The following is a 72089-nucleotide window of genomic DNA, read 5'->3' on the forward strand; positions in this document are numbered from 1 at the left end:
GCAAGCTTTAGTATGACACATTTTTGTACGAAGCAGCTAAGATTGTGTGACAATGATATCAAAGCCTTATCTTGTTTGCCTCTACAGTATTGACCAAAATCACTTCTTTGCATGAAACTTATTAAAGATTCTGTAACATTCTCAATATGCCAGGTTGTAAATGAAACTACAGAGTTCCGTGTACTGTTTGTATACTGTGAAAGCTGTTATTTTTGCGAGGGTCGAATATTTGCAAATTTCACGAATCAGCGTTGAGCGTGAATTTAACAACCTGCGAAAGGACAGACCTTATGACAGCTGCAGTGTCAAATTACGAAAACAGCATCACGCAAAAATGATTGTAACCTCTTCTTTGTGGAAATACACATCTGTATGGAAAAGTAACAGCTTTCACAGTACAGTTTGAATTTAGCCTATCTGTAAAAGTCTATGTAAACATCAAGTGGTGCGTCACTGTAAAATTTTCATTTCTAGAATCTTCTGTACCATACCTTGCACATGTACAAAGAAGCATCTCTGTGAAGATATTTTTATAACTGCCTTATATTATATGGAAATGACCTTACCTACGCATTCTCTCCAACTTCAGAGTAATTCCAATTGTCATTTGTTGTTCATATAGCATATATACAAGTATGGGTGAAGAGTACGATCAATGTGCCTGTAGGTTTCGGGAGGGCAGCTGCTGGGAGAGGCCCTGAAAGATACCGGTAACTTTCTCTCCCAGGATATACAAGACACATAATATCACATGTCATAACATGTCTTCCAATCGCATGTTGAGAAGATTTGTACATAAATGTTCTTGTAGAGACAGCCTTTTTGCCATGCATTTAATATATTGCATCAAAAGCCTAGACCAGACAGAGTCTTTTACACACAAGCTTGAATATTTGAATGTTATGTATGTATATCAATGATAAAAACATTTTTGCTGGAAATGTTCCTTCTCTTTCATATTCTTCACACAAGGGTTGCTCTATGTTTCTTTGTGTATGTAAAGTTTGCTGAACTATAGGGCATTGTGTAATCTGGAATGGCACTATACTTCTGTGCTGTGGATACGTAGCTTGCAGAAAACATTTGGGTGGGGCTGGGTAGAAGTTGAGGGATGGGGAACCCACTAAAGTAGAACTACTGTAAAAGCTGATATTTTCGCAAGGGTGCTATTTTTGCAAATTTCATGAATCACTGATAGGTCGTGAATGGAACAACAAGAGAAAATATCACCAAACTATGGGTATATACTGGTATCTTTGTGCTTTTACGATAGCTTCGATGTCACCTCGCGAAAACAACATTGTGAGAGAGTGTCTGTGAACTCATCATAAATTTCTGTACCTGGTATGCAAAATTAACAGCTTTTACAGAATATTATGAAGAGTGTGCACATACAATATAAGGAAAATACAGTATTTTAGCACTCCATGCACCACTTTGTTTTTAATAGTCAATAAAGAAAAATTCAACACATTGGCCAATGTTGAGTGTCCATCCAGGCCTCCATGTGGGGGTCAAGGTATAAAAAAAGTTGCAAATTCAATAGATAGAAGACTAAGCAAAAAGGCTAATTGTATAATGCATGTGCTTGGGACATTGTTGTTAATGTGAGGTCTCATGCCTGCCTTGCATTTAGTTCTACTTTGGTGGAAGAATTTGACCACAGAGACAATCTAACGGAATATTTACAACCTTGATTTGATTTGATTCCATCAGTAAAGTAGTAGGTAGGCTACCTATAGGTGCAGCACTTGTGAGATAAAGTGATCTACTCAGCTTCATTGTTCGACCAGTTGATCAAGCAGTCAGTCTTTTACTATTTTAATGTCTAAGGACTCAGAGAGTATGGGTTAACAGTTGTGGATGGCTGTAGGAGAAGTATATGCTCAATATTATTTTGCTGCATCGCTAAAAACTGTGGGTTTACTTGTTCCTGTGGCTTCTTAACATTTCTTAGGCTGAAAAAAAACCCCCAAAACCAAAACAAAACACTGTAAGGTACATAATTACACAGATGTTTATACGTGCAACTGTTATATAAGCATGATATTATGGTGGGGTCAAACATTCTCTTGTGCATGCTGTCAGACATAAGAACAGAGTCCGTCTGCAAACATACTAGCGGTATTCAAGAGAAATCGAGCAACAGCACGAGAAGTACCCATGTATATCAACATTGCAATTTGATTTACATGTAATTCTACTTTTCACGTATGAAAGCACAGTGCAGTATATACCGGGTAACTTCCTCTCACAGCTAATTCCTGTGCGCATCTGTGCAGAGTCAAGTTTCAAACCATGATTATGACATGAAGCATAACTATTGTCCAATGTTGGTGTGTGATATTGGTACAGATGAACTGTATGTACATATAGTACTTGAACACCAGCATAAATTCACCTTGTTGTGATACCTTGCCACAATTTAATGTACATGTACAACTTCAATATCAACAGTTTTATGCTGATGGAATAACCCATTTGTTCATGCTGCAGTAAAAATAATAAAATACTACAGTAAAAAATAGAGGGTCTATGTCGTAACATTGTTTGCAATAACAAGTACATAATGTACTTGTTTGCGCATTTATATGTTTCTTCTTATGTTTGTTTTAATATTTGCATTTGTCTTAGCTCGATCTCCATGGGAAAGGTGGCTTGATCAATATAATGGACCAAGTGAAAAAGAAGGAACAGAACAATTGTTAAAACAGATCAAAAGTGCTTACTTTTATGTATTAAGAGCTACAGCAGAAATCGCTGCAGGAATTCATAATTGCGTACTTCTCTGTAAGTTCTCTCTGCGAAAAAGTAAATCCTTCTTCTTTCCTGTTAGTGGTAGTTATGAATTGCAGTAAGTGCTCAGCTACTTCCATTAAAATCGATACAGTTACTGCTTTTCCTTACCTGAGCAACAACTTAAAATGCTCGAGACCTATTGGCTGTTTATGTGATTGTTGCCATAGCAACTACAAGTATTGCAACTTACGAGAATTGTAAACTCATTACAAAATGGGCCTCCTGCAGATGTTTTCTGTGATGTCTGCCGTCACACTATGGATCTTCAACTCATTGTTCTAGCCCTTTGCTTTTCTCTTCCTTGACTGATAATTAGTTAGTTCTCTTTTGAAATGTATTTTACAATCATACCAACAAGATGACGAGTTTTGATGTCATTCTCTTCCACATCAACAAAGTCTGTACGACTGTAAGTGTACTGAGTAATGGTGCCACTGTGTTAGAAAAGCCAGACATGGTTTGCTTGTCTTGTGCAGATTCTCTCGCCATAAATATGCAGACCTCCCAACCATTCTGAATTTGGAGGAAAGAATCTGAATTTTGACCGTTCCCAGCTCTTGTTTCAATAGGAGTTTCCTATTCTTATGCCTCCGCCACAAAGTGGTGCCGGAGGCATTATTCTTGATAATTTTACTGCACACTCCTATGGGAACTGCTCTTTCTTTCGTACTTTTGAGCCAAATCATCCCCATTTTTCAGTCAGAGGGGTTGGGAGGTGTGGATATGAATTTCATTCTACTATTTCCTTTCTGAGAAAAAAAAAAGAAACATGCAGAACCGAGGTGCTTGTCACTCTAGGAGTAACATTTATCTATCAGATTTCGCCTCGAGAAGGATCCTACTCGTACTGTGTTTTGCAAGATGGAGCATTTGTTGTACATATAAATGTCATATATTTGTCATGTGACTTGTACTATTTGCAGGCTCAATAAAAGATGCCTCATTCCTGAAGGTAGTAATGAAGGGAGAGCATCTGATTTTGCCTCGCCTTACTCTGGGAACAGTGTTTTCCTGGTTTCTATTTCATTGATAAGTTTATAAAAACTGCAATGCACTCTTAATTGTGGTTTTGTTTCCATGGGAACCACTGGGCACTCCAACCAATAAGTAATTAAGGGTATGTAAGTGCAATCTTGCTGCACACAAATCACTGTATGAAGTCTTGAAACAATATTGCTCCCAGACCACAGAGATGTGATTTTCTGAAAAATAGATGGGTTAAAGTGCAAAGATAGTCATTAAAAGCAGAATGTGATTTGTGATTTATAATGCAGTTGTTGAAATTTTAGACTTGAAGCAGAGCTACAGTTTTAAAGTGACCATTCTACCCAGACTCGAGTGGCTTTACTGCACAATTCCACAGGATTCCCGCATAACATTTTCTTTGAGCGGCATCACCTGAAAGATATCTAAGCTTTTTCAGGTAAATAAACTGAAAATCATTCATGCTGCAAAATTTCTTCTTATTTAACCTTACTTTTGTTAAACTCTTCACCTCAAGGAATTCAGATTGAGTGAAAAAAAAAAAATAGAATAAAGTACCATTTCCCCCTTTGAAAGTTGTGATGTGCAAAATTATGATATCACACACGGAGACACATAGACACACACACACCACAATATTGACACTCAGATTACCTTGTGTACTATAAATCCAGAAATCTTTGCATGTATGAAATTTTCACGAGGAGCCAAGATTCACGAGATTCAAGTGCACATCAAAGTCATGAAAATTCATGCAACGAAAAGAGCCAATAGCTCCAATTCGTGAAAAAAGTCATACTGCAAAAATTTCAAGTTTCACAGTATTTTGGATGTACTGCGATGCATGCACCACACCAGTTCAACAGAAGAATGAAAATGCCATGCAAAGGAGGGAAAATATTTGCTAAAGTGAGAATCTTTATTCCTACTTCTGACAGCAAATCAGAATCAATAAATTACACTCTGACATATTTACAGGTATGTGTAGCATGTACAATGTATCTAGGCATTTAAATCACACACTAGTATATACAAAATATATAAAATTAGACAACCTTTGAATACATGCATGTGTACTATTGGTGGCACAGTTTGCACTGGATTGATAAAATTCTCAATGTAGGTTTCATTCTTTTAAGAAAGAATACTAATATGTGATTCTTCGATTTCAGTGAAGAGAAATATTAGAGTGAATAAGCTATCCTTATTGGCCGTACCATGACAGAAAGCTGTAAGATCGTACATGTGTACAGTAGACATCTCATGATAGTTTAAAGGCCTAAAAACAGAAAATTTTTTGAAAGACAATATCTTGGGCGACAGCACACTATTCTACATAACTCCACTGTGATCTTAAGCCTCTTCTACCAAAAAACAACTCTTGTATAGGGCCTACTAATGATGACAACGAATAACTGATTACAAACCTGCCATGACCATGTAGGCTGTGAAGTGTACAAAACTGGCAACAAGGTGTAACCAGGATTAAAGTAGGGGGACAACAACAGTAAAATATTACTGGCTTTTTATACATGCAACAGCATCTGTGGTAGCTACTTTTGCAGCATCACCAAAAAGCCCACAGCTAGGTGGCTAAACCCGACTACACATAGCTTAGGAGTCGTCATGCCTTATGAGCGCAGGGTATACCCACAAGGCACACATGCCCTGAACTAGCTTTCATACACGCTGCTTAATTCTCTCATGTGCCTTTCTTCTGCGTGAAGATGTTCTCCCATCGCGCTCTCCAGAATGTTCTGCCCAGTGGAAAACACAGTAAATGATCTACCACGTGATCATGATGTATTTTTGCAATAGCTGATTTGCATCTGGCACTACCCCATAAAATCAAAACAGACTATTGCCTGGCCATTTACTCTTTACTTGCCAAAGCTGCGAATGTGCACCATTATAATGCACACCAAGTCCATAAAGCTGTATTACATCCCTGACATGATAGGAGTCAACAAAGAGAAAATGTGAGCAGGTCACTTCTTGTTTCTATTACTCACATTGACCCATTGAGGACAGTTTGATTTTTTTACAACACTCATTTCCCATAGACGCTTGCCCGAGTATACTCGGGACTCGTCCTCAACGGGTTAAGCACAATAAGAGAAAAGAGAGAAAAAAATAAAACATGAAAATAGAAAAACATCTCTCCATCTATGTGTGAAAAGCTGTGGAAAGAGATGGTGAATCAAAACGGCCACCATCAAGCGTTCAGAGTCCAACAGGCGGACAATGAACATGCAGAGCAAGAGCTAGACACAGTCAAACCTGCCTTAGCGGTCACCTCTCTATAGCGGCCACCTGTCTATAGCGGCCACTGAAAATTCCCCCCGAGAGAAAAGCAATGTTAAGACCCTGTGTATAGCGGCCACCTGTCTAACGCGGCCAGCGGCCACAAATTTTGTTTCTCGCGGTAGATTTTAACCTGTCTATAGCGGCCAAAAACCCGACGGAGCCGTAGCCGAGCCGATAATTCAGCATGTTTTTCTGCTTGGTAGCCGTGCCAGCATTCCTGGGCAACGTTCAGTGATCTCCACCGTCGCATTCATCACTTATTCAGTCACAATAATGCACTAGTGTTAAGCTTTCTTCATGACTGCACACATGCTACTGTGCAACAATTTCATAAACACCGGCATTGTTCTATGCATGATACACACATGTGTATACGTACACACATACATGTACATGTACATGGAAGTATATAGATGTATACAACGATGATACATGTTACCTGTCTATAGCGGCCACCTGTCTATAACGGCCACTTTTCCCGTATCCCTTGGGTGGCTGCTATAGACAGGTTTGACTGCACAAGTCATAAAACAAATCACACAGTCACACTTTGTATGTCATGTATGGCAAATTGACATATTACATAAATATATGCTAACGAATAGACTCTGCCTGTGTGCGGGAGTTGCATTGATATCACGTCCATGCACTAATCAAGGTGGTTCACATACAATTTATACAAGAAAGACGTTTGTGCAGAATTCTCCAGAAATTTGCCTCTAAACATGCAAGACGATTGTCAACAAGTACAACTCAAATCCTTGAGGAGTATGAGCTTCACAGTGCACAGTCTGTGAGTAATCCTCTGCTGTAATCCACAATTTACATGTATGCCTGATTGCACATAAAAAGTGAACTTGTGGGAAATTATATACCTGTTAAGTATAAACTCTTGTAAATGATACTTGAGATACATTAAGGGAAAGAAGACTGAAAAAGTCTCTCATTCTCTTATATATAGACAATTGCCAGAGTTTTTTTTTTTTGTCTTTACTCTACGGCCAATCCTATCAGAGCTGGAACTAAATGACCACTGATGGCTACCACATGAATCACTTTTGACTGACCAGCCCTTTTCCACACCTTTCAACAATTTGGCTTTTAGGATGAATATGTGACCCACCACAGCAAAATGATCCTAAAGTCACTGACGGCTAAGCCGAGAAAATCAAATTTGAAGTCAGATCATTCAAATTGGTCAAAATGGTCAGATTTCTGTTTTTCGCACAACTGTGTAGTCTAATGTATCATCTAATGTAGTACTGCAGAAAGACTCCGCCCCTAGCAATGAGGGAGTGATCTTATTGGTCAGTGCATGGCATTCTGGTTACTGATTAGTTGTGCATAGACAGCTGGCACTAAGCTTGAATGAACATCAAGGAGGTTGCTATAGTGTAGGAGCATACCTTCTATTGTCTAGAGGTGAAACCTGTCTTGCCTCCCCTTGATCATGATAGTGTCAGAAGGAAAACTATGAAGGTGGTTTTCTCGAAATATCGATTTCCTAAACCACTTGACATGCACCAATACAATCATCTTTATCTTCGCAACTGAGTACTTTTATGAGTGGTGTTATATATGAAATTAGAGAAGAAGAGTAAGGGAATAATGTCTGTCATTTTCAGAAAATCGTCCTCCCGGGACTTTCAGATCCTTCTGTTGCAGCAGGTCACATATCTTGTTGGTCAATCTGGAGAGTTACACACAACAGGATTTTTTTTTTTTTTTGCTACGTTTATCGTTTTTTTTTTTCCACATTCATTAAGCAACAACAATCAGGTTCATATCTATGGCGTTACACTGTTAGAGCTTGTTCAAACTTGGCATCAAGGTGTTTACTCACACTGAAAAAAAAAAATTGCCACATTTGTACTGACATCTCAGCTACTAAAATATTTTCAAGAGTCACAGTGCATGCTTTAAGATCAAGTACACTAGACAATACACATACATGTATAAATGCCTGCATTTAATTTTTTCAAGGGCACCATTTTTTTAAATATACCATACAATGTCCCCCCCAAAAAAAAAATTACAACAGGACCCTCCACAATGATAACTTTAAAAATAGTGAATCAATCCAAATACAATTTCAGGGTATGAAACTATAACTCATAACCCACGTCTTGCTGAAAACCCCATCCGATTTGCTTCAGTGGTCAAAGAGAAATAAGGATTTTTTGTGGAGCATGTCAGGAATCCCTTCCCTCCAAGTTCTGTCCATTGTGTCCACACATTAATATGCAGTTCCAAGAGCAGCCATGTGCTAGAGTTGAAAGAATCAGATCCATGACATGCTTCACAACGATTCACATTTCTCTGTGACCGCTTAACCAAACTGAATGGGGTTTTCTGCAAAATATAGGTAAGATGTTACATTTTTAGACCCTGAAATAGCATTCAGACAGTTTAATCATATTGGAAGTTATCAAGGCAAAAATCTGATTGCAATTTTTTTTTTTTTTTTTTTTTTTTTTTTTGGGGGGGGGACATATATTGTATATATAGCACCTAATGAACAATATAAAACCATTTGTGTGTAATTTAATGCTGGAAGGGTACAGTAGAATTTTATCTTGCAAAACTTGGAAATATCTTTCAATACTTCTTTTTTTTTTCAATTTTCTTGCCCAAACTGCATACAAAAGGGGGACAAATAAAGTACAAGACATTGGTCATTTCATCGTCTATCATTTTACAGATTGAAAAATAACATTTACTTTATAGTATCTATTTGGCAAATTCATGGTAAAAAATGTATATATGTTCAAGATTTGAAGCAAATTTGACTTCACATGTGGGACATGCTGCTCAAAAGGCTTAAAAACTGACTATAGCAACAACCATGACAAGAATCCTAAATATTGGGATTAACTGTTATGACATGGGTCATTCTGTATACTACAAAAACAAGGCGAAATCAGTTTTGCCATTTTGGCAACTCATTACCCCAACAAAGCACTTGCTGTTCAATCCTTGTAATTTCTGTTAGGTACAAATGGCAGTCATGTTCAAGAATGGTTTTTAGCACAAGTAAGCAAATTTTTGAGATTTCATAACTTCTGCGATTTCACACAATTCTCATGCTACTGCTGTGCTTATAAAATGTTTTTCTTTTTTACCTATGCACTCAGAACTACGCATGCATTACTTCTGTCAATAAGTGCAGCAGTGTATGTGTGCGTGTGTGTGTGTATGTGTGTGTGTGTGTAGGGTGCCGAAGTAAGACACAGCACCAAATGTGAACATGTTATATATTGTATAAATGAAGAAAAAAGAAACCTCAATTTCTTTCTATTTTTCAGCCTAAACTCATGGAACTAGCTACAAGTATGCTTTTGGCTCATTGATTCAAAATGTCTTGTACAATTTGTATGTTGATGAAGAAAACACACCACACACACTCCTCTGTAAGCATTTTGTGTGTAGATATTATCATTATTCAAATGCAATTTCCACCTTTGTTCTATAAAACTTGGATAATGTCATATGATGCAGTATTCCTTAATTCTAAATGTAAAAGTTCATGGACTATATCCAAAGATCAAAATGTATTCATTCTACATTGATAACAGCTAATATTACTGGACCCTGCCATGGAATAAAAAATATCGCCATGGAGAAACTCGTTCATTTCAGAATTATTTTGTTTCTGTTTTTGTTATCATGTTTCCATGAATGAGAAAATACGAAAATCTTACCCCATATTAGATACATACAAATAGACAGAGTAGAGCCAAAAATCTAAATCTCAAATGAAATGAATCACTATAGCAGGGCTTGACACTAATGGTGGCCCGGGGCCACCAAAAATGAAAGTCGGGCCACCAAATTTAAAAAAAGGGCAAATTTGGTGGCCCGCCTCAGGCCACCAAAATTTTTTGAAAAGTATGTCAATAAATTCATAACTCTTTGCGACGGAAATGCATAAATGCATGCAGTGAGTGTGCGAGTCATAAAAAAAAAAACCCAGGACTTTAATTTTTTTTTTTTTTCGGCCACCAAATTTTTCTCTCGGGCCAGAAAAAATTTGAAATTGATGATTTTGGTGGCCCCACTGGGCTACCAAAAAAAAAAGTTAGTGTGGAACCCTGCCATTACTATGAGACATTCTCGATTTTTGCATGTTGTTGTTGTTATTACGTGCCGCATAACCCGTACCTAATCACATATTTTGGATACAGGAAATGCTGAGCTCTTCCAAAATGTGAAAATTTTATTTCATAATGGATACATACAGATAGACAGATAGAATAGAGCCAAAAATGCACTAAACGATTCAGCTATAATTGACGGGCCATGCAGTGGAAGAGGCTGTAGTCAACCTTTGAACCGTTCAGATATTGCAAAGAGAATTGCTCAGATTTACTTAGCTCTGGACGTCTTTCCACCGCCTTTGGGCTTGTCCCTCTTTTCCCTCTGTCTAGGCTTGGCTGCAGCCTCGGACTTGTCCTTGCTGCTGACCTCTGACCCCTTGTCTTTGCTACTGACCTCTGACCCCTTGTCCCTGCTGCTGACCTCTGACCTATCTTTACTGTGGGCCCTTGACCTGTCTTTGCTGCGGGGTTCTGACTTGTCTTTGCCGCTGACCTCTGACCCCTTGTCCTTGCTGCTGACCTCTGACCTGTCTTTGCTGTGGGCCCTTGACTTGTCTTTGCCACTGACCTCTGACCCCTTGTCCTTGCTGCTGACCTCTGACCTGTCTTTACTGTGGGCCCTTGACCTGTCTTTGCTGCGGGGCTCTGACTTGTCTTTTCTGCTGGCCTCCGACTTGGCTTTGCTGCTGCGTCCCACTGCATCACTCTTGGCAGCTTTGGCTGTCGTGGAAGAGGGCAAAGGATGGGGACAAAGCAATGAAATATTTAACCCCTAAAGCTTTCACACACTTTGCTGCAAACTGTCAAGTTTAACTTTGTTTGTTTATTGTTATTGCATCACCCCCCCCCCCCCCCCCCCCCCCCCTCAACACCTTGGGACTGGCAGTTTTCATTATATCTAAATTTTATTATAACCGAACAAATAAATAATAAAGATACATAGAGCGGATGATATTGCGGCAAGAATTTTTACTTCATTGTAACCAGAGTTTTGTTATAACCCTGTTAATTATAACAGAAGTGCACTGTATGTCACATTTTGTTGCTGAGGCAAACCCATTGAGGTTATAATGACACAACAGTCTCACACAATAATGGCTAGCATGATGAAATATGGATTTATGGGATTACTTGCAGGGCCGGCAGAGCGTTTTCAAAAGTGGGGGGGGTGGGGGGGGGGGGGGGGGGCAGCACTTCTGGGTTTCATGAGCTAACAAGCAAAAAAAAAAAAAACCTTACCATGCTCATATTCAAGATATCTATCTATTTCTCTTTAGTGCCACTTACATACATTGTTTCCGGGTTAAAAAAAGTGGGGAGGGGCCCAAAGTGATGACACCTTGTGTACGGTATTTCTTTGCATGGTGCACAAAAAGTGTGGGGGGGGGGGACCGAGGGCCCCCGGCCCCAACGGTTCCGCCAGCCATGACTTGAACCTGATTCATTGACAGATTCAGGATATCTGATTTGACTGGCCAAGAGGAGTTCGAAAATGCACTGATTAGTAATTCAAGTACAGAAAGGTTTATCGGAAATCCTCCAAATAGCAAGACAAAAACTGCCCTTTTACTTCTGAACAGAACTGGCAATTTTTCATCTCATGATCTGACTTCCTTTTTTTTTTAATGTTAAATAGCAATCATTAACATTAAGAGGTAATATCATCATAAGCTTACTCATTTGCATATTCACATCAACTGCTAGAGAACTGTTTTGCAAAAATTCTCGACCCTTTAAGATTAAACAACTTCTGTTACTTTAACCTGATTTTGATAAAATGCTTTTGTTGTGCTTGTAGATTGTTTGTCTTTATAGTTATTTCTGGTCCAGAATTGATCTTTACAAGGATAGCCAGAGTGTACAAGTCCAGATTTTACACCAAGACCCTAAACTACCCGATTATTATCCTAAGTAAGATATATAATGTAGGGTGCATTATGAATATAATGATTGATACTTTCATTTTCTGCAACAACTATGGTAAAAGATATTCGTTTGTCAGATGTTCTCTGGAGTGTGTCATGCATATACTGTTTTGTTTTTTTAACAATTGTTATTTATGTATATCTCTTGTATGTATGTAAAGCTGGTGGAAGGCACATTTCAACATACTTATTTGTGGACAATTCAATTCAGTGCAGTTCAATTCAATTCAATTCAATTCAATTCTATTCAATTCAATTCAATTCAATTCAATTCATTCAATTCAATTCAATTCAATTCTATTCTATTCTACTCAATTTAATTCAATTCAATTCAATTCAAATTCAATTCAATTCAATTCAATTCAATCCAACTCAGTTCAAATTCAATTCCTTTCAATTCAATTCAATTCAATTCCATTCCGCTCACCTCGTTTGAGGGCCTGCTCCCTCCTCTTGCTAGCCTTGCATCCGTCCTTCCCCATGAGGTGTTTCTTCCAGCTCTCCTCACCCTGAGGGATGTTGGAGTGGCAGAGGGGGCAGCGGGCACTCCCAGCCTTAGCAGCTGTAAGATGTAAAAGGAAGGGGCATGGTTACATTGGGGGGTTTTCTAAGAGGGGAATTCCATCTTGACAGCTGCTCACATTTACCAACTGCAAAGTAGTGATTTGTTGAATGGTGGCAAATTATAACTTGAACACATACACATACAAAAACACATATTTTTACATACATAATTCAGTAGGTTGACAATCAATTTGTATTTGATATGACTGTCACTGTTTTCTCATTTTCCTTATCTTTCCTTCATAATCAGAAGAGTCCCCCTTTCTTTTTCTTTCTGGCAGGGGGTATAGTGGTCCAATGCTTCAGCTACACTTTCATGACTGATACTGAAATCAGCTTAGAAAAGTCACACAATCTGCCAATTTAACTTGTCATTGTTACTGTTACCTCCAGGGTACTGTAGACAATTCATATTGGCATGCCTCACAGGGTATTATTACAACCAATAACAGCATGATCCTCAAGACATCTACAAGATCTGCTAGGACCTCAAGTCAAACATATCCATCCCATCATTTCCAGTAAATTCTCATTTCACAAATTTTGATAATGGTTTGATTCACATGTTTTATACAGACATTATATCTGCAAAAAGCCCTTTGTCACCCACATATCAAGTTTGATCAAAATTAGGAAAACTGCCGTGTGTGCTGCTTTCAGGTATGAATTGAAACTTGAGAGACCTTTTGACGCAAAATTTTTCAAAAAAAAACAATCAACAAAGTGCACATAAAACCTGTGCCAGTCAAGCACAGGATCCAGCGGATGACTACAATGGGACTTAAATAGCCAATGAAAGGGAACGATCCACTTACGTTGGCATAACTTCTCAGACACGTATTTGTCGATCTCCGCCTTGCTGTGCGTTTCCGAGCAGCGAGGGCACTTTGCAAACTCCGTCCTCTGCTCACACTCCGTCAGGAGGTGGTCCGTCAGACCCGACACCTCCACCACCTGCAAAACAGGTCAAAGGTGAAACACACACACACACACATACAAACACAGACACACAAAAGACAATATAAGATGAACAAGTTAAATATGTAAGCCCCGAGGTTTGTGACAAATGCATGATGTGTCCTGCACTTCGTTTGATTGAAGTACAACATACTGCTGGGTGAAAACACACAAACATGTTTTAAGAATCCAGAAATATCATTTTCATGTGACATACAGCAGCCCCATCACCTACAAGATATTGAAATAATACACACAGATATATCTATTTATGTCATTTTTTTTATGTCAAACAATACACAAAGCAACTGGTGAGAAGTTTAATAAAAGAAACACTGAGTAAAACGAAAGCACACCCATAAGAGTTTAGAGCTGAGAATACTGCATATAGGTTTATATGCTTCAAGGTTAAAACATGGTACTTGTAAGATTTGAAGCATTACATGTGTACATCGGATTGAAAGACTGCATAAAGTGTACCAAACCTTCACTAATCAGAAAAGAATATGTGACACTGAATTTTGTCAATTTGACAAAGAAACAGCATCATCAGTCTTCTATGATGTGTTGCCAACTTAAGATTCAGTCATACACCTACAATCAAGAGGATTTGAAAATTTTGTAACTTATACAAAAACATGAACAACAAGAAAGGATTTAATTAAAAGAGTTCAGGTCTCTTTACTCTTTCTCCCATAACACTTACAATGAGAAGTTAAAATTTATGCCTAAAGATGCATCATAAAACTATGTTTCTTGGACGTGACGAGTTAAATGGGCATTCCAGATGATTTTCATAATGTCACATCATGTCGTACATAAATCTACAGCTCCATGTATAGATTTGTGGAATTTATTGTGGTCCTTGAGCAGAGAAACCAGTACTCTGAAAAATCTTAAACAAAGTACGCTGAGTGTTGATGACATAAGAGCCTCACATATTTCAGAAATGTAGCAGTGATGTAATTCCATTACAATACCACTTGCTTAACAAGTTCACCTGTGTATAATCTATATGCATCCCTTCTTCTTTTGTTCTGCTTCCTTGAGCCCCGACTCAAGCATTCTTATGGTGAGGCTGCCATGTCATCATCCTTGTTCATTGCAATTTGTTATAAATTTTCAGAACATTCTTATCCTTCATCCCAATCACTATAAATTCTGAAACTCTGTACTAACTAATTTATTGTTGTTCAAATGTAAAAGTCTGAAATTCATCTGGAGGTCAAGGGGTCACTGACCTGCTTGCAGGACTGGCATTTGGTCAGCATCGGGCAGTAGCGCCAGTAGTGCATGTCCAACCCTTCCTCCTTGAACTTAGGGTCCTTCTCCAAGCAGAAGATGCACTGCTGGTCCATGTCTTCCCCAAACTCGGACTGGTCGGCGATGCTCGGGGCGCGGGGCGGGATCTTCTTGTTCGTGGGCGCTGCAATGGGAAGTAGATAGTGAATGCAGGTCTATGGTTGAGGAATTGAGGAGCTTGGGAACTTTGTGGTGATTTTATCTTTGCCATGTTAGTTTTTTTGGTCATGTGTAAAATGTGTTTAAATTTGTTTGTGCTGTTTATAGTGTGTTACATAATTCTCATCTCTACTTCGATGATAACCCCGTCTTGCAAGTCTCCAGATTTCTCGGATGTCTCATACGATGTCATCATCTCTCAATTTTCTATTGACCATATACAAATCTTGGCAAAAACTTCAATTTTTCTGTAAAAAAGTGTAAAACTTAACATAATTCCTCACTGAATAACTTCAAAAATAATGATCAGTGAGATATGCGAGCATTTGAGACAGGGATGTGCATTATTTGTAACTGCATTTGAACAGTATCAACAACAACAAGAAATGAACATTTCAAAATTTGTGTCCAAGTTACAGTATAACGGCAAGGCGTGAGGCGATGACATCATCGGCTCACTCATTTCCATCAATATTCAGAAAATATTCAATGAACATTTATCTTCACTTAACAATTTCATCACTTTTCTATATTTCATTGAATTTTTGATCAAACTTTCACTCAGATTGTGTTCATAAATGTTATTCTTTCATTTCTGACAAGTGTTTCACATGTCTGGATTTCTCCTTTAAATATGAAAACATATTCACGAAAACTTTGCACACAACTTACCTTTAAGGCCACCATTGTCTTTTTCGGCTTCCTTCCTTTCATCTTTCTCTTCTTCCTTGTCCTTTTCTTTTCCTTTCCTCTTATCTTTGCCTTTTCCTTTGTCTTTTCCATCTCCTTTCTCCTTTCCTCTTTCCTTTCCTTTCTCCTTCCCTCTCGGCTTCTCTTCTTCTGCTTCAGGGGGCTGCAATCCAGGATAAATATCGATTAACAAATTTTTGTCACTGTCATGGAGATTAAACGATGAATTCACCAATATATACAATGTACATGTGGATTGAACGAATGCTGAAATATCAGTAGAACACATCAGTGATAGTTTGAGGAAAATCTGACAATCCATTAAAAAGTCATGAATCTTTTAACTTACTGCACAGTCACTTCTGGATTAGAAGACTACTGCAGTGTATGATGTCACTTGCATAGAAAATATGAGGGAAATAAACAGAGAATTCCACAAAATTTTATTTTTTGAAAAAAAAAATAAGGTACACATTCCCTTGACTTGTTACTGACATAGGTTTAGGGAAATATCATTCCCGTTGCCTTCTGAAAGGGGCAGGTGAAGTGCTCTTTTATTACGCGAGAAAAGTAGAAATATATCAAATTTCCTTAAAGTTTACATTTTCTTTATATTGTTCTACGCAAGTTATATCACAAGACATAGTTAAGTCTTTTCATCCTCAATGGCGGCATTAAAACTTCAAATATAGGATATGTATACTGGATATATTAGATACATGATGTTTGATATTGGATATTGCATATTGTATAACATATTTGATATAGGATAATGAATATTTAGGCTATCGGATATTGGATGTGGGATATTAGCTATTGGATATTGGATATTGGATATTGCACACTGTATATTCGATATTGGACATTGCACACTGTATACTGGATATTGCATACTGTATGTAAGATACTGAATATTTGGCACTGGTCTGTATTAAAACAAAATTACGTAAACTAAACTGAAGTAAAATGCGGGGATTTACCAGTTTTCCTGCAGCCTGGGCCGCCGCCCTGAGCTCTGCCAGCTGTGACTGAAGTTCGTCGATCTCCGCCTTCTTGGCTTTCTTGCTGTTCTCTTTAGCTGCCTTGGCCTGAGCCTAGGATGCATTAAGAGCAGAAACATGGTGACATTAGGGAATGGTTACATGCCCCATCTTTGACTTGAACCTACTTGGGCATTGGTATGCAAAGAGCTGCACTAGACTGTAGCAAAAAGGGAACAGCCACCAGTCTCTCCTGGGCCTAGGATGTATTGAGGGAAAGAACATGGTGGTGACCTTAGAGAATGGTTACATGCCCTGTCTCTGACTTCACCTTACCTGGGCACTGGTACACACAGAGTTGCATTAGACTGCAGCTAAGTGGGAACAGCCACAAGTCTCTGCAAGATTCTTGGAAGCTTAACAAAGTCAAAATCTCCTCTAAGCAAAGATGCAGTGAAAGACTCGATAACATTTGCATGGGTCACTGACATTTGGTTTGATGTTCCCATGGCCATTCTAGACCAGCAGGTGCAGCTGATCACATCTTAAAAAGATACAGCGACATACTTATTCACATTTAACAGCAATTCTCTAAATGACTGATTCTTTGTCATCTATTGTCAAAGCACCCTTGAATTTGCAAATTTGCAAGGAGTCATGTCTTGTACACACTGTACTTAAAAAGACAGAGCAGCAGCATAGTAATATTCGTTTGGAATTTCTTTTTGTTCTCGTAATCTTATCATACCCTTGTAGTTACTACACTCATCACTAATTCTAAATTCAAATCGCATTTCTTTAGAAGATTAAAATTCATGTATCTCTCTCTCTCTCTCTCTCTAACAAATTGGCAAATTTGTGTAAATTTCTTTCCAATTTGTTCCAGTTCTGTGTAATCATTCTCCATTATAATATATGCAGTGAAATTCAGTTTAGCCAGTCTTTGGATGAACAGACAATTTCTGCAGTAATCTGCTCTCCCCCCCCCCCCCCAATCCTGATGGATCAGGGTTAGAGTTGACAAAATGCATGTTACCAGACAAAACTACAGCAGTCGCAGTCAAAGATCTCCCAAGCAAGGCAGGGCTATATTACTACTACCCAGACCGGAGGTAAATCATAATAATGTGAGTGGTGTCCTTTGACTCTATTACTATTATGCTGTCAACGATACTTGGAATGCAAATGGCGACTACTGCAATAATGAGGCCATAGGTGTTTGCTGTGGATCAAAACAGAGCGAGGGCGCCCCTCAGGTTCTTCACATACATATAACTTTCACACACCTTCAGTTCAGCTCTGGTCGGCTTCCCGTCGATCTTGTTGAGGCCGTCGAAGATGCGGGCATAGAGCGGGTTCTTGAACGTGGCGGGTCTGTCCTCCGGCGGCAGGTGGTCCTTGACATCTGACCCCTTGACCTTGTAGAGTTCAAAGATCAGGTTGATAGCAGCCTCCCTCACCGCCCCTGACGTGTGCTCCAGGGCATGGTTGGCAAATTTCATGACGCTCGATGTCGTCATACCACTGTGAAAGATATATTGAATATCGGCTAGTAAAAATTGTCTTTGGTAAAAGAATAAATTGCTGCAATGGCCCTATTAATGCCAAGCATGAATCATCAGAATATTGCAGGTGAAAGATATGAGCAATTCATGGTGTATACTGTAATTGAAAGAGAGTTTATCACTGGTACACCAACAAAGAACTTGGAAGACATACTAAAATTTTCTTATCATCCTGAATGGTAATGATTTAATGATTTGTAGGATCATAGTTATCCACATATAACAACAAAGGCTCCTAACATAATGTACAGCACATTAAACATATTAGGTGATTTTGGTAATATGAATCCTATTATCAGTCCAGACAGAAAAGTGTATTAGTGGAGACTACATCACTGACCACTATCATTTTGAACAAGACAAACGAAAAACGAGAATAAGTTACCTGTGCCTTTCCAGTCCTATTTCGCGCATGAGCCGCTCCACGATCTCGACCCTGGTGACGGCAATCTTGGCCTGGCTGTTAGTCTTGAATGGGGTCTGGCACTGGGTGGGGATCGAGTGCAGGGGCCGCACGTCGGGAAATGTGGCCATCTCGATGATGAAGTCGATGTCCGTGGCAATCAGCTTGCCATTCTGTTAGAAGGAGGGGCACATGCAATTATTACAGCATGACTTATTATCATATGAAGCTTTGCTTGCATTAAAGGGACACCCTGCTCTGTTTGCATTAAAGAGACACACCCCTCTGTTAAAATTAAAGAAAAACAAAACACTATGTTCACACTCACATACATGCCATCAAATTAACTTTGATGACTAAAGATATCAAAGACACAAAACACTCTGTTCACACTCATATACAACATGCCACTGCATGTTAAAATCAACTTTGATGACTAAAACAAATTCAAAGAAATGTGGTACTTAAAATTTGAATGAATTTATGCAAAGTGCAAGAATGTTACAGAATCATGATATTTCACATGTTTTCAAAAGATACTGATGTTGATAACAAATAAACATTACATGAAGTATGACTGAAATTGCCTCACAAGTCCCTTTTTGTGTTCCATTGTTTTGCTTTGTTTGTTTCAATTTTGCTTCGTAAACTAAGAGACTCCAACTCTCCCGCTTTCGACGGGAGATCTCCCGCCGAAAGCCCATTTTTGTAGAATCTCCCGTTCTCCCGCTTGAGATTTAATTTCTTCTGCTTGAAATGATTTCTTAACAATTTTCATTGTATGTTGAAAAATAAGCCTTAAATAGCGCGAGAGAGCATCTCGAACCCGAGACCGCAAGGGACTTTGCGCTTGTGATGTGCGATTCGCGCACATCAAGTTGGAGTCTCCCGTTTGCTATGGGTTTCAGGCGGGAGAATCTCCAGATCAGAAGGTTCTTGGGGTTGGAGTCTCTGTAAACTATTCAGTACAGGCATGATTATGAAACATTTCCATACTGGACAGTCACCACGTGTTGCTAATCATTTGATTAACATAATGAAAAGATCACTGTCAGTATGTACAAATGCAGAGGCAAGAAATGAAAAAGTGAAGTACCTTTTGTGTTGTCTTATACAAAAAAGAAAAAAATAGAAGGAAATTACACTGACTTACAGTATCACCAATCCGGGACATGAGTTCTGGGAAGATCTTGTCGACAGCCTGTGATGTCTCGTTCTTTCCTAGTTTGTGCTTTGGGATGAATTCCATGAAGGTGTAGCGGGTGAGGTCCACCGCTGAGTTAAATACCTGAGATTAGAAAGCATGTAAACGGTAAATCAGGAGAAGCAGAAGAAAAAAATGAAGAAAAAGAGAGTTCCGAGGATTGTCTCAGGCCACTTCCTAATTTTGGGTATATGAGCCCTGCCCTAGCCCCACCACCACCTCCCAAAAAAAAGTAAAGAAGCCTCATGATGAGGCCTTCTCTTGTTGCAGAATTATTGCGTCAAATGTTGGGGGGGGGGGGGGCTGATTCTACATCCTGGCCCTTTTAGGGTTAAATTTCCAAAAAGTACAAAAAGACAGGGATAACAAATGAGATGAAGACAATGGCAACAAAACAGTCAACCATCATAGATAAAAGGAAGAAAGTTAAAAGGACAATCTGGGGAAAAACAGGGTCTACCAGAGAAAATGATGGAAAGGCGAAGATAAAATAAAAGTGCTATTCCAGCAGAAATATACTACTGTAAAAGTGGACACTTTGGCGTGGTGGAATTTTTTTTTTTTTTTAATTTCGCAAGACGTGAAACTAGTGTGCAAATGAAAATAGGCAAAGATTTTACATGTTTTTAAGTTCCACTAGTTAATGTCTTGATTGGGCAGAATTAAAAACATGCAAAATTTATCTTACCTGGCTGAGTGCAAAAAAAAAAAATTAAATAAAATAAAAATCACGCAAAAATATCTTGTCCATTCCACTTTTACAGTAAGCAAAGCTGAGTCATGCAGGCAATGGAGAAAGAAACTTGAAACTTACTGAAAAGACTTTATCCTTGAGGCCCTTGGAGGCCAGGAAGATGGCGGATCGGAGCATGGTGCGTAGATCCTCCCTCTCCTTCCCTTCGTCGTCTGTCTCCATGAGGGTCCGCACTTCGTTGAACCCTTCTTCCCGTAACGCCCAACTCTTGGAGTAAGCCTTTAACACCTGAAAGGCAGGGGGTCAAAGCAGTCATCCATCACTTTTCATATATGGGTATTTATCCTTACCAATTTAACTCTCTGATAGATTTCTCCACTGCGACAAGAGAATTACATCATTGTGCTTCAAACACTTTGTATTCCTCTCCACATTCCTTCTCCAGCTCTTTAACACTTTCTGTGCTAGTGAGTCAAATGTGCACAAATTTCATACATATAACAAACAGACAGAAAATTACTGTAACAGACAGAAAATTACTGTGGCATACAGAGGGTTAACCCATTGAGGATGAGTCCTGAGTATACTCGGACAGGCGTCTAGGGGAAATGCGTGTTGTAGCAAAATCAGCCCATCGTCAACGGGTTAATTTTTGTATTCATGATACCAACGCAAAACTGAAATTATTTTGTTACTTTGCTCTGTTTCCTCGAAACGTACACCGAAATTCTCCTCTCTCGCTCCTTTACACTCTCTACTCTCAAGTTATGCTGAATGGCATTACTATAACACTGAAATTTATGACTGTGCTACATATCCCTTTATATTGCTATACATTTCTCGCACTTCTTTTTCATCTTTTGTTGTGGACGTACAAAATTATCAAGGGTTATTTCCTATTAGGGGTCTCATGTCATTACTCTAAAATGCACTAGAAATGTTCTCTGAAAGCCTGCAATTTCAGCATGTTCTTTGGATAATGTAAAGGGTGCATTTTGAAAAAAAATACATTATGTAGTATTTAATGTATAACAATAAGTAGATGAAATTTACCAGCATTTTTCTTTGTGTCCCTGTCATTGCAGTCTTCTCCATAATGTCATCATCATCACTATTTTGTGCACAATTATTAGTTTGCAGGCACAAACCCTTGTTGGTCGTATTAGGAGTCTGCACATGCCAAGACTAATACACGCACCACTGCACTGCAGCCTCTCCCAACAAGGGGAGGTTGGGAGAAGGTACAACACAGGGCCTATGGGACAGTGCCGAAGTGGTGCATATACTGAGTAGTAGTCTTGGCGCAGATTCCTTTACGACCAACAAGGGTTTGTGCCTGCAAACTACACAATTATCACCATTTTATCCTTGCATGTATTATGCAGAAGGGCATTGAATTTATGACTGATTCCGGTGGTAAGTAAATAACCATAACATAATTGTATGTATCAAATTTACAATCAATTCCAATTCAATACAAAACAGTACCCTGACAGTTGATGATGGAAGATTCTGCCACAACATTTAGGGTTAAGTGATTATCAGCATTGGTTTGTCTATTTGCAAAATAACTCAAAAAGTTGTGAATGGATTTGAATGAAACTTGCACTAAGAGTTGATAATGACACAAGGAGCAAATCATTAAGTTTTGGTAGTGATTCAGTAGATTTTATGGATTTTTGAAGGATCTGTTTAATCTTTCTGCAGACAGGGACAATGAACTTGGGATTTCAAGCTGCACGTATCTGAGGTTTGCATACACGCTCTATAAAGCATGTGCTCTGCTCGGGCGAGGCACCATGTACATGTAGCTGAAAGCTGATGACATAAACAAAAGGCTTCTATATTGTGAAATTAGCCGATTTTCAGCATGCATGTATAGCAATGGGTGGAAATGAGCCACTTGGTGGAGGTCTGCGCTCTCAGAGTGCTTCTCTTGTTATTGATGAGAAGAGATGCTAGGAGTTTCTCACCTTGTCCCTGCCAAAGACCTCAGAGGATGTGTCCAGCTCTCTCACATTCTTCATGTTGGCCTGGGTGTTCGACTGGCCCAAGGTCCCACCCCCTCCGGTCTCCTCATCGGCGGTGTGGTCTACCTCCGGCTCCTCCACTGGGGGAAGCTGTGGCTCAGGATCCACTCGGGGAGAACTATAGGGTAAGGGGGAAGGGGTAAACAAGAGCCCCATGAGAATTAACGATCACCCTAACTTCTGTTAGAAGACAAGTCCACCTTCATGTGGATTCAGTGAATGCAGCAATATTAGCAGAACACATCAGGGAAAGTTTGGGGAAAATTAGAAAATCCACTCAAAAGTTATGAATTTTTGAAGTTTCTGCGCAGTCACTGCTGGATGAGAAGTCTACTACAGTTTGTGATGTCACATGCATAGAATGAGATATAACGAAAATATAAAGAGAATTTCACAAAATTTAATTTTTTGAAAAATGAACACATCACCTCGGCTTGTCACTGACGTATGTTAAGAGTAATTTTATTCCCCCTGCCTTCTGAAAGAGGCCTATCAAGTTAACTTTTAATATGTGAGAAAAGAGAAATTATGTTAAATTGTCTTTATATTTTCTTTATATCATTCTACACGACATCACAAGCTGTAGCAGTCTTCTCATCCTGCGATTGCCACACTGAAACTTCAAAATTCATAACTTTTGAATGGATTGTCCCATTTTCCTCAAACTTTCACTGATGTGTTCTATTAATATTGATGCATTTTCTCAATTCACAATTATGTGAAGGTGAACTTGTCCTTTAATTTGACGGAGAAAAACTCCCTGTGGTAATGTTTGATGGCTCTCAGCCTTTATGCACCAACCAACATGAAATGGAGGTCCCGTGTGTGAGAGAGTCACAACTCATGCATGTAAAAGATCCCGCTTCATTCATTCATTCATTGCAAAGAGAAGGGTGTTTAACCCAGTGAAGTGGACCCGCCTCACATCCAACTGGACCCCATGGAAGACCAGCGTAAGCGCAGCTGAATATGGGCTATCTGGCCATCTTCTCAGATGGAAAATGATACAAAAATAACAAAAACAAACAAAAAAATGAATAAACAAACAAACAAGCAAACCACTATGCCTCAAATACAAAAAAAATTACCAAAAAATAGAGAGAAAAGGAAAACTTTACAGCTGATTGGTTCCTGTGGCTACGGCTACACTCACTTTTTAAGGGTGGGCAGCGGTCGGTCGTCGGCATTGTACATGAATGACACCTTGGGAGCCAGCGGTGGGGATGAATCCCTGGGACTCGGCTTTGGTTTGCCCTGCTCGGGCGTCAGCGGCTTCCCGACCGCATCGATCTCCTCCTGCCGCGGTGAAAGGTGCTTAGGTGCGACGATTGGGGTCACCTCGGGCTGAAGGTGGAATGTGCGAGTTGATATGATGATGTCTTTCATGAAACGAGTTAGGGAATTCTTGCAATTTGATTGGTCAATTACAATGTTAAGATGTCTTACTGACTGCACTCATAGTTTCCTTTCAGTTATGCCATTTTCCATAACCATGCAACTTGTAATTGAGTATATGAATATAAGAACGACCCAAGTCCATGGAAGACCATTTCGAGTAAACTAAAAAAAACTTTATATCTTTTTTATTTGTCCAATAATATTCTATTTAACTGTGATGGGAAGGCAACATTGTATATACAAATCAAAACATATATTATTATGACAATTAACATTTACATTATTTGTGGAGAGGCCATTTTGTGTGGTGGACTTGGGTCGTTCTTTGATTCATATACATGATATTCTGCTATAGACATGAGAGAAGGATGAGAGAGGGCGCTATTATATGAATGTAAGAATGACCCAAGTCCTTCATTCTTAGACTAATATAAGATTTAACTCATTCATTTCAGGCACTTCCGGGGGTAATAAGGATTTATCATTTATACACAAGATGAGTCCTTGCATAAGCCACAAGTTCCCATGTTACACTGAATTTGGCCAAAAATTGGACTTGGGTCGTTCTTATATTCCGGTCTTCAATTACCAGACACATGATTTTTCAATGCAGCCCATAAAATACAGTCAGTTCAAAATTTAACCATGTTTTTTAGGAATATTTGATCCATTTTATACTAGAAATGTCGCTATGGCAACTGGTATGCCTCCGCCATAATGCATGGTTCTCCAAATAGTACAATGTCTTGGCAATGTGTGATGACAGTTTCACATAATTGGCAAAATATTAAAATGACGGGTTTGTCACAAATGTGTTGAATGTTCACTTTCATTGAACTAGGTATAATTGAATGATTGGCAATATTGTTTAAGAGTGCAGGTATTTGGGGATTTTTACTTGACTTTTGACCCTCTCATAAGTTTATGCATTAAGTAATTTTCTAAGTATGGAGAATGATGCCTCCGGCACCACTTCGTGGCGGAGGCATAAAAAGTGTAACTTCAGTATCAAATAGTAAAATTTTTAGCATTTTCACCTTGACCTTTGACCCCTGACCTTGGACTAATGACCCCATATTTCCTACATAATCACTGCCAGTCAGTACATGCATTTGTACTAAGTTCCATGAAGATACCCTGAACCATTTGCGAGATATGGAGAAAAAAGTGAAACTTTCATATTTTCACTTGACCTTTGACCTTTGACCCCCAAACTCTCATGACCTCAAACTCTCCCTGAAGAATTTATTTAGCAGTACATGTATACACTAAGTTTCACGAAAATACCTTCAGGCATTGCATAGATATGGGGGAAATAGTGAAATTTTGAGTATTTGACCTTGAACTTTTGACCTTTGACCTTGAGCATGTGCACCCAACAGTTGACAAGCACAACTTCGCCCACTCAGTCATATACACGCCAAATTTCATTAGGATACCTCAAACGGCTTTTTAGCTATGCTGTCCACAAAATTGATTACGGATGGAAGGACAGACGGACGGACAATTCGAAAACATAATGCCTCCCGCGACACTTCGTGGCGGAGGCATAAAAACCGACTCAAAGGTGAGTGAGTGGAATTGTGTGCAAGCAGTACATCTAACCCACCTGAACCTACAAGTCATTTGTATACAATAAAATTACAGACAACAATACATTTGTATGCTCACTTTAAAATCCTGTGGGGGGTGGGATAAAAAGAGAGTACAGGCAGTTATTTGTCAAATGAATATTTACAGTTTACTTTTTTGTAAATGCAGAATGTACACTATGTACACGTATCATTTAATCTACTTGTACATGTATGGATACATATCTATACATGATAGTTGTAACTGTCAACTTCAAACTATCACATGTCAAATAGTTTTGGCTCCAAAATTGAGCAAGTTTGAAAATAATGATAGAGTGCAGCTTATATTTGTGACAAATAAAACCAAACAGCTAATATGATGGCAATATTTGACTAAATGAGGAAGCATTTGCATGAATATTTTACTAAATGTTATACAGCAGTTCATTCAAACAACACAGAAATGTTCAGTACAAATACTGGTAAATATTTCACAAATGAACAAGTATTATTCACCACAGTATAATATTGGAAAAGCAGCAAAAGCTTCCAGAAGATGGGGTCCCGTATTCAGATGCTTTATGACCTCTGATTAGGTCATACATTACAATGGAGAGTTGCTGAGTGTTATACACTTACTGTTATGATGCCTCACGTGAATACTTATCACGTTATAGCGATTTAGTTGGTATCATGTTACAGTGCATGTGTGCAAAGCAAATGGGTGTTGTTTTCAGTGTACAAAATAATTAGGCATTTTATCATCATTTACTTAGTGCAAATAACTGAAAACATTGCAGGCACATAACTGAAAACATTGCAGGCACATTTAAAGGACAAGTTCACCTTCATAAACATAAGGATTGAGAGAATGTAGCAATATTAGTAGAACACATCATTGAAAGTTTGAGGAAAATCGGACAATCCGTTCAAAAGTTATGAATTTTTGAAGTTTTTGTGCAGTAACCGCTGGATGAGAAGACTACTGCAGTGTGTGAAAAACTTAGATGTCACATGCGTACAACAATATAAGGAAAATATAAAGAGAATTTCACAAAATTTCATCTTATGAAAAGAGTACACATTCCCCCGACTCGTTACCGACAAATGTTATGGGTAATATTATTCCCCCTGCCTTTAGAAAGAGGCAAGTCAAGTGCTCTTTCATTATGCGAAAAAAGTGAAAATATGTTGAATTTTCTTTATATTTTCTTTATACTGTTGTACGCAATGACTCACAAGCTGTAGTAGTCTCCTCATCCAGCGGTTCCAAAACAGAAATTTTAAAAATTCATAACTTTTGCATCGATTGTCCAATTTTCCTCAAACTTTCACTGATGTGTTCTACTAATATTGTTGCATTCTCTCAATCCTTATGTTTATGAAGGTGAACTTGTCCTTTAATTTGTCGCACCAGTGGTCAACTTTTAGTTACACATAACAGTACATTACAAACACAGGACGGAAAGATGTAATGGTTAGCTGGTGAATTGCTTTGGCTGGAAACTCAGGATAAATACAAGAAATGCATGTCAAGCTTTTTCTGTTAGTCCACTTCATATTCAACATGTTTGTGGTAACTTTGTTTCTTCATTGCATTTGTTTCACACAGTACACGACTGGTTCAAGCTCACTGTCATCATTTGGGGGGGGGGGGGGGGGGGGGGTGGATAAATATTGTTAGTATGCCATGATATCCTGATGCCCTTATAATACAAACAGGATCAGAAAACTTACAGTGGTAATCTTTGGTGGCCAAACTAGGGACTGAGGCATGTAAGAAATAAAGGAAGGTTGACATGTGTATCACACATGCTTCATAAAGCATATTGCTTAAAAAAAAATAATAATAATGAAATACAAATACAGCTAACTTCATAGGAAGTCATAGGTCAGGGAAGTCAAAGCAAATGGAAAAGATCAGTGAAATATTGTAAAACTAGCATGCAAAAAACAAACAAACAAACAAGTATGAAACCATAAAATACTAAATTCTGATACAACATATAACTATCAAAGCATGTCTACATCCTCCCGAGGATGTGAATTGAAAGAACGCACAGAGGGAAAGTGCAACAACATGACTCAAATCATATCAAGGCATATAAATGTCATTCAGGACTTCTATTGGTGTAGTATTTCTTTTTATTCCTTTATAGAAACTTCAGCAAGTCGCTGGGACTCATTTTTGAGTGTGTTTGACGAGAGCTAACAGCTAGTGCTCACAGAGGAGAAATAGCCATGGTTAAAATAATACCACAAACCATGGATATGTATCCATATGCTAATCTTTCAACCACACGCCACGTCACTCCTGCCCCTTTGATATTTTCAAGAATTTGCTTATTTGTATATAATTTTATCAAAGTACATGACAGTCATCAAAGTACATGACAGTCATAAAATAACGAGGAGCATTTGGACAACCAAGTTGTGCTCATTCTGACAAAATATTACAATTAACAGTAATTTTTCAAAAGTTATCTTACAAATGTGCTGTAAAATGTTGCTTGTTACATCTAGGGTGTGCTGTATCAACGCCTAATATGACCAGATCAACCTGTACTAATTACAATAATTTTTTTTCCCACATGGTTCTTTTATAAGCATCTTGAACTTTTATTCATCATCTATGGAATTTTTTTTACTATCCTTGTACACTACAATGAATTAGCATTTACTACTTACACAAGCATGGTTATGTAATCAAGGCCCCATTCATAAAACATGATAGGAGAACAACTCTTGCTGGAATGACAACTTCCCAAGTAGCAAAAGCCAATCAGGAAGCTTGATTCTTGCCATTACCATGACAATTGCCATTCCAGCAAGAGTTGCTATCATATTAACTTTTTTATGAAATGGGGCCAGGGCCCTGTTTTATCAAAAGATATAATTGATTATATATTTCCTTAACACACAGGCTGCTATATACTCATGATAGAAAGCAATTACATGTATACAATCAATTATAACTCTCTATAAAGTAGGGCCCAGGTGTTTTGCACCAATATCAGCTGACCACTATTTGCACCAATCAAGGGGCTGACCACTGACCTTGGTCATCTGCAGGAGGTCGTAGAGCTCCAGCTGTTTGTAGATCTGCAGCCGGTATTCGTCCATCTGAATCTTCTTGACCTTCGCCAGGTCGTAGTCCTCCGTTTCTATTGCCCGTCTCTTCTCCACTTCGTATCTCCCCAGCCTCTCTCCAACCTGAATGCAGGACAAGATCATCTTTGTAGCACTCGTTTGAATATACATGAACATTCTTCTCACAAAATATAATTACATAATCGAGTAATGTGCATTTTTATGCATACAACATGTAATACAAGAATAATATTTTATTTATTCATTTTTAATTGATATAAAAAACGACTGATCAGCAGTAGCAAGTAAAGGACTGAAAGGATCGGTATACAAATGAGAATATGAACAATAATCAAATACATGCACAGTGTACATACAAGTACATATGAAATAATAGCTTTGGAAACATAACACTTAAATGTCTTACAAAATGTGGAAATAATAGTACCACTACTATTTTATTACATTTGTACTACAAATATTACAATTATTACTAGCAGTGTAACTACTACTACTATTACTACAACTTCTTCTACTTCTACTACTAATACTACTAATGATATAACAACATTAGTCATTCAATCATAATCATCATCACCTTATTCATAATTGTGTAACATTAATGGGGGAAAAAATATTCTCACTACACCAAATCATATGACATTTCAGCACATGGCCTGTGAACAATCAGCTCTACAAAATATCATGACATGCTATGAATAGAGCAGACACACACACAAACAAAATAATGCAAGATTCAAGAACTGAATCGCTACAAGAGTTATGATGAATCAGCTAATTAGCTAACAGGCACACTAGGCATACCTTTTGCAGATCATTGATGGCATACTTCACTCTCTTGGCTAAATCAAACTGCTCTTCTGTAAAAACAACATCAGAAAATACAGAATTCAATGCTTTCAATTCATCAAAGTTATCTTCATCAAAACAAGAGGCAACATGGTGTCAAAATTTTAGAGTTAACACAAAAAAGCAAGCATCCAAACAAAGAAATATGTACTGACCACTTGACTGCAAATTGTAACTCCTGTCAAATTCACTCTACATTCATTCTTATAAGGCCATTTATAAAGTTGCGGGTGGGAGTGGGAAGGGGGGGAGGTACATATTCATCTACAGACCTGTGCAGAGACAAATGTATATAACAGGCGAAGGGGAGGGGGTTGACCCTCTGTAAATAGTACCACCATCTCATCATGCCATTGACATCCAAAGTTAAGGGGCTTAATCCCCACTCTGCTTTCATCAATGTTTACATCTAGCGTGATACGGTGTCTCTGTGCAACTGGGGACTGGACGTGGTATTATAATAATATCAAGTGTTTGGTTGGACTCACTGATGACCGCCTCGTTCTTCCTGGTGTCCAGTTTCCGGATGATGTTGGCCACCTCTGGGTCCTGGTACATGTCAAAGGCTAGGTCATCCATCGGCGAGATAAAGTCGGGTCTGACAGGCAGGACGTAAGCATACACACACACTCATACAAATTCTTAGACAGAATACAGAGCAAAGCAAGAACTAACCCTACAAATGAAAGTGCAGAATAGCATATTGTGATTTTAATACCCAAGAGTTGACTGAAATCATAAGCGTTATGAGTATATAGTATCACATTTGAATATCTGGCATTGCGCCCACAAATGCTGGTGCAGAATAACATATCATGCTTTGTCCAAGAGTAGATTTGAATAACAGGCATCATTCCTTTTCTCCTTATGTACGTGTAATGCAGCATCACATTTGAATGACCCCAGATCTTTATTTTTCCGAGTTCTGTCAAAGGGTAGTAAGAAATTGATATAATTTAGAGAATACAATGACTAGCTCTTAAAAGTTGGCTACAAATAAATACATTTGAGTGTTTCAATAATCAGTAGGTAAGGGCTGAAGAAGAACAACTTGGATATTCTGTGTTCTCAAGAGCATTCCCAAACAAAAACATTGGACTACCCTTCTTTTCCCCAACAGGTAATGTATCATAGGTATATATAGATTAATGAAAGGCAAAATCATCATGACATTATTATGAGCAATGTATTCTGGCTGAAACTTTGACTAACTTTTGGACAAATCACCCAAAGATAGAGAATGTTGGAAATTCAGTAAACAATTCCTCATCACACATTATGGGCACCTAAGAGTGCATGTGATATTAATGCTACTACAGAATTACTTCTGTAGAATAAAGTATTGCAGAGCAAAACAAGATCTTACTTGTTGACAGCACCAAGAACAGCGGGGGCCACTTCCCACTTACTCCCGTCCTCTACCTCATCCTTAAACTCCGTCCCAGGGGGCATGCTTTGGTTGATGACGTTATTCACGCGGGAGTTGGGGCCCTTCTTAACGTTGTTCTCGTTATCGACCTCATCGCCGATGATATTAACAGCAACCAGGCCAACCTTGTAAAAAAAAAAACCCGAACAACAACAACGCATAAAGAGGGGGCAGGGATGGATGTTTTTTATTCATATTCTTATGGATTTTATTTTTTACTTAACTGGAGGAAGAGACTGAGAATATCATAACCATGACTTCATGATGACATAAACAGATTATATTATTGCTTTCTTATGGCAATTATGAACAAATGGACACAAGTTTATCAAGACCCTTAAAGCTCAAAACTGTCTGAAACGTAAGTTATATTTAACACTTTCACAATACTGCTATTGTACATCAAAGGCTTGGAGATATTGCAAGAGAACAGCACAGAATTAGCATCAAAATGCATGGTTCTGACTACCAAATAGCTGAAAAGCAAACTGGTCCTCAATAAGTCCTTGGTCTGTAGTTTGGCAAGCATTTTTCTTTTTTTGTAATAACACAACATTTGGCAAATTATGCTGGTGATAGGTGGACTTAAGAATATCTTAGTATGCAATTTCATGATGTGTTGCTTGAAGGTTTGCATGGTGTTCAAGTAAATGAGGGAGAAAGGTTTGCGGTGACACCATGTGTATGTAGTCTGGATAAAGATTACATACACATTGTGTCACCGTAAACCTTTCTCCTTAATTTCATACATGTAAACATAAAAAGAGCATATTCTGGTTTGCATTCCATTGGCTTTATCTATTTTTTTTTTTTCATATTGTGGTAGATCATTGCATGCACATTTTGGCTACCCTTTAGAAGCTAATTTGTAACCACCCTACTTCCTCTCTTTGGGTGCGTTCGAGTGCTCTCCTAAAGCGACCTGTACCATACCGTACCCGCGCCAGAGGAGCGTTCGAACGCTCCTAAAGTGTACCATACCGTACTGTACCGAGCCAAAAGTGGACCACTTCCCGATGTGCTCCAAAAGCGTACCAAAGCGTACCAAAAGTTTGTTGTAAAGCATGCGTGTATCAAGCACATACGTCTCAATGCAAAAACATCATTCTCTTTGTTCGGGACAGCTGTAAGTAGTTCAAGCGAGAGGTGAATGACATTCTTGCTGTAAACAAGCGTGACCTTTTCTAAAAATAACTTGTGAGGCACGCTTTCTCCACAGAGCGCTCGAACGCACCAAAATTGGCATGGTACGGTACGGTACGCTTTAGTTCAGTTCGCTTTGGTTCGCTTTAGAGCGTTCGAACGCACCCTTGGATAGTTTTCTGGCCTACCTGGTTGTACATGTTGTACTTGTTGACATGGTTCTTGTAGATGACAAGTCTCAGGTACTTTCCAATGGCGTCCACGTGGACAGATTTCAGCTCACGGGCCTTGAACCCCGTTTTGGAGTTTTCCGAGAGTGTCACAAACCTGTGAGATAAAGAGGTAGATGATGAAGGCTTTATGAGTGCAGTACAGTAGTAGTGTAATATCTAGTAGAAACAGCACTTAAAGGGATTGTATAGTTTTGGTTGAGACCTAATTTCAAGTTTCTAAGTAACATTTTTTGGTGAGATAATGGGAAACCTCTTATGAAATATGAAAGAGCATGTAATTCTATGAGGTTTCAATGTTTATTTGATGAAAATTGGTTTTGAAATGGCTGAGATATATCTAAAAAAGAGCAATTCTAATAAAGTGTGGGACCCACACTTTATTACGATCGCTTTGTTTTACTTTGTTTTTGGATGTTTCAGTCATTCCAAACCCGATTTTCATCGAATAAAGTTTGAATTCCTCTTAAAATGGTATGCTCTGGACTACATCGTAAGTGTTTTCTTGGTATCTTGCAAAAATTTAAAAGCCCAATTCTCATCTCCACCAATACTGTACGCACCATCCCTTTAATCATTTACTGCCATTATCGTACTGAACATCTAAATTCACCTGTCACTGCTTCATTGCTATCTTATTTCTAATTGCATTTTGTTGCATAGTTTCATGTATTTCATGAGAATGAATATAAAAGTACCTCATGAATATGAGTGGTTAATAAAATACACACACACACACACACACACACACACACACACCAACAACACACACACAACACACACACGCACACACACAGTACAGATCAGACTATGGTGGAAAGAGAAGACAGTACTTTGGCTAGTCTACATCAAAGCTTTACTACTTTATAAATACTGCTACCAGCAAGCATGCAGACCTGCAGATATAATGCACATTTGCCTTCTAATATCAAACATGTGACTACGGATATGGTCGAATTTACATATGATTCAGATTTTAGATCAATGGGTCATCATGTAGATTTCATGATTGTAAATGTTTGCGATTTACCAAGTTTTCAAGTCTTACCCTAATCTCTTGTATCTCTGCCCACTCAAACTGCTGATATGATCTGGAGGCAGGCTTCCGATGAAGAACTCTATTTTTGTTGCTGTGGGAGGATTTACAAATGATACAATTGGTAATACATAACATTTAACCTGTAACTTGAAACTCTGCACAAAAGACAATCAAATCTCACTTTACATAACATTACAAAGGGCTCAGAGAAAACATACATTTTCCAAAATATACTAAAACGTTCTGAAGAAATTTCTATAATTTCTTCTTAAAGTGGAATCTCAATCATAAACAGACAGACCTCAGAGGAAACTCTAATAGCCGATTAACACAATTACACCACAAATCATCTTATCATTTTGAGCCATTCTTGTGTTTGCATTTCTTTTGAACAGAATTCAAAATACATAATTGAATATTCAGAACTTGTAACATCAAATCATGAGCTGCATATTCTGAAATAGCAAAGTCCATGTCTGTTTCTAACCGACGCAAATTGTGGATGAGACACAAAAGTGCTAGGTTTCACTCAACTTTGATACATGAGAGTTTGGCAAAAATTAATGTCAAAATTTAAACCAGTACAATAATATGTATTCCCACACATATAAAATACAATTAAATTAGACAGGAGCATACGACCTCAATCTTGATATTGATGTCCAAGAAGAGAAACTGATGTACAAATAAAACTTACATTTAAAACTTGTGAAATGAAATGTGTGGATGCCTTATAGATTTCAATCTTTCTGAAATTGTAAACTACACTAAGTCTTGTATTGCCTCTGGTCCTGTTTATGAATGCATCAACATATTGGAAACACTGCATGTGATGGTGAAAGTTGTGCAGGTTTAAATTCAAATAAAAATGGACTTCCTCTTTGGATAATTTATCCTTTTTTTATGTTATACTATCAAAATGACACTGAACAATCAACATCACTATCTTATAATCCACTATAGATCATATCAAATGTCTGTTCCTTTTTTCTACTCACGGATCAAAAACTGGTGAGCCAAAAGCTGCAGCTTCCTGATGCGCGTTTTCTCCTGCATGCGCAACACTATCTCTTGGGGAAAGAGGCAGAATCGACCTCCGACCCATCCCTTGACCAGCGGGTTGTGGATCTCCAGCTCTTTGCTGTTGTAGCCATCCTCCGTGCTGCTGGAGTACACGACTGTGAACGGAATCTTCCTCGGCATCGCTGCGCGTGGCGAGAGACGATTTGTCGCGACAACAAAAATTGATGTCCTGTGTGTCACTGTTGAGTCGGTAACTGACAGTGTTCACTCATTTACCAGATTTTCTTCTCCATGATGTACATATTGAAGGGGCTAAGCTGCCCCTCTATACCAGAATGCCATATCATGATAATCTTTAATAGACCAGAAAGCAGCAGAAGATGAGTACAAGCATGTACAATGTAATTGTCCTAAACTCCTGCTTGAGTCAGGTAAATTCCTCGTTGTCTAATGACTGGTCTTTGACGAAACGAACGTACATTAGGCAAAATGATCTCCAATGTATCAGTAAATCTTGAAAGGCAGGTGTATGCATGTAGAAACAAGTACAAATATGCTTTGCAGTGCAGATCTCCCTAAAAGTTAACCCATAGGATGAATCACAGAGATGGAGAAACTACGGATGACATGTTTCAGTGGCTGTTCGTGGGATGAGTAGGTTTCTGCTGCTACTCCAAAAGATCCATACAGGTTCCCGAGTAATGCTGAGAAGTTATTCGTATAGACTCTTGGCTTCAGGCATCTACATCAATAGAAGAAAATAAACATGACAATGATGCAGCATCAAAAAACATTCAATTCCCTCAAGAAAATTATTTCAAAGAGTATATAGCCGAATCAACAGCATCAAAACATAGCTAGAATGTCAACCATTGCATCTGTGGATCATTTGATCCAATTCACAACTGTGAGGCCATGCTTAGAAAGTCAATGTATGTCTAGTTAATTCTTGATCTAATCTAAACACATGAATTGTGTTTGTGTATGACAGCAGACACTCCTTTGTATTCTCCTTCAAAGAAACAACACCAAAAAACGCAACTGGGTAGTGTTACAGTAAATGCATGCTGAGAAGAAGCTGGCAGCACTTAAAGATAAACTACACAATTCCGACAAATTGTGGGGAAATTAATCAGATGCACCAGCATGACAAGGATCAACTTGCGTCGCCACCTTGTGCTCAAGCATTAGATCTTCATTATGGCATTCATTCACTGACACACTAGTCACAGCAAAGTGACTAGCAGTTAGCTGATTGTTATGTCCATTAACCCTAATCAGGCTGGGGGGGGGGGCAGAATCCGCCCCCCTCAACGTTTCGCGCAATATCTTCGCAGCACGATAAGCTCCCGCCACGATGTTTCATGACTTTTTTCTTTCAAGTATCGCGCAACTTTTGAGACCAATATTGTTGCGCCCGCGCGTACCGTTTTGACGTGACGCCCGTTCGAAAAAAATTTGTCAACCCCAAAATTGCTCCAAAACGTGATTTTGTGTACAAATCCAATGCAAATTGTGTTTTTTCAATTAATTCACATAAAAATTCATATCTTGACTTAGAATGGACGAAATTAATTTATTTTAGCATAATAAAGCTTCGAAAAATGTCTGTGACAAATTTTGGCCAAACTAGAAATGTCGCTATGGCGACTGGTATGCCTCCGCCATAATGCATGATTCTCCTAATAGGTCTATAGTACATGTGGACAATGTGTGATTACATTTTCACAAAATTGGCAAAATATTAAAATGACATGTTTGTCACAAATGTATTGAATGCTTACCTTCCTTGACCTATGTTTAATTGGATGAATAGGAGAGCATGTATTTGGGGATTTAAGAACTTTAACTTGACTTTGACCATTTCATAAGTTTATGCACTGAGTAATTTTCAAGGTATGGAGAAAAAGCGCAATTTCTGTATTGAACAGTAAATTGTTATCATTTTCATCTGGCCTTTGATTTATAAGAGAAGCACTGTCAAGCAGAACATACATAAATTCAGCATGTACTAAGTTTCAAGATAACTTGAGCCACTTCCGAGATATGGAGAAAAAAGTAAGTTCAGCACTTTCACTTGATCTTTGACCTTTTGACCTTTGACCTTCTTGGCAAAAAAAAAAAATCCCAGAGAATCTCTATTGGGTTAGACATGCATACATCAAGTTTTAAAAAATATATATCCTGCTGGCATTGCATAAATATAAGGAAAATAGTAAGATTTTGAAGTATTGCCCTTGACCTTTGACCCCTGACCTTTGACCCCATGAACCCTAAATTCCCTAGATAACCACTGCCCGTCAGTAGATGCATATACACTATGTTCCATGAAGATACCTTGAACAATTTCCAAGATACAGAGAAAAAAGTGAAATTTTAACATTTTACTTGACCTTTTGACCTTTGACCTTTTGACCTCATGACCCCAAACTTTCACCAGAGAATCTTAATTGGGTAGTACATGTATACACTAAGTTTCAAGAAAATATCTTCAGGCATTGCATAGATATGGGGGAAATAGTAAAATTTTAAGCATTTGACCATGACCTTTTGACCTTTGACCTTGAGCATGTGCACCCAAAAGTTGATAGGCACAACTTCACCCCCTAATACACATACATGCCAAGTTTCATTAGGATACCTCAAAAGGTTTTGGTAGTTACCCTGTCCACAAAATTCATTACGGACGGACGGAAGGACGGACGGACGGACGGAAGGACGGACGGACGGACGGAAGGACGGACGGACGGACGGACAACCCGAAAACATAATGCCTCCGGCACCACTTTGTGGCGGAGGCATAAAAACAAACAAAAACAAAAGGTCGAAAAACAAAGAAATACATAAGAAATTCAAAAAACAATCAAATACATAAGAAATTAATTTCGATACAGATTTTTTTTTAATCCTATGTCTCAGGAGAATGATACAAGAAACATTTAAAAAAGAAATCAGCTTAATTAGAGCATTAATAAGTGATTTAGAGCCCAAAACTGATTTTATGCGTAAATTACAATAATTAATATAAAATACAAGAAAAATTTTTCGGAGAAAGCAACCATACATTTTGATAGTATACGTCGCGGGCGTCGCGTGTGCCGATTTTCGGCGCAATCACGCGTTCCATAGGCGAGATCTGAAGGGGGGGCGGAATCCCCCCCCCCCCCCCCTGATATAGCATAGCCAAAAAAGCCCAGCCTGATTAGGGTTAATATGGTACAACCAGTGCCGTATATTAATAGAGTCTGGCCAACTCAGTTTTCGGCTTATGTGTTTTGAAGCCTGTGATTGGTCAAAAGTTGGTCCCGTGATCTACAGGCGCCATGTCGTTACCAAAGTCAATCACGCGGGCGCGAGCAGAGCTCATACGCAGTGCCCATTGTTCAATATGCGCAGCTACGCACTAACATTGCTGGACTTTGGGACATCCCCAGTATCAGTCATGGTGCAGTGAGGGTCTTGCCGTTGTCTACTTTATTGAAGTAGAACAGTGGCGGATCCAGAGGAGGGCGCAACCGGCACACGCCCCTCTTCATTTTTTGTTAAAAACAAAAGAAATAAAAAGAAAAAAATGAAATGAAACCCGAAAGTGGCACCAGAAAAATTAGTCACGCCCCCCCCCTTTACACAATTCCTGGATCCGCCCTTGTAGAAGATTAATAGGCCTACATGAAAGATATTTTGATATCTTACTGCGATAAACTGAAGATTCGTCATGCCTTAATTCCTGCGTAGCGGGCGTTGCGCGAACTGACCTGGCTCAAATGTAACGATGTACCGCTTTCCGACAGATCCAAAACGAAAGAAAAAAGAAGTGGGAAATCCGAGTGCGAGGGGAAAACTTTATAATTTGTCTTCTTTAGGTTCCTAGCGGTGTCTTTCAGACTATCCAAGTTTTTATTCACATTTGTATGTCACCGCCATAACGTACGAAGTGTCGCCTGAGGCATTAGCTTGTCTTGGTCGTCCCGTCCGTCCTTCCATCTGTCCTTCATTCCGTATGATCAATTTTGTGGACACCGTTTGTAATGAAACTTGACATTCATGCATGTGTGAGTGGACGAAGTTCTGTTTAGCTTATAAACTTTTGTGTAAACACGCTCAAACACGGTCAAAATCATGTACATAATGGTCAAATTCCTAAAATATTACTATTTCCCTCATAATGCAATTTCTGAAGGTGAGTACAGTCGTATTTCCAGACGAAAATTACTGCCCGACCGTGATTCTCTTGTGATTTTATGGTTTGTTTGTTTGTTTGTTGTTGTTGTTGTTGTTTTTTGTTTGTTTGTTGTTGTTGTTTTTTTGGGGGGGGCAAAAATCAAGGATCAATGTTAGGTAACATGTTAAAATTCTACTATCTCATTGTTGAAATATTATTTTATACCCAGTTCCTCCATACCTTGGAGATTGCCCAATGCACAAACTCAAAACCAAACACGATATTTGCATGCCACCATTACTACATAATGACGCGTAGGGAAGATTTTGGCTTTGATGGTCAAAGGTCAAGTGAATATACTAAAAGGACAGGATTTTCCATATTTCTTTCAAATAAGCGCTCAAAATATTGCCATGAAAATAGATTGGTCAACTTACGGGTAAAAATGCTCAAACGCCTAATACTTGCTCTCTTAAACAATAAAAGTCATCCATTCACACCTAGTTCAATGAAAGGAAACACTCGACGCATTAAATTTTGTGATAAACATGCCATTTTTTTTTCTGCCAACTTATGTGAAACTGTCGTTTAACATTGTCAAGACGTACTCTACACCTGCCAAGAGAACATTGTAATATGGCGGAGGTATACCGGTCGCTATTTGGACATTTTTATTTTATGTTTCTTGACTTATTTCATAATCTTCTATTCAACTGACGTGATCATCGTTTCTTTTGGTACGGATGTCACCGAGGATGTCCCACAAATCATGTTATCCAGGTAGTTGTGCTTTCGTTCAATTACAGGTCTTTAAAAGTATTTTTAAACAATCTGAGATCCTTTCACATACCTTAATAAGCACTTGCCGATGACGTTTTATGCTGTACACTGTACATGTGTAGGCCTATATAATTCCTTTTGAATTACATACTAGTATACCTTCATGTCAGTTTAATACATACATAACAAGGAAAAGTAGAACTTACGCGGTGCGTAATATATGTCCCCGCCGGAAGTAGCATTTTGTAGCAAAATGTGCAATATAGGTAAAAAATCAAGGTCAAAGGTCAAAGAAGTCAAAGGTCAAAATTCTGTGTAAAAGTTTTGAAGCCCTCACCTAGTGCCATCACATAAAGCAAACGGAATCGAAATCGGGTTAGAAATGGCGAAGGAGTAGCATTTTATAGCCAATGTACAATACAGGTCAAAAATCAAGGTCAAAGGTCAAAGAAGGCAAAGGTCAAAATTCTGTGTAGAAGTTTTGAAGCCCTCACCTAGTGCCATCACATAAAGCAAAACGGAATCGAAATCGGGTTAGAAATGGCGAAGGAGTAGCATTTTGTAGCAAAATGTACAATATAGGTCAAAAATCAAGGTCAAAGGTCAAAGAAGGCAAAGGTCAAAATTCTGTGTAGAAGTTTTGAAGCCCTCACCTAGTGCCATCACATAAAGCAAACGGAATCGAAATCGGGTTAGAAATGGCGAAGGAGTAGCATTTTGTAGCAAAATGTACAATATAGGTCAAAAATCAAGGTCAAAGGTCAAAGAAGGCAAAGGTCAAAATTCTGTGTAGAAGTTTTGAAGCCCTCACCTAGTGCCATCATATAAAGCAAACGGAATCGAAATCGGGTTAGAAATGGCGAAGGAGTAGCATTTTGTAGCAAAATGTACAATATAGGTCAAAGGTCAAGGTCAAAGGTCACGACTGAAATTCTGTGTAGAAGTTTCAAAGCTCCCATGTAGTGCTATCATATAAAGCAAACAGAATCAAAATTGGCTCATAAATGACAGAGAAATAGCAAATTGAAGATTTTGATCACACACGGACGCACACACGGACACACGGACGGACACACGGACGGACGGACGGACGGACGGACACACACACGTACGGAGCCCGTTTCATAGTCCCCTGCTCGAACTCGTTCGGCGGGGACAATAATGGTACTAAATAGGATGGTAACTGATGGTTCCTTATGACGTGCGAAACAGATTTGTCTATTGTCTGTGCACAGCTATAGACTTGTAAATTTATATAATTCTCATTTTGTTATACTATACTTTTGTTCCTTGGACAACTTGCTAAATACAATATAGCATACAGTTTAGTGAAAGTTTACGAAACTGCATACTCTGAATTCTTCTTTGATTTTGACAGCAATAATCTATCATATCAGTATTCAGGAATCATGTCCTTTAGACAGCCGCCCCATTATTTTTCTGTGTACCTGTGTCTATTTGAATGTGTAAAAATGATTGATTGTTGGCTTTGTTCAACGTGGATGGAATGAAAGAATATGTTCCCCCAACCTACACCCTTCTCTCTCTCCAGGCCTCCCTATCTACTCTCTCTCTCTCTATAAAAAAAAAAGTCAAGCAACACAGTCTTGCGCCTTTGGGACGCTAACCCCCAAGCGCACACGCTAAAACCATAAGCGCACTGTACGCTGGGTAACGACATGGCGTCCAATTTATGAGTTGGCCAGACTCTCTTAATATACGGCACTGGGTACAACTACTGCATATTCCAATCACGGTCCTGATCCTTAAGGCAGGATACAGTAGGTGAACATTATTTTTTGAGAGAGTGCGTTCATACGACACCTACTTACAAATACTACTGCAAAAGTGAACATTTTCACGCATTTCGCACAAACAGAAACCAGCATGAATATATATGCATGCGAATATATTTGCATGTCATACATTCCACTGATGAGCTGACACCACAGAATTAACAGCCAAGCGCCAAAAATTACTCGTGGCAAAAATAACCACTTTTACAGAAAAGCATTTTATCATTTAGCCCTAGTATTTAGTAATATTATTATTATACTAAATAGAGTTGAGTCCCATTATTTCACATACATGTACCTGTACAGGGAGAGACTGTGCTAATATTTTCCCTTTGGGCTCCTGGATTTTTCCCAGTCTAATTTTGAACGTCTCTTCTTTGTTGCTAACAATTATGTTGATTGGGAGTAGATTCCAAGCACAAATAGTTCTTGGAAAGAAAGTGAAACACATGTGGTAGGCGACATAGATTTTATTGACAACTTATGGTAGGCGTAGAGCTCTAATAAGTGTTTAATACTAGAGATCTAGACCAAAATAAATTCAGTTACTCATCATGACAGACAACCATGACCACTTTTTAGTATGTAATATGTTAAATTTATATATTGCAGGCTTTTAATGCTGGTGATGACAAAAACACTGACACTGATGTTTGATAAGGATAGAGTAAATAAAATTGAGTAAATTTATGGTGCCCCTGCCTTCAGTGTTGTGATCTTCTTGGTTTATTACTGTTATGTGTGACGTGTGCAGGTTTGGCTTGGTATGATGACTTGGTCTTGGTTTTGCATAGAGTCAAAAGAGCGAATGCCTTTTTTACTTATTCAGTCGAATCCCTACCCTATTAACTAGCCACTTACGACGGCATTGACGCACTGTGTCATGGTCATGTGTATACTGTTGCTGAAGACCTACATATTTATGTACCGGTAGATCTACAGCATTTCGTGCTGCAGTCTGGAGTGCTAGTCCAAGTGGTAGCTGGTTGGACGCGGACCGGGCGGGCTAACCTGCAGCTGCCTGCGCCTGCCAACCTCACACACAGTCACATAATTAATGCCATAATCAAATAATGGCTAAAAAATGCACAGTCTAGCTAATTAATGAGCACAAGAAAGTACATCTTTTTAGAATGTCACACTTACTGTAGAGGGCAACTGACATGCCGCATGGCAATCAGATTATCGGTTTTATCGCCACTTCTTCGATCCACTTCGGTCTCACTATTTCTGAACTGTACAGTGTTAGATGATAGACCACAGGCCACTGGCGCTAGTAGCGGAATTTCATTCGGTAACGCACATGTATTCAGACGGGCCAGCCCGGGGCAAGAGGCGAGGCATTGCCCGCTGACAACCTACCGTTACCTGCTGAAACAATTGATAAAAAGGTAATACTGTAATGACTCACCCTGCAGCCCGTTTCATCCACGAAATATACTATATTCAGTACGACCTTTTCGTAATAATTCTTAGGTGGAACTGAGTAACAAACAGGAGAGTTTAGCTTGGTGCAATTCGAGAAAGATACCTAAAAAGTTCCCAGTTACGGCGTTACCCGTATCCAATGGAATTATATTGACTCGTTGCCAATTTGAATAATTACACAGTAATAGAAATAAAATTACATTAAAATTGTCAAAATCTTCGTATTGTAATGACTAATATATGAAATAAATGGTATAATAATTTTAAACAAGCAAAAATATAAAATAATTTTTTTCTCTCATTTATGAAATCCGGAATTTGAGTATATATTGTACAAATTACTCGCAAACGGTAGGACCCCCCCCCCCCCCAAAAAAAAAAAAGAGATGGGGGGGGGGGGGGGAGCGGGCGAGCTAGCGGGGAGTACGGTAGTAATACAGAGTCGACCATGCTGCGCAATTTGTTACTTAAGAAAAACATCTTTACGCATATATTGGTTGGTGTTTGATGATTTTTTTTTTCCCCCAAAGTATAATAATATAGGCCCTATATGTTAGACCTATAGGCCTAGTTTTCTTCAATACACGTATTACTGCACTACAGCATTACTGGAAAAAAGAGGCATCACATACAGTAAGCTACCAGGACCGCCGAACGGATTTTTTTTTTTTTTTTTTTTTTTGGGGGGGGGGGGATGGGGAGGTGGAGGTGGAGGGGTCGAAGGGTTGTTTGAAGGTAAATGTACAAAAATTAGGTATCCCCATCCCCTTTTCCCCACCCACCCACCCACCCCCCCACCCCACCCCTCCCCATGGTATGAAGAATCTCATTCCAGAAACCTCGGAGAGTAATAGGTTACTAGCCTTTTGTTGTTATTATTTTCCATTTTCTTTTTTTTTTCTTTTTTTTTTACTTCTTGAATAGTAATTGCACGTACGGGATATTTGAAGCACTTTATCAAACATTGTCAAACCTATAAATTTTCACGGTTTATCATGTTTTATTGTAGGTCTGATAAGTTCAAAGTTTTTTTTGTGTAATTCTTTGTGGGTTTTTTTTTTCGGGCCATGAACTTTTACTGTCGGGCCTCAAAAACTGTGTCAAGCCTATATATATTTATTTATAGAGATAGATAGATAGATATATAGATAGATAGATAGATAGATAGATATAGATAGATAACTTGATAAATAGATAGATAGATAGATAGATAGATACATACATACATACATACACACATACATACAATACATATGAGTGTGTGTGTCCATGTGTGTGTATATTGTACATTATGTGCAATCTGAAATCGATGGTATAGTTTTGGTTGAGATTGGGAATTAGGTTTTAACTTTTTGCGAGATAATTATTAGACCACTTATATGAATGTAAGGAGTATGCAATAAATTATATCAGGCAGGAGGTAGGAAAATTAATTTTTATTTGAAGAGAATCTGTTTTGAAATGGCTGAGATATCCAAAAACAAAGAGGTCCCAGTAAAAGGTGGGTTCCATTCTTCGTTAAGACCACTTTATTTTACTTTGTGTTTGGATATCTGAGCCATTTTCAAAACTGATTTTCATCAAATAAACTTTTAATTCTTCTTAGAATTCACGGTATGTTCTTTAAAATTAAAATCTGAATTCCCATCTCAACCAAAACTATACAATTCATGTAAGGTGTATGTAAGCATTAAAGTACTGTTCAAAACTTTGAAGGTCTTGTCAAATGTGTCCATAATCTGATAATTGCCATAAGAAAGCACGACCGTAATTTTCTCTGATTTTTTTAGTCGTGAAGTTATGCTTACCTTCATTGGCTTCCTTCAACGGAGTAATGATTTCAATTTAAAAAAAAAAGACATATGTGAAGAAATCTCGTTTTCCCCACATCTGTGAAAGTATACCGTATTTCACAAGGTTGGTCTGATTGCCGTTAAGATATCATTGGCGATGAGGTCGATAGTAAGAATATCGTCAAGAATGGCCCCAACTCCCGCGTGAACAATGCCATCAAGGAAGCATGCCCAAATGGGACCGACTTTAAAGGCATGGTGTAATATTGGTTAAAGGGATTGTATAGTTTTGGTTGAGACCTAATTTCAGGTTTCTAACATTTTTTGGTGAGATAACGAGAAACCTCTTATGAAATATGAAAGAGCATGTAATTCTATGAGGAATTTAACGTTTATTTGATGAAAATTGGTTTTGAAATGGCTGAGATATCCAAAAAGGAGCGATTCTAATGAAGTGTGGGACCCACACTTTATTACGATCGCTTTGTTTTACTTTGTTTTTGGATGTTTCAGTCATTCCAAACCTGATTTTCATCAAATAAACTTTGAATTCCTCTTAAAATGGTATGCTCTGTACTATATCATAAGTATTTTCTTGGTATCTCACAAAAAGTTAAAAGCTCAATTCTCATCTCCGCCAATACTGTACCATCCCTTTAAGGTGAGAGTTCAACTTAGAAACCAATTCTGTTAAAAAGCATACAATAATTCTAAGATGAATTCAAAGTTTATTTGATGAAAATCAGTTTTGAAAGGGCTGAGATATCAACTAAACAAAGTAAAATAAAGCGATCCTCTTAAAAGGTGGAGTCCCGCCTTTTATTGATAGCTTTGTTTAGGATATTTCAGCCATTTAAAAACCAATTTTCATCAAACAAACTTCGAATTCCTCTCAGAATTATGTGCTCTTTCATTATTTCATAAGAGATATCTCATTATCCAAAAATCATCATAAAAAAGGTTGGATACCTGAAGCCCCATCTCAACTGAAACTACACTATCCCTGTAAAGATGAAGTGTGTATGGAAGACGGAAGGGAACAGGGGTGGGGAAGGAAAATGTAAATTCAGATTCAATACGTTGGGACAAATAGTGCCTACATCAAAGCAGATTTTTGTAAGAATGCAAATTTAGTGTTAGCAAAATCATGACCATCTTTTGAAATTTGAGATGATTCTAAAATGATTATTGCTTTTACACAACTGTTTCAGAACCTCACTCAGCAGTACTCATTTATTTTGTGCATTGCGACAACTTTATTGTGTCTGGAAAGGAACACTGTCATGACTCTCCTCTTAATTATTGCACACATATTTTCATTTTGTTGTTATCAATTTTCCATTTTTCTAATCATTCCATCATTTTTTATCATCGTATATATTAATAAATGATGATATCGACTTGCTCATTTTGCTCAAGGCTGCCTCTTCAGCGTTTACACGTAATGTTGACATTGATGGCCCTCACTGCTATATAATCATCACCGTCACACATGTGCCCGATACCCTTTTATATACCTATAATAATGGTCCTATATCATTATGGAGCAGAGACATGGACACTCAGGAAAGAAGAGGAAAACCGCCTGATGACTTTTGAAATGACATGCCTGCGGAAAATATGTGGCGTAACACGAATGGATAGAATAAGGAACACCACAATAAGGAACCAATTGAATGCAACAAGAACAGTATGAAATAGAATCTCCCAAAGAAGATTACGATATTTTGGACATCTCATACGTATGCTGGTAACACGCCTTCCTAAATTAGCAATGGAGGGAAGAATCTCTGGTAAGAGACCACAAAGAAGACCACCCAAGAGATGGACACACTGTGTAAAAACAGACTGTAGGAGCAAAAACATATTATGCTCACTATAGTAGAAGCCAGTCATCTAGCCAGCAACCGCCAAGAATGGCAGGACATCATGAGGCCGATGCCACCACTCAACCCTTTGTTGGAGTGAAAGGCATAGGTCAGGGTAGGTCAATAATGGTCCAGAAGGACACTGCGGGAAACCATCTCGTATTGATGGATGCACCGGGCATGATTCGAACTAGTGGTGAACATTCTGTTTGAAGATACAGCGTCACTACACCACGATGAATTTTTCTGCAATATAGTGATAAAGCAATGAGCTTGTTATTTTTTTATTTCTCATTTCAATCCCTAAAGTACACACACACACTCACACACAGACAAATACACACACACACATCCATATACATATATATATTTTTTTTAATTTCTCATTTCAACCGCTAAAGTACACACTCACACACACACACACACACGCACACACACACACACACACACACACACACACACATATTCACTCACAATACCAGTAAAAAAAGATTAACACAATCACATGAGGTAGGCCTACTCGTTTTCAACAATTACATCTTCAAGATTTGTGGATCGATGCAACATTGGACCCTTTAAAATATGAAACATCGCCATATCATCAACATTTAGAGTAAAATTATTTCTTACGTAGCTGAAAATGGTTCAAGTGCACACACTGAACTTTGAAGAACTGGCAAAGTATCATCGTGATGAGGGACATGACATTTTATCCTCCGGCACAAATTTGACCAACAAAAAGAAACTAAACGAATGACGTAACCGATGACGTCGAAAGATGAAGTGTGTCTAATGCCCTGCCTGTTAAACATGAACAGAAAAAACGTATACGCCTTGACGGTCTGTTGTCTGACTGTTCAAACGCTTGTATTGACAGAAAGCTGCAACCACATGATAGATTTGCAGTCAAATAGAAATCTAGCCACCACACTTGTGAGCTCAGTCAGTTGTTTGATTCAGATAAATATATCTATATCTATACACATGTCATTTCTCAGTCAGTTGCAATGTGCCAACACAATACTATCCAGTTCTCACCGCAAAATTTTACAAACGATTGCACACTCTTACGTATAATATGATCAATGAAAAAGAGATCAGAAAAAAGGCGATTAAACCCAGTGTCAGTAGATCAGTGGACACATGCATGATCAGGGACATCAATAAAACATTAAGAGATAATTATATGCATGCAATTTATCATAGCTTTAACAAGTTAGTAAGTAATCGAATATGATAACATGGTGTTCAACGGAGCACCATTATCATCTTATGACTTACCAATATCTTGTCGAATCATATATCCGACTTCGCTCTATCGTCATCGATCTGCAGCTTTTGTTTTTCCTGTTCTTACGAACTGACAAAATATTCTCATGTGGGGCACGTTCTCCTCAACATCACTGAGTACAATAACTTCAGTGCTTCCTACAGAGGCCAAGTTAATGCCTACTTATACAGAGAGGAGTAGTTAGTGGATATTTACCGATCGTTTGAGATATATAGACCTGCATTAGAGCAATTACTATTTCAAATTCACAGTATTGACTATGGCAGTGTTGGTAATATCCTTGATGTGACTCCCAGGCAGATAATTGCATTCTTATTCGTTCTAGGAAATGAGTACAACGTGTGGTCCTGCTGCCTATAGCAATTAGTGTTAGAGGTTAGCTTTTCACCCTGTTTCACACACGATTAATCGCCTGCTGCCTCATCACACACTCTACTCGCGACGCTCAGTTGGGCATCACTGGCGCAGGTATCTTGTAACCATAGTAACGCTTCTCATCTAATCTCGTAGCTGATGAAACAGGCGGACAGCAGCGACGACACGAAGCCCATGAGAGAGGCGAAGGCGACGATGGTCAGGTGAGTGCCGGTGGCGTTGATGAGGGGTCCGACTACGGTGGACGCCGTGATCTCTGCTATCAATGGTTGCCAGCCGACGACTCCACAATCCGTGGCAAGCCCCCGTACTATCCCGCCTGGTGGATGTGTAAACTGACGACCAAGAGAACACAGACAAACTATCAAACTAAAGTTTATATATAATCTAGAAATTATAAGCTGCCTTCTTCTTTTTCACGATTATTTACTTACTACATGAGGAGTGGTTTTATTTGATCATGAGTTTTCGCTTTCGATGAACGGATATGTACTCCTCATCATTGCCATTCATTCATTTTGGTTACCGCTACAGTCGTGTTTCTTATGTGTGCGGAATCCCTCGATGAACAATGATGAAACAAGGGCGATGAATATTGAGAGTTCTTTTGACAAAAAAATTGAAGATGTACAATGACACTGTCACTGAGGCGATTGCTCGTGTAACGAAGTGCGAGTCCATGACGTATCAGATAATTTACGGGTAGAGGCCTTTATCAAATGATCGAACCGAATCAGCCAAAAACCCGACCAAAATCAAAACTGCCAGGTTGCTATCACGTTAGACTCGACGAGCAGCTGTAGTAGTGTCGAATGTGCCAATGCTCTTTTGCAAACAGTCTTAGCCATTGTTAGCATCGTACAAACTATAATAACTCAATGCGATTACATCCATATCCATACTTTTCTTGGAGGAATTAAAAAAACATTGTATAACCGATTATACTCACGTCTCGGTCAAATTCTCTCTTTATACAGGAAGATAAAGTGTTATAAGTGAGGCCCCTTTCTCTTCGTCCTACCATTCTCTAATGAGGGTCATTGTGAGACAAAAGTTCGGCACTCTTCTCACCTTTGGCGACTCGTGGTACTTTGTGAGAATGTTCGTTGGTATCTTCAAAATGACCGCGTAGTTGATGCCGAACGTGACGCAAAGCGACATCGTGGCGTAGACGTTGTCGACGAAGATCACCAAAGCGCCGCAACCCACGGCGAAGATGAGTTGGCCGAAAACGTAGATGGTTCGGAGACTGACCATTTTGTCCACATAGGACAGCAGTACTGAAGATGTGACAGAGAAGAATGATGAACACGGAAAACTACATGAAATCAGTAACAAATCTGGGTTCAACTTTATGCTGGTTGACAGAATGATGCCTCTTTTCAGGTATGCGATATTTCGTCGCTGAATCCACGAACCGGCACACGCGCACCGCCGGTGCGCGAAGTACATTTCGAATAGATCGCATTTAAAGATTTCTGGGGTTTTTTTTCAAACTGTTAGTAAGATATGTTAATGGAATTGATATTCAATAAATTTCAATGTGACGTATGAGAAAAATCTGCTTTTTCTTGCTTTACATAAAAATACTCCCAGTGATTTAAAATATGCACACAGTAAGGCTATAAAGTTGTGTGTCGTTTTGTGAAAACTCCAGACTAGGTCCAAAAAAATCCACGAACCGACACACGGCACTTAGTGTCGTGCATTGCGCTCATTATTATCCGCAAAATGAATTCACGAACCGGCACACAGCGCTTGTATCGCACATAGCGTTCAGGATTCTCCGCAAAATAAATTCATGAAGGTTGTTTTTCGTTCGGCCTTGTCGAAGATATTGTCTACCATCATTTGGAAGCATAAACACAACACGAAATTGCCAACAGCTTCTGCCAACATCACATTAAGGGTTGTCAAATCTGTAATCTTAAGCAGTATAGATATTATAATTACCACTAGTCCCAAAGAAGGTTCCTAAGAGGGGAGAGTAAGGCACTGGTATACTTCTCACTAATCACTACGTGTATACCCTTTAGATGAAATGACTGCCATGACTGCACTTGAGTTTATTGAGTTTTGTTGGTATTTCGATTGATATGATAAGTTGTTCACTCAAGAATAAGTAATCAAAACTAAAAGCTATACAAAACAAGGGAAATGATCAAACATTGCTTAACATTACTTCATTTCACGTATGAAACTGGAAAGGCCGGGAAATGTCATGCCCCCTAAAAGACAAATCACACACAAACACAAACCAAATGCTCAACATGCTCTGTACTTTCTATAAAAAAAAAATCGAGAGAAAATATTCACTCTTAAAAGAGTGAATACAAAAAAGAGTGAATTTAGAGTGAAATTGGAGTGAATTTTGAGTGAAAATGTTCATTTTCACTCGTTTTGGAGTGACCTCAGGGATCACTCGAAGATTTTGGAGTGATCCCTGAGGTCACTCTAAAACGAGTGAAAATGAACATTTTCACTAAATATTCACCCAATTTCACTGTAAATTCACTCTTTTTTGTATTCACTCTTTTAAGAGTGAATATTTTCACTCGATTTTTTTTAGAGAGTATTGAGAATGAAGTAGTGTGGATAACTCAGAGGGACCTATACTTACATCCGACGAAGACCGCTGTCGAAGAGTAGATGCACAGGCCCCAGCATCCCATTTGTACTCCCTTGTTGTATCTCTCCAATGCAGATGAATTTGCCGGAGCGTCTGGATCACCTGTTCAGGGGAAGGGTACGGGTGAGGGAGGGGGGGGGGGGGGGGGGGGGGGGGACAAAATATGGATACCAAGTCGTCAGTCCTGCCCTGCTCAAGTATGCAATGGTATTGCATATGCATATAAATAAAAGGTTTTGTCTTTCTGTCCTCGCTATGATGTACAGTAACTAAATAGGTCACAACATAAATGACGATCTTGACAATGGTATTCATCAATATTGTTCGAAGGGACGCAGCATAAAATACAGACCTCATGCTGAGGACCGTATACCTGTCCTCGTTGAGTTGAATCAGTTGTTATATTCTTCCTTAATATCCACGTGATTGATATAAGCTACAGTAATATTTTTGTTTATGCTCCTAGATTACTTCCATGATAATGGGGCCTTTGTGGACTGTCGTCCACACGATCAATAGCATTTTGGATGCTAATTATTGACTCCATGAAATTCAAGTCCATTTTATTAGTAAAACAAATATAAGCAATATATTACTCTTTTCAAAATTTATTTAGTCTAATATCATTCTTGAGGGGCGGGAGGAAGGCACTGAATGATAACAGTTATCCATCGGTACCTGTTATATATGATTTAGTTTGGATGTTTCATTTTATCGGTACAGCGCATTTATTGCCATCAGTTATGCAATACTCGACCAGATAGTCACTTATTCATCTAACCGTGATAAACCGCCTGCCCCATGTAGTCCGTGAAGAACAGCATGACAGTCATCATTGCAACCCACGAGAAGTAATGATTGATAAGCAGGCGACGTAGGACGCACGGCATAAAGATGAAAGACTTCAGAAGATCTTTTACGTTCATTGTCTTCCCATCATCGGGGGAAGACGATGTCGGTTTCGACATCCGCGTCCTCGTGGTTGGCTCACTATCTGATTGAAGGCGGTTTTCCGTCCTCGTCGTAGAATCGATGTCTTTCTGATGTGCCGACAACCCCTCGTCCTCCCTAATGGAGTCGTGTTTACAATCTTGAATGTCCTGACATGCCTGAGTGCCTCCGTGGACCTCGTTGCCATGGAGACGGCCTGTACAATTTTCGCCATCCTCCACCAACTTGTCCTTGCCATAAACTGTGGAGCTGGCTTCACTGACATGCACTGGATTATCAAGAATGGGGTTATCATTACAATCATTACTGAGGTCATTGTTTGCCCCGTTATAGCTTTGGTTGGTTTGTTGGACTTCATTCACAGTATGGGCGTTCTCAGCTGATCTTTCTGATGATGGAGGTAACTGGACATGGCATGACTCGGGAAGAGGTCCATCTCGTTTGAGGAGCTTCTTGTCTCCCTTCCTAAACGATTTCGTCTTTCGCCGCGTCGGCCGCACTCCACGAGGAAAGTCACAACTAATTGAATGAGCTTGATCTGGAAGCAGAAGACACCTGTCACTAGCATTGGTAACAACGTCCTCCAGCTCCGTTTGGTGCTGGTCCGAATGAGCTCGCCCAAACTCACCTGCAGTGGCGCCAACATCATTTGGTCCTATGTAACCATGGTTACTATACTCTGCCTCCGGGTCATCACCGTGGTATGCATCACTATGAACAGTGTCCGTTTCACTATGAAGGCAACAAAAAAGGGATGTCGATGATACAGACGTCGGTGATAACGACGACGATGACGATGAGGAAGATGATGACGAAGTTGAGTGCTTTCTGCTCTTCAGGGGTGTTTCGGGAATGCTACAAAGGGAGAGGATGAGGCCGAGGGTGTAGAAAGTGACGTTGAAGAGGCAGATGACCCTCAACTGGCTACCGAGAGCTCTCCCGATGGGCAGTGCCATCCAGTCGATGGCGGTGAAGATGTAGCCCATACTGCCACCAAGTCCTGTAAACAGAATGATAGGAAAGACTTGAATTTATTTCAAAATATTTATCATTATCAAGTTTTGTTCAATGTTAGTCGGATATTTCAAATTAGTTAAAACAGTACCTCTACCTACCTGTTAACATCTTGTTAACATCTTGAAGTGATATGCATCACTTCACAAGTTGTTAGATCCCATCGCTCTTAAGGGGAGTCCAAGAAGAACTCTAATTTCAGAGATGAAAGACATACGGCGCGGTGATTATTAATGCTTTCGCAGTCCTTTTAGGATATAACTCTGTTATTGATTGCTATCAATCTTTTGTACATTCATGCAGTATGAAATTATACATAATAACCTCACATGAACACAACAAACAACAATGTAATGCACATGATATCTTATGCGTATTTACACTTAATAAGACTATCATGTCTTATCGCATATTCGTATCATTGCTATGGAGCTAGTAACGCTTTAAAGACACTTTTACCACCCTAACATTTTTTTTTTCAGATTCAAGCGAGAAAGCAGTAATTGAAAGTGGCCACCAGTGTCGTGTTTTAGTTAATTCAGTTCAATAACCTAGTCTATATACAACAACTCTAAACTATTGGTTCTAATCCTTATAGCATGGAGCGGGTAGTGCGTAATTATTCAATTCATGAAATAACTTCTTGCGTCGAGATGTTTTCATTGCAATTGATTGACAAATTGCCCTAAAGCACTGAATTAATGTGTGTTTTAGTAATAGCCATGATAAAAAAATCATGGGCGTACATATTCGATTAGGATCGTCTCGACGCAAAAATTTCTTGAATTGAATAATTACGCATTACCCGCTGCATGCTAAGGATTAGAACCAACGCTTGCTGTCGGCGAAAGCTCGGTGGTCTACTGTGGAGATGGCGCCTGCCCGGTGATCAGGAGGTCGTAGGTTCGAATCCTGCTCGAGTATGCACGCCTCTGATTTTTTTTTTTTTTTATCATGGCTACCACTAAAACACTGATTAATTCAGTGCTTATTTACGTCGATGTAGAGCAAGCTGTCAATCAATTGGAATGAAAACATATCGATGCAAAAATTTCATGAATTGAACTCTAAACTATACTAGCAAACTAAGTACATGGGTATGACCAAGGGTGCCGTAAGAGGGGGGGGGGGGGGCAGAGGGGGCACTGACCTGCCCAGCACTTCCCACCCCATTCTTTTTTTTTTCTTTCTTTTTTTTTGGGGGGGGGGGGACTTATATGCTTTCTAGCAATACAAGAATGATTTTTATTGCTCGAACAATGCAATCGAGTATATGAATATAAGAACGACCCAAGTCCATGGAAGACCATTTCGAATAAACTAAAAAAAACTTCATATCTTTTTTATTTGTCCAATAATATTTTATTTAACTGTGATGGAAAGGCAGCATTGTATATACAAATTAGAACATATATTATCATGACAAGTAACATTTACATTAATTGTGGAGAGGCCATTTTGTGTGGTGGACTTGGGTCGTTCTCTGATTCATATACATGATATTCTGCTATAGAGATGAGAGGAGGATGAGAGAGGGCACTATAATATGAATGTAAGAATGACCCAAGTCCTTCATTCTTACATTAATATAAGATTTAACTCATTCATTTCAGGCACTTCCGGGGGTAATTAGGATTTATCATTAATACAGAAGATGAGTCCATGCATGAGCTACAATATCCCATGTCAAACTGAATTTGGCCAAAAATTGGACTTGGGTCGCTCTTATATTCAGGTCTTCAATCACGTTTAAGCTTTTAATGAATACATTTCAGACGAATGACAAAGTGAAAGTGGCTTGCTCGCCATAGTTTTCAAAAGTTACAGTCAAAGTCCTTTGCAGTAATTATTTTTTTCAATATGTTTAATTCACTAGAAATTCGATTCAAAATGCTCTATAAACGCGACCTTTCTACTCTGTCTTTACAAAAAGTCCCTATATACCGTGGAGGGGGGGGGGGGGGCATCCCCCTTCCACACCTTCCCCCGCTCTGTCGCCCCCTCGCCGGGATCTCACACCGTGACAAATTTATACCTGTAAACAATCGTATGTTAGAATCATATTATTCCTTCGCACAGATATTTTTACTATGTTTCATTCCCTAGAAATCATGAAACTTTGTTTTTCTTGCTGTCTCCACATTCTGTTACATTTGTATTGTCAATTTGAATTTATATACATAGTGTACCTTGTCTTAATGTTTTTATCTGTTTGAATGAAATAAACGCGAATTGAAAAAAAAAATTATTTGAAATATTCTATAAACGCGGCTTTTACACCCTTGTTTTTACAAAAAGTCCCTCCCTCGCCGAGGATCTCACATCATCATATCATAAACGTACCCCCATATGTTATAATCATATAGTCCTACGCACTGATTTTTCACTATGTTTAATTCCCTAGAAATTTGCTTTTAAATGCTCTATAGACGCGACTGTTGTACTCTGTTTTTACAGAAAGTCCCTACCGTGGGGATTTTGCCCCCCCCCAAAAAAAAAAAAACAACAACAACAAACAAACAGACAAAAAAAAAAAAAACAAACAGAAGTGTTCCGCTTGGGTAAGACCTTCTCTTCGAGCATTAAGTTTGTTTGCACGTGCTTTGCAATCCACCTCGCCTCAGTTCCTGAAGGGTTTATCAGGTACATTATTTGCAAAGTCCCTTAAGCTATAGAGAGACGTAAAAACAGGCCATTAATCTAAAAAAAAAGTTTGCAACGCAATATCGCCAATCATTTTAGCATACTCCTGTTACATAACGATAAATGACGAACTTTTTGCAGCAGTATAGAGAAAACGAATTTATTACCTGCGAAAACCACCCTGATATTGAGTGCCGTGTTGGTGTCGTCGTAATTGCAAACGTCGATGAGGTACGCTCTGCAAGGAATGTCGCTGACACCGGCACAGAATTCGACAAGGACGACGCCTATCACGGTTAGGACGATCGACCACAGCATGTCTATGGGTTCAGTGAATACAAGCATTTTCATTATACAAATTAATCCCACCGACTGTGTGTGCCCGTGATTTGATTTTTCGCAATCATTCCTATATAATTTACCCAGACATTGAATAATCGGTGTTCATTCAGTATCAATGAAGGGTAATTTGTCAATGACTTGCGATAAACACATAATCATTATACACGACTTACTGTAAAAGATCTTTCCGTCATAAGGTGTCATTCTCATAATCAAAACAACCGACTCACGTGACCAGCAGTTATGCTTTTCGTTTGTTCCAATTCTCACAATGAATGATATACGTGTTAGATACTGTACTTAGTTTCCAGTTTGAAAGTACATGTACTCGGAACAAAAATGCGACTATAGTGTCTCTCATTTTATCATGATAAAAAAGTCAAGCTAATGCCTATTGAAATGATTGCTTTAATCAAGTGAAAATCTGTATCATAAGCGCCTCAGTTTTACCATGAATAATGCTAATTTCTTTTCTCACGTAGACAATAGCTTGGACTTAACGATGTCGAAAACTGTTTATTAGCATGCATAGTGATATCAGTTTAGAGTTCATGGATATCTTGTAATTGGTGACAGAATAATTTTCAAAACGTGTACATACATGTTTGAGAGCTTCTTCCCACCATGTCCGTGATGTTGCATCATGTTAGTATTCAGTCAGCAATGTTCGACAATATTACAAATTGAGCCACCATTTTCTCAAACAGTGCACGTCTGTCAGGAACACACAATGCTGATCGCACCTTGAAAACATTATTTGCTGACAAAGTTAGCGTTCCTTGAAAGATTAGATTATGTCTCTTGGCATGATCATCAGCAATCAGCTTCACGAACATGCACACGTGCGTTTGTTTGTCGATTGAAAACGCCAATTTAGAGAAAAGAAAAGAAAATGCTGGACGACGTAATCAATGAGACAAAAAATCGAAAGAAAATATTTACTCCAAACTCAAAAGAAAATCCCACGTGTACGATATGCTTCATGTTCCTTGTCTGCATGGCCATAGTTGACAGTTAATCCAAACAACATGCATAATTTATTTCACATGTCAGATGGGAAACTATCAAAAGCAGAAATTTTGATATTGACAACATACAGCGTCGCTGCTTTCCTTCATGTCCGTGGGAGAAATGATTTTGTTTTATGATCATGTAAATCAAGTCTTCCTCACACACATCAAACAGGTTTGATATTTCGTAATGACGTAAAGACCTCATCAACTTCTCTTTGAATTCTGTACTGAAATCAGCAACCATTCCACCGATATAATACAAATGCTTTCCTCGCGCACAATCTTGATAAATAAAAACATGTAAGCGTATTTATAATAGTACAATTTTCGAATGCCCAGTTGTGGGTATGTCAAAGGTAGATTTCTCTTTTGAAAGACAATTTGTAAAAAAAAACCCAAACAAACAAACAAACGAGCAAGCTATCTCGCTAGTAATAATAATAAAAAATAAAGATGCTCGGCATCTCCCGGATTTACCTTGGTAATTGTTGCTGATAACCTCCCCAATGTCGCCTCCATTGAGGTAGAGAACGACTCCCACGATGACGCCCACGCCAAAGAGCAGTATGAAGGGTCTTCTTCGCCCCCAACTGCTGCGGCACCGGTCGCTGGCGGGTCCAATGATCGGCATCAAGACGCAGCCGAGCAGCGGCGCCAGGAGCCACGAGACGCCATAGAATTTGGTGGAGAGACCGAGTTTCAGTAGGATGGGCGTCACCACTGCTGTCTCCGTGGCGTAGCTGAAATCAATGCCGAACTGTATGGCGTTGAATTGGACCAGCTGGCGGAAGCTGCGCTTTGGGTGTGGCGAGGAGGACGTCGCCGGTCCTTGTTTCTGGGAGCTCATTGTGGTGGTCGATGACGTCGCCACTTGATTTTCTAACTGATCCATGTTTAATGTTAGCTTTCATGCTACCCACCCATTGACCGTTATATTCACGAGCAAGGGACGAGGCTGAGTTGTTTTGATGGACACTAACTAAAGGTCTTTTGTTGACTGATTTCCTTAACAGATAACAAAATGTGTGACCGTATCTCTAAATGGTCGACTACAGCATACTGCGATGTAAAGATTAAACTGCAAGAGGGCATGACCTTCTGTGTCTGTCGGAAAACTTCGAAACCACCAAAGCTAAGATTTGAGCCCTCAGGTGACGCTCTGTTTGGCCAACGAAGATTTATATTTCCTACATAGAATAAAAATATCAACGTTAGATTTTGAAGTTTCCACACTTCATAAGGCTATATAAAACACTTGCATCCCGCGATTACCCATATCGCGTATTAACTTATAGTTGCCATTGGTAGTCCTCTAACAAGACAGTTATATTAAAGATCAAAGCAATGCATCTATAAGACATTATGTCTTGATTTAGTGATTACTCTATCATTATTTACTACTCTATCTATCGAGTCCTTATATCTCTTTCTATTTTATCCATATATCTTTTTTTAATCTATACGTATATATACTTATCTGTTTATACATGTATTTTGTTAATCTGTGTATTATGTATAGAAAAAGTGTTCTGCGTCAGTTTAAACACAAAATAATAGCGAACCTTGTTAAAACCTGAATACAAACACACATGTACAAGCACACATACAATATCATGTGCTATAGCTCAGTACCTCCTTGCACATATATTATACGCACCCAGCCCACACCCCAACCTACCCCCTCCCCCTTCCCCCACACACAAAAAACATATACTCATACCAAATAACACGCACTTTTACGGACTATCACATTTACATTTTTTTTTATTTCTTAGTATTTTCAGGATTTTTTAGATATTTATCTACTAGTATTTCACGACCACCATCTTACGTTTAAGGCAAGTTCTGCTTCTGATGACGGTGACCTTAAATTGTTGTCCTGTTTTTTTATAGTTCTCCTTTGGAATATAATATATATAATATAATATAATATTGTATCTACCATCTTATTTCGACCGATGAGGTTACAAATCACAACTTCAGATAGCCATTGCTTTATTCTGTATGTTCATTCTGTTTATATGTCGATTCATTCATAATCACTTTGTGTTCATTTTTGTCTGAGAAAAAAAAACAACTTATGCAAGAATGAAACAACAATGAATGCAACGAAACAAACAAGAGAGCATAACATAAAAAATGAGAAATATTATGAAGATTTTCTCTTCATTGGAATATGTGTGTGTGTGGGGGGGGGCAGATGATCTTCAAGGATGACTTCATTGATACTTCAGTGATTACAACAATTTGAAGTATTAATGAAATAATTTCCTAAAAAAAGCCTATGGCCGAAAATTGGAAGCACAGCTGTCCAAAATACAATTTATATGTGCAATATAAATATAAACATTAATATATATATATATATATATATATATATATATATATATAGAGAGAGAGAGAGAGAGAGAGAGAGAGAGAGAGAGAGAGAGATGAAAGTTCTGCGTCAGTGTGTAATAAACAGATATCAAGAGTAAAAGCAGTAGTATAAAAACACAGCAGGAGCCAAAAAAATTGGACTGACGTTTTGGTCAAAGACCTTTATCAAAGGTCTTTGACCAAAACGTAAGTCCATTTTTTTTTTTACTCCTGCGGTGTTTTTATACGACTGTTTTTACTCTTTATATATATATATATATATGATAATAAATTATTATACATTACACACCATACTGAAACATACTCATTACGTACATATTTATTGAAATATATACTATCTATGTGTATTCGTCATATATTAGCGTACCTTCTTGTTGGTTTAAATAGTACAATGCTTTATAGCTTTTAACAATACATGGCAAGGAATTGCTGTGTGTTTACACACAAAGCTTTATATTACTCTGTGTTTATACGTGCGTACGTGTGTACATTCTTGGTGTTGTTGTTGTTGTTTTTGTTGTTGTAGTTGTCGTTTTTTTGTCTTTGTTCCCGTCTCTTGTGCATTATCATATAATAGATAAGCTCCGTTTGAAATATGTCGAAAATTTCTGTCCAACAATGTTTTAATTGTCTCCATTGTCAACACTCGATTTTAATTACATTGAATTCAATTGAATCTACATTGTATGTTTAAACTTCTTTGAGAAGAGAGCGAACATGTAAATAAATAAATATGATACATAACGTTAACATACTAAAACAATGAATTACACGAATGGTTAGATAGCTTATGGCAATGAGAATGGAAAATGGATGGATGTTCACAAATGTCATTGAATGTTGCATGAAATAATGCACTGAAAAGAAGACATGATCACGTGACAATTGAATGACTATAAAATATGACACTTTTCACAAACGCATAGAAAAAAAATGCAAATATATTTTCATTCAGACATTCAAAATTCCTTGAGATATTCTGTAGTTGTGTAAGCGTTATGTATATTACTTTGTATTACTTTATATGGAAAAAATCATTTGAATTGAATTGAACTGAAATGTTTAGTTTGATTCGATGTTCGATGCTTTCTACCATTAGAAGCACGATATATCCAGTGGTCATAACTTCTAGTATCTTGTCCGATTTCTCGTGTCATATCTTACTGGGCTATAATGATATCTGTAGGGTTCTGCGCTTGGTCAGGAAAATGTGTCTCCTTTCATTGTAACTTCATGGTCAGTTGAAGTCATCCTGTGCTTTGTGCACAAATGTTAATGATGTCTCCATGCATGCACACCAAAACACCATGAGAACCGTTTTGACGAAGAGCAAAATATTCTAAATGGACCACAGAAAAATACATGAATATAATTATAAAAGACCACAAATTAAACGCACTGGTTCCACACAGGTTCCGTTTAATATCTGGGATGCATGATATGTATTTTATATATAACATATGATTATATAATATTTACAACCGAGAGTCCAGTATATAAGGTAATGACCTTAACCACATTGGCACAACAAAATTAATTGTCATCTATAATTTGGCAATTTAGTAAAGGCTGTGTCACACCTTTCCGGGCAAGCCTTGCGTGCGGCTTGCGAAGAACAATCTTTACTACCCGGAGGTCCCGCATGTGACCCGCACATGACAGTACCTAGCACGTATCTCACCCGTAGTCGCCCAGAGGTGCGCACGCAAATCTTTTTGCCCGCAACCATGTTTAGGCCCTGTCACATCTTTTCGGGCAAGCTACGCGGGCTTGTTGCATGTGGGGATTTTCCAGCATACCGGACAATTTCCGAGGGCAAGGATTTGGGCGAGTCAGTGTATGTGTCTTACTTGCTGGACGCGTTCTACTTAAGTTCTACTTGCGGGCATTCTGTGTGATATATGCGTGCCATGCGCGTGGGGGCTGACAACTCAGTGAAGGAATTCCTCTGAAGGAATGGCAGAAGTCTCACAGAATGTCACTATCTTGGCCGCATACGGGGACTGCGAATTACCTGCGTGGTAGTTGCCCGCGAAGTGTTGCCGCTAAGGGCCACCTACTGGCATTCTGCGTGGACCTCTGCGGGCAATCCCCACGACTCACCCGGAAAAAGTTTTGGTCATGCTCAAAACTTGGCTGCGGGGTAAATCGGACTTGCGTGCGCACATCTGCAGTACCTCGCACGCAACTCCAGCGCAGGTACTTCACAGTACCCGTAAGTCTCTCGTAACAGAAAACGGATCGGTTTCAAAGCTCTCACGCAGATCACTTGGAATACAGTAGAAGGTAAGTAGCACGCGTCTAACAGGTAAGACACAAGTGCAAAACTCGCAAACATTCTTGTCTGCACGCAGAAAATTCTCCTGCGTGCTGGAAAACCCTTACTCGCAACAAGACCGCGTAGCTTGCCCGGAAACGTGTAACACGGCCAAGCGATTAATCATGTTAATCGCCTGTCCCACATGCTCTCGACGAACTTGCCGGATGGGCATCGTTGTAAATGAGTCATAACGCCGTAACCTCGGTTACGGTTCTCATCTGATCTCATAGCTGATGAAACAAGCGGAGAGTAGCGACGACAAGAATCCCGTAAGGGAGGCGAAGGCGACGATGGTCAGCTGAGTGCCGGTGACCTTGACCAGTGGTCCGAGCAGGGCGGACACCGTGATTTGGGACATGAAGGCTATCCAGCCGAGAGCACCACAATCAGTGGCCAGGCCCCTGACCATTCCACCGGGTGGATGTGTGAACTGGTGTCGAAAGTAATGCAATCAATAAAAAAAAAGTAAATAACGCAATCTTGTAAATAATCTTTCAAAATGGTGTTGTAAAAATAGCAATGTAACCGATTAAAAAACAAGCAAACAAAATAATCAAAACAAAGCATCGGTTACATTGCTGTCAATTTGATTTCTGTCAATATCTTCCAGTAACTGTTGTATTTTCATATCAAGGAGAAACGGAGGGGTTTTTCTTTCCTTATTCAATATTATGCATTCTAATCACACTGAAAATGCACCGATGTTTTGCCTGCTTCTTCTGGTTGGAAATCAAAGATCTCAATGAATGAACAATTCCTGAAATGATAATCCGTTTGTACAATGTGTCTGGCGCCATACGTGTCACGGGTGAACGCTAATTAATTGCAACTTAAACTTATCTACGATCAAATATCGATATTTTTTTAATAGTCTTTCTTTTATCCACTCGATTTTGTCTGACGATTACATTTGCTACCATTTATTACAATAGAACTCATTTTCCGATTTTTATTTTATCTTCCATGGCTGCATTTCTAGCTCGCTTCCTAGTTTGTCCTTTTAGCTTTTACATTATCTGACAATGAACTATATAGTGTGATATGTGAACAACTTAATATGATATTTTGATATTTAAGTCGTAGTGTCCACATTATATTTCGCCGCTCCACAGATAATAACTTAGGGCTATTCAATCGTCCCAGTATATTTGTAAGGGAAGATGGCTAGTTGAGGATGATCTTGGCTTGCTACTCACGCTCGGCGACTCATGATAGATGGCGAGGATGTTCGTTGGTATCTTCATGATGACCGCGTAGTGGATGCCGAACGTGACGCAGAGCGACATCGTGGCGTAGACGTTGTCGACGAGCAGAACCAATGCGCCGCAACCCACGGCGAAGATAAGTTGGCCGAACACGTAGACGGTTCGCAGACTTAGCACCTTATCCATGCATGACAGCAGTACTGGAAGACAAATGTCACAATACATAGGAAAGCAAAATAATTAAGCAAATATAATTATTCATCATATTCCAGCTCCGACAAGCGAGAAAAAAGAGGGGAAAGAAAGGATGGGTATGTGACGGTGGAGCAGATTTTGTCTTTCCTGCTGGTCGGCCGAGTCCTTATATAATAGTTTGAATATTACGCCAAGTGGACTTCATCATCTAGTTACGCCAAGTGGACTTCATCATCTAGTTACGCCAAGTGGACTTCATCATCTAGAAGTAGATCGATGGTTCTCCTAATGTGATGATCTCATCACACTACCAGAAACAGATACGACAGAGTATTTAACACTTTCTTCGCTGCAGTCTTCCGCAACAATTGGAATGCAGACTGCTAAGCCGGAGTAGATATTTAATTACACCAGCAATCATGACTTCTCTTGAGTATTATGTTCTGAATTACACTGTAATCGTAGCGAAATTGCAATGGCATTTCAAGTTCAAATTGCTTTATGTTTTTCTACACATTTTTCCTTTCAAGTTGACAAAGAAATAACACACACATATATTACATAACACCACACCTCCAACGATTTAAAGATTGAGAATGCGCGTACACCCACTCGCGGATGCGCGCACACACATTTCTAAATACTCACGTTTTGATTGAAATTGTAATGCTTTCTCCTATCAATCAATTGATCAATCAATCAATCAATCAATCAATTAATCAATCAATCAGTAAGTCAATTGCATGACAATGCCAGAGGGTTAAAATGACTCACATCCTACGAGGACAGCTGTTGATGAGTAGATACACATTCCCCAACATCCCATCTTTACTCCCTTGTCGTACCTCTCCAGTGCAGATGAGTTTGCCGGAGCGTCTGGGTCCCCTGTTCAGAGGGAGAAGGAATGAGATGGAGGGTTGTAAGGGGGAGGGGAGGGATAAATCAGTATTAGATAAATCTGGTCAGTACAGAACTCTCCATTGCAGTTTGAGTGCGGGCCAAGTGGAGTCAACAAGTACAGAGTGAACATTCAAAACAAAACATGCTGTACATGAGGTCCATTTTAGATACTCGAGTCGTGAGCCGCATCTTTACATGTTTGCATAAGTTTAAGAGCTTTGTTCATTGACTTTGCCTTATGATCTTGTATGAACAAGAAATGCAGAATTAAAATAGATTAATAAAATCAAAGCGTCACAATGATTTGCGATTACATAAAGTAAGATGAGGGTTGCTGTCATTGACTGAGGTCAGATGAAGGGCATGCAACATAATACAAAACTACATATTGCAATGTCCGACGTCAGGTCGTCAACTCCCCAATATAACTGTAGCAATTTTTTTTAAAACGATAATAAGGATCATCGCTCACCCTTATACACCACCTGACCCATGTAGTCGGTGAAAAACAACATGACGGTCAACATCGCCATCCACGAGACGTAGTGGTTGAAGAGCAGACGACGCAGGACACATGGCATAAAGATGAAGGACTTCAGGAGGTCTTTCATATTCATTGCCTTCCCATCAGCTGAGGAAGGGGACGTTGGGTGCGCCCTTCTGCCTTGGTTATTATGGGACTCGGCCTGGTTAAAAGTCACTGATGTTTCGTCCTCGTGGGCGTTGTCCCGTTCGTAACGGTTCATGTCTCGGATGATTCTGCCGACGTTATTGCCAAGGATTCGGTTTGAACCGCTTCCGTCGTCGTCCGTCTGGTCGTCAAAATCATACGCGCCGATGCTTCCCTCGCCTATACGAGCTTGATTTTCAAGAGCATTGCTAAAATTATCATCTAAACTCTTCCCACGTTTTCTTCTTGATTTGTCATCGCTCTGAAGGACTTCGTTTACGATGTGAGTTCTTGTGGCAGAAATGTCGTCTGCGGCAGTGTTCCGCTCCTCCGGTGAGGGGAAAAACTGGAGGTGACAAGGTTCGGGAGGGGGACCGTCTCTCACCTCTGTGATACGCATCTTGTGTTCCTTTCTCGAGTGCCGGAATTTTGCATTGCGCCGGATGGGTCGCTCTGGTGGAGGGATACCAGAATCCTCCTCCTGTTCACAGTCAGAAAGTAGATGTTGGTGATCGTTTGTATGAACTGTGGGGTCCTCTCGATTCGCGTTTTGGTCGTCTATCCGTCCACTATTCGTGGCCCCTGCATCATTTGAATTATTGTTACCCTGGTTACCGAAGCCTGATTCAGTGCTGTCATCTTGGTCACAGTACAAAACATCGTCGAAGACGTCCTCTTCCCCGCAACAACAACAACACAGTGAACCTGGCGATACCGACGTCGATGATGACGACGGCGATGTCGAGGAAGAAGACGATGATGAAGAAGAGTCCTTGCTGCATTTCAGGGGTATTTCGGGAATGCTACAGAGGGTGAGGAGGTTGCCGAGGGTGTAGAAAGTGACGTTGAAGAGGCAGATGACTCTCAACTGGCTCCCGAGAACTCTCCCGAAGGGCAAAGCCATCCAGTCAATGGCGTTGAAGATATAACCAAGACTCCCGCCGACTCCTGATCCGAAAAAGAAAAATTGCAAACGAGACGTTCTACATTAAGTCGTTCATTGTTGTCGGTGTTTGTTTCTCTCTGTCTCTCTCTTTCTCTGAAAAACCTCTGAAAGGCCTCTGTTTGCTTTTCTTTTCTATGAACTTGTACCATTAACATTACTTGAAGCAAGGTTGTTTGCAGATGTCCTTGACATTATATCAAATTTGAAGTCGGACTATGACAGTTTTTTGAAACCGTGCAAGATGACAAATGAGAAATCCATTCATATCGTTATCATATTTCATCAGTTCACTGAACTTGCGAACTGAGAGGAACTGAGAGGAACTGAGAAGAATGAAGATATTAATTGGACGACAAAACATTTAATTTGAAACAAAGCCAATGTGAATATAAACATGCAAATGAAATACACCCGTGGGTAACAGTACTTCCGAACGGAATACAATTCCGAGAAGTACTTACTAGTATATTGATGTGCTACGGTGCCTTGTTCACGTGACCTGACATGTATTATGTGACCCGTATAGTCTCATTGTAAACTGTATAAAATTCCTAACACCTACAAAGGGGGGAACAGTTCGAAAGGTATACGTCATTTCAGATGTGGAAATAATGCCAGATATTCAATAAATTCAATAAAAAGCAAATACATTTGGACACGAGAAAAAAAAATGATAGGATGGCCTACAGTATTCGTAAAAAATAAAAATAAAACCTTGTCTAAATGATTGTCTTCATAAATCTCAATGTATTTCCACCGTATGAATCGCGGTTATCTGTAATGAGAAGGTAGTGTATACCTGCTAAAACGACCCTGATATTAAGTGCCGTGTTGACGTCATCGTAATTGCATACGTCGATGAGGTAGGCTCGACCGGGGATGTCGCTGGCGTCGGCACAGAAGTCGACGAGGACTACGCCGACCATGGTAAGGATGATCGACCACAGCGTATCTGAGTTAATTGATAAAAAGTACATCTATCCTCTGTAGTTTATCGAGATGTATGATTATGAGGTTTCACTTGAAATGCAAACTGTATATGATAGGCCAAATGTATGACTTTATGCCAAAGGACAATGACGGGAATTGCAGGGGTGGATCCAGGAATTCTGTAAAGGGGGGGGGGGGGGGGGCGTGACTAATATTTCTGGTGCCACTTGCAGGTTTCATTTCATTTTTTTCTTTTTATTTCTTTTGTTTTTATAGAAAAATAAAGGGGGGCGTGCGCCGGTTGCGCCCCCCTCTGGATCCGCCGCTGGGAAGCTAATCGTGTTGCTGAGCTTTGTAAATTTTCAAAATCAGAATTTAATCATACTGAATTTGCAACGCTGTTTGGCATGAACATCACTGGAGAAGTCATTCTATTCACGACATTCCTCTTGATTTACGTGCAGACATTGGTGCCTGACTGTGTCAGGGCAATGATAATAAAACTATCGATCAGAGTAGTGCCAGAATGGAAGAGGTTACCATGGACGGAAACAAAGAAGTCTATGATTGGTATATGGCTTGCGTAATTGACGAAGCTTTGAACTTTGCTCTCCGCTCCTCCAAATTATTACATGTAGGCCTACTTTGTTTGCAGTGCCAATAGTCATGATGATAGTCATCGCGTGGGAGATCACGAAGTTATTCGGTAACACCCAGCCTTGCTGTGAAATAAACATGGCAAAGACACGTGCTATTATCCTCAGTGGAAAAGTAATATGGAGAATAAGCTGTAACACTAAACAGAGAAAAGAAAAAGAAAAAGGAGAGTCAGCCTCACTAAAAGACCGAGACTATAGTTTCACACTTAATGTGTTCACTTTTTGCTTTCTCTATTAGACATTAGATCCACATGCATATCATGGATCCATACAATATTCACATAACTATGCTGTGTGAATGAAAACTTATTTTAAATTCTGGCTTGTCGTGCTTGTGTTAGTGCGTCTTCATTTATTCGCATAAATATTCTACAAACGTGTACCTCTCGTTTATTGTGCCATACTCCAGGGCTCGACACTAACGGTGGCCCGGTGGCCCGGGGCCACCAAAAATGAAAGTCGGGCCACCAAATTTCAAAAAAGGACAAATTTGGTGGCCCGAATTTTGGGAAAAGTATGTCAATAAATTCGTAACTTTTTGCGCCGGAACATAGCACTTAAATTTGTTCAAAGGATGGATGAAAAGGACTGAATGAATGCCTGAGAGTGAGTGTTCCAAGTTTGTTGAAGTTTATTTATGAGTATAGATATGTCCAACTTCTAATTCTTACTATCATAAATCTTAAACATTTGACTCATTAAAAAAAAGAAGGATTTTTAATGTTTTTTATTATTTTTTTTTTCGGGACACCAAATTTTTCTCTCGGGCCACCAAAAATTTGAAATTTAGGATTTTGGTGGCCCCATCGGGCCACCAAACAAAAAAGTTAGTGTCGAGCCATGCATACTCTATTAGGTCAGCAATATTCACAAGCGTGTAGGTTTTTTTTATACAGTGACATGACAAAATACGGAAAATAGAAATAGTTACAGAGAAGGAATATAGAATTAGGCTAAAAAGAGAATGAACATTCACTGATTTTTGTTTACCCTGTGAATATTACACTAAGTTCTGCTTTTCAAAAAGAATTGACGTTCATTTTTCTTCTTTATACCTTCATGAATGTAAATATAAAAGTGGCTCACATTATCGCAACATTTTGTTCATTTACGATCATGTTCAAAAAGTTTAGATGTAACATCTTATTTTGATCTATCTTAAAGGCATTGACCCTTCAGAACACTTAAAAAAATACTACCGACAGTTGTACATGTCATACAGTCTTCAGATTTTTTTTTTGGCAATTGGGGAATGTACTGAATGGAGCTGTTGATCTGCTATCAAACATCCACCATCCCTCACCCATTATGTTTACCCTGTTTGTTGCTGCTTACGGCTTTCCCGATGTCGCCGCCGTTTAGATAGAGGATCATTCCGGCGATGACGCCCACGCTGAGGAGTAGTATGAAGGGTCGTCGCCGTCCCCAACTGCTGCGGCAGCGGTCACTGGTGGGGCCAAGCATCGGCGTCAGGAGACAGCCTAGCAGGGGCCCAAGCAGCCAGGAGATGCTGTAGAGATGAGTGGGTAGCCCGAGTTTCAGCAGGATGGGCGTCACCACGGCCGTCTCCGTGGCGTAGCAAAAATCCGTGCCGAACTGCATGGCGTCTATCTGGAGCAGCTGGAGGAAGCTGCGCTTTGGGTGTGGCGAGGAGGATGTCGCCGGTCCATTTTTGTCGGAGCTCATCACGATCGATGGTCTGTGATATCGCACCCCTTTCACCGCGGACAAGAAGTCTCGTGTTATTAAATAACCCAAGACGACCAACTAGTTGAAAACAGCATTGCAGTTTACTGCATTACCCATGAAAACAGCATTGCAGTTTACTGCATTACCCAACCACCGATTAGAGAAACAGCAGCAGAAGTTCTCTGTTTACAGATTTCCTTACCAGATAGCATTTAGCATTCGTCCCTATACATGCGACTGGCCTACAGTGCATCACAGACTTCGTGCTGTGTTGACCACAGGATTGACCGCTTTAAGATCAAGATCTTAATTATCTCTTGATCCCAATCTGTTAAAATTTTGCGCCCAAACATGTTAGTATACTTGATAGCCAGAAATATGCTCCCGAGAATAACAATATCTTGTTTCTCTATACAAGTGAGTATTAGTGCCGACTGCATCCCATGATCAATAGTGTCTGGCAGTACCTTCCTCCCACCCCAGTAACGGCATAGCAATGACCTCAAACCGAATTCAAACAAATAGTGTACTCTTTAAGACTCATAAATATTTGTCTGGTTTCCAGATCGAATTCTTCATTAAAATCTAATTTTACCGAACCGAAACTGGTATCACGCAAAATAAAAGAATGTTATATTTACACTGCTTTACACTTTTATCTGCTGAAGAGAGAGGTTGTGGAATAGGAATAGGAATATGTAGAAAATCTCTTTTAGTGTCAAATATTATTGTGTACTGCTAGAATATCATAAGTGAGCCTGGAACCTAGCCTACCTGAACCAGTATTTAACTTTGTCTATATTTAGCGAAATAATGTGGATGGTTTCTGATGTTGGCGATTCGTAAGACCTGTACCCTTGTCACAGAGTGCGTTGATAACAATATTTGTTTGGGAAATCATCGCCAGTGGAAAGAAAACAAACCCAATATCGGCTGGGGTTTATGACTTTGCAGCATACAATCTGTACTCACGATCTAATATTCAAATGAAGTATTTAGTTTATTCATAATTATCATAATTCAAGACGAAAAAAAAAACACAAAACTTAAAACTTTGACAGAAAATGGTGTTCAACTTTTGATCTCAATACAAAATATTTACATCCAAAAATTTCAGCTGTCAACGCTACAACCTTGATCAGCGGAATGACCCGAAATTTCCTATAGGTAAATAGTTTGTATTGAGATCTTATTTTTTAAACTCCATTTTCAGTTGAATTTCCAATACAGATGAACTTATACTCTAACTAACTTTGTTTACATTAGCAAATGCATTAGTGCACGTTCCATCACGCCTGTTACTGACTATGTATGCTACTCCAAAATTCGACCATAGCGGACATGAAACTTAAAAATCTATGAAATTCTAACTCTTGCACCAATAGCAATGCTGGTTGCAGTCCCATACTTCATTTTATACAAATACAATGAGTAAGTTGAAGTGAGATGCCATCGACTAACAACTCTTCCATATGTTTGCACGCGCGCACACACACACACACACGCACACACAAACTAGGAAAATCATATTTTCGTTACTGATTTGACATTTTTACAACCATTTTCGCCATGGAAGCCCTCAATTCTAGGTTAGTGGTAAACAATGGAGACTTTGTAACGGAGGATGCAAAGTGTTCATTTCACTTCAAAATAAAAAAGGAGCTTTGTTAAGATTAGTGTGTAGGGAAGTTGGAGTCTCGTGAAAATCATACTATCATTATCAATAATCATATTTGCAGATATTGTTTCGTAAATACATGCAAAACTTAAAAATTTCGTAACTTTCCTATAAACCTATTCTGTTTTAAAACACTGGAACTCGATATGTCGGCCGTAACGGGGGGCGTGTTTTTTTTAGACGGCGCAGATTGGGGAAACTAAAAATCTATCGGGGACCCTATCCCTAAACCTAACCCTAATCCTAATCCTAACCCTAACCATCAAACCCTAACCCTAACCCTAACCCTAACCCCAACCCTAACCCTAACCCTAACCATAACCAAAAACCCTAACCCAACGTTTTTCCCATAGGTTTAACACGCGCCATGCCCCAATCTGTGCCGTCTTAAAAAAAAACGCTAAGGGGGGGGGGGGTGGATTCAAAAATAACAAAGAAATTAAGACGCTTAAGTGGGTTATCTTTTCTGTTTTTATATTTTCTGCGCATAAATCAACTACTGCACTCCTGTTATGACCAACACGGATAAAACGAAATGTCATTACAACGAAGTAAAATCACCTAAAATCATTATCACTAGTAACACATCTTTTCAGGTTTTTGAGTTTCTTCAGTTTGTCTCCCTCTACAAATTTGTAGAGGGAGACAAACTGAGGAAACTCAAAAACCTGAGCCTTCACCCCTCTGAATAATATCTTTCTTTCAACACATCTTTTGTTTGGCTACAACGAAATTTCGATATAACGAAAGAAAACCGCCGATCCCGAGAACTTAGATATAACGGAAGTTGTCTTTGTGGAATTGTTATTCCATGGAGCTACTAATTAGTAGCTCCATGGTTAGGCATACTGACCCCCCCCCCCCCCCCCGGTCCGAGTGATGACTGAAGTGGACATTAACATAAAATAACAAGCACCAAAACCGAACAGGTATATGGACTCTATTTAGGTCTGATTTCGATAAGTAATCTTCCAATCTTGTTTTTTGTTTGTTTGTTTATTTGTTTTTACTCCATCAAAGCCAATGTAGCCTAAACACATGCGCGGTCATTCTATTGTATTACTTTTCCGCTTCTCACTTTCTCTCTCCACCCCCCCCCCTTATCCATCTCACTTTTCTGATCTCTTATTAATCCTTTCGTCACCATTTGCAACACAGTTGTATATATAATGCCAGTCTTATTTTGAGAGTGTAAACCCTCAACCAGTTATAAGATATGGACCCAAATAAATATCTGAATACGTGCCATATATTTCTACTGTTTTCTTCCAGATAACTTGGATGCACCCACACAGAAAGAAAACCTTCCAAACCAAGATTCTGCCGGTAAGATCATCTGTCAGTCATTACTGAAGTACTAATATGATTAGCAAAAGACAATGGGAATGCACTTTTTTTCTTTTTTTTTTTGATTGAGCATAACTTGTATGTATCCATGTTTGTAATATGATTAACGATAAACATTCCAGGGAAACATGCAAGTTGTGCTCAGTCTAGGGGAAGGTGTACTGTAACATCTTTTGTGAATCTATCATACGAGTAATTTAATTATTAGCAATGATTGACAGATTATGTCGCTGACAGAATCTTGTTCAAGATTTTTGTGGGCGTATCCAAGTATTCTCAAGAAAGTAGTAGAAATAGGCTATTATCTTGATATACGTTGTTGATGGCACATACTAAGTAGGACAACAAGTGGCGTTCAGATGAAGTCAACATGCATTTGCATTGCACACTTCCTTTGCATCATTATCACATGAAGAAAAGGGAAAATCACACTGCTATGTAGCGTTAACTGCTAGCGAGGTTCTGTACGATCCTGAATACCCAGTAGCTATAGGTACGTCCATGTTCTTGTCCTGTGCATGGTTCCGTCTCATTATTTTTAGGAGTTACGGACACCATACATTCGGCTCGTCTGGTCAAAATTCTCCTCCATTTGTCTGTCAACACATATCGGTGGCGGGTGGCGCAATC

General features: G+C 39.0%; 3 protein-coding genes across 3 annotated transcripts; all 3 read right to left on the reverse strand.

Annotated features, from left to right (window-relative positions):
* Nucleotides 1–10455: 10455 nt before the first annotated feature.
* LOC139714205 (centrosomal protein of 104 kDa-like) lies at nucleotides 10456–34636 on the reverse strand. Its single transcript, XM_071625920.1, has 19 exons — nucleotides 34432–34636; nucleotides 33443–33524; nucleotides 32353–32491; nucleotides 30959–31146; nucleotides 30081–30190; nucleotides 29548–29603; nucleotides 28690–28845; nucleotides 27370–27399; nucleotides 23814–24004; nucleotides 22604–22778; nucleotides 20751–20918; nucleotides 19886–20020; nucleotides 18715–18905; nucleotides 18051–18288; nucleotides 16731–16878; nucleotides 14875–15059; nucleotides 13492–13630; nucleotides 12540–12674; nucleotides 10456–10907 (listed from the first exon to the last, which is right to left on the reverse strand). Exons 1-19 carry the CDS (start codon nucleotides 34634–34636, stop codon nucleotides 10456–10458), a joined length of 3123 nt encoding a protein of 1040 aa, XP_071482021.1.
* A 13432-nt stretch (nucleotides 34637–48068) lies between these two features.
* LOC139714206 (membrane-associated transporter protein-like) lies at nucleotides 48069–57433 on the reverse strand. The gene is made up of 6 exons (XM_071625921.1): nucleotides 57019–57433; nucleotides 55354–55506; nucleotides 51360–52529; nucleotides 50570–50680; nucleotides 49021–49229; nucleotides 48069–48284 (listed from the first exon to the last, which is right to left on the reverse strand). The coding sequence occupies exons 1-6, from the start codon at nucleotides 57431–57433 to the stop codon at nucleotides 48069–48071; spliced, it is 2274 nt and encodes a 757-aa protein (XP_071482022.1).
* A 4021-nt stretch (nucleotides 57434–61454) lies between these two features.
* Nucleotides 61455–68431, reverse strand: LOC139714207 (membrane-associated transporter protein-like). Its single transcript, XM_071625922.1, has 6 exons — nucleotides 68062–68431; nucleotides 65956–66108; nucleotides 64013–65158; nucleotides 63415–63525; nucleotides 62437–62645; nucleotides 61455–61670 (listed from the first exon to the last, which is right to left on the reverse strand). Exons 1-6 carry the CDS (start codon nucleotides 68429–68431, stop codon nucleotides 61455–61457), a joined length of 2205 nt encoding a protein of 734 aa, XP_071482023.1.
* Nucleotides 68432–72089: the final 3658 nt, after the last annotated feature.

The sequence above is a fragment of the Diadema antillarum genome, unplaced genomic scaffold (assembly GCF_040938485.1).
Source record: "Diadema antillarum isolate AM-2024a unplaced genomic scaffold, OU_Dant_1.0 seq00002191_RagTag, whole genome shotgun sequence".
Classification (NCBI taxonomy): Eukaryota; Metazoa; Echinodermata; class Echinoidea; order Diadematoida; family Diadematidae; genus Diadema; species Diadema antillarum.

Excerpts from the sequence above, each read along its gene's own strand:
- LOC139714207 (XM_071625922.1), bottom strand. The coding sequence starts at position 68,431 with ATGAGCTCCGACAAAAATGGACCGGCGACATCCTCCTCGCCACACCCA. Across the intron at positions 66,109-68,061 it reads CGTAAGCAGCAACAAACAGG|ATACGCTGTGGTCGATCATC; the intron begins GTAAACATAATG and ends CAATTAACTCAG. Across the intron at positions 62,646-63,414 it reads AACAGCTGTCCTCGTAGGAT|TACTGCTGTCATGCATGGAT; the intron begins GTGAGTCATTTT and ends TTTGTCTTCCAG.
- LOC139714206 (XM_071625921.1), bottom strand. The coding sequence starts at position 57,433 with ATGGATCAGTTAGAAAATCAAGTGGCGACGTCATCGACCACCACAATG. Across the intron at positions 50,681-51,359 it reads GGGGCAGGCGGTTTATCACG|GTGATCCAGACGCTCCGGCA; the intron begins GTTAGATGAATA and ends TCCCCTGAACAG. Across the intron at positions 48,285-49,020 it reads AGTACCACGAGTCGCCAAAG|TTTACACATCCACCAGGCGG; the intron begins GTGAGAAGAGTG and ends CTTGGTCGTCAG.
- LOC139714205 (XM_071625920.1), bottom strand. The coding sequence starts at position 34,636 with ATGCCGAGGAAGATTCCGTTCACAGTCGTGTACTCCAGCAGCACGGAG. Across the intron at positions 33,525-34,431 it reads GGCTCACCAGTTTTTGATCC|CAACAAAAATAGAGTTCTTC; the intron begins GTGAGTAGAAAA and ends ATCCTCCCACAG. Across the intron at positions 22,779-23,813 it reads CCGCTGCCCACCCTTAAAAA|TTCTCCCCGAGTGGATCCTG; the intron begins GTGAGTGTAGCC and ends CTTACCCTATAG.